This window comes from Macrotis lagotis, chromosome 4, assembly GCF_037893015.1.
Source record: "Macrotis lagotis isolate mMagLag1 chromosome 4, bilby.v1.9.chrom.fasta, whole genome shotgun sequence".
In the NCBI taxonomy this organism is placed as follows: Eukaryota; Metazoa; Chordata; class Mammalia; order Peramelemorphia; family Peramelidae; genus Macrotis; species Macrotis lagotis.
The window spans coordinates 192,089,365-192,161,453 of NC_133661.1; the positions used below are offsets into that span (position 1 = coordinate 192,089,365).

Below are 72,089 nucleotides of genomic sequence, written 5' to 3' on the forward strand. Positions count from 1 at the left end.
CTTTTATTAATTATTCACCAGAAATGATTAATAAAATGATTGTTCAGAAACTAGTTTTTTAATACATCTCAAGAAATTAAGAGGTAAGATCTAGAGGGAGCAATTTCTGACCTAAAGAAAGACCTAGCTTTAAAAACCAAGATCTTCCACTGCATTCAGGACCATCTTTAGTTCTCTCTCTCTCTCTCTCTCTCTCTCTCTCTCTCTCTCTCTCTGTCTGTCTCTCTCTCTCTTTCTCTCCCTCTCTCTCATATGCCCATATTTGGTCACTGGACCCTAATAAGGTTGGCGACTTTGCACAGCACCTCCTCACTTAAATCCAATTTTACCCACATGTCATGGCATCACCTCCCTGATGTCATAGTCTTCTTTGAGAACAAAGGAGGAACAACAAATAGAGGGAAGGAGATAGGAAGAAGAGAAGGTTAAAGAGTTAATGGATAAAAAAACCCCAAGGGGCAGCTAGGTGGCGCGTAGTGGATAAAGCACTGGCCCTAAGGTCAGGTACCTGGGTTCAAATCTGGTCTCAGACACTTAATAATTACCTAGCTGTGTGGCCTTGGGCAAGCCACTTAACCCCATTTGCCTTGAAAAAAAAAACCTAACAAAAAGGAGTTAAAGGATTAAGAATTTAAGGGTTTAAGAAATAAAGAACTATCTATATTAAAGAAAGATATTTTTAGGATATTGGAAAATTGAACATTTGGAGGAAATTGGTCTCAGATCTAGAAAGCCAGTGATATCCAGTTTTTAAGTCTCAAACTTAAAAAAAGAAAAAATAACATAAAATTAGGGCACAAAAAACAATGTTAAACTTGTATTTTTATTTAATAAATGCTTTTTTTGGTCTTTTTTTTTCCCCCTGTGTAACTATATTGGGAAAAATCTAAACTTTGTAATGTCACATTTGATATTAATCATGGTTAAGTCTCTCACATACTTTTATTTCTCAGCTGAGGAATAAAATCACACAGTGATAGTTTCTTACCTACTGAATTTGAGGGCAATTTTCAATTTGAACTAAGGTCAAAAGACACAACACACATACACACACACATAGGTATGTAACCTGCTACCCAGACCAGATTATCAAACTTCTAAGATCCTTTTGATGCAGGAGAAGATGAAGAGAATTTGAATGTAACAGAAAGAATTTGGGTAGAGATGTAAATCAACTCTTGAGATGTAAATTGACTTGAAGTAGAGAATTATGATAGTAACAGAAACAATTGTAATTTTAAAAGCTGCTTGGGGTGGAGACCCTCCCAATTCTTAAGGTACCCTTGATTAAATTTATATCCTGATCCCCTTAGGCTTTACTCTCTACCTAAGTCTAGGTCCAGTATTTGCCCTCTGGGTGACAGGCAAGACATAAAAACCTGGGCTGGGGGCTGGTTCAGGGCCTGAAGTCTTCAGCTGCTTGGCTGGGCTTCTCTCTCTCTCTCTCTCTCTCTCTCTCTCTCTCTCTCTCTCTCTCTCTCTCTAGCTAGTGACTAGCAATAGTTGTTTGCCTTAGTTTCCTCATCTGTAAAATAAATGAAAGAGGAAATGGCAAACCACTCCAAAATTGTTGCCAAAAAACTTCAGTCAGACATGACTGAACAAAAAACAACAGCATTATAGTGCAATTTACCAAAGGATTAATAATAAACAGTTTTAAAGTCAGATACAACTAAACCACAATTTAACAACAACAAAGTGCTCACATGCTAGATTTGGGGAAGAGGAAATGCAAAACTAGGCTAAATTGAAAAAAAAAACAGACCCTACCCTTACAATTAGGGATATTAAAATAAAAAGGCTTCTTGTAAAAGTTAACTGGTGAACTGAGTCTTGCTAATGATAGGGATTCTAAGAGAGATAAGAAAATAGTGTATTCCACAAAAACACACATGGAAAATCAAGCATATTATTCTTTCTTCATCATCACCATAACTATAATAAAGACAGTATCATTAACTTACTTTTTTTGTTTTTCTTGTAAGGCAATGGGGTTAAGAGTCTTGCCCAAGGTCACACAGCTAGGCCATTATTAAGTGTCTCAGGCCAAATTTGAACTCAGGTACCTCCTGATTCCAGCATGGGTGCTCTATCCACTGCACCACCTAGCCACCCTATTAACTTACTTTAAAAAAAAAAGAATTAGCTTTGATATTGCCAGTGCAAATGGGGTCCTAATTCAAATTTTTCTTACTTGGGATGATAGCTACTTATTCAGTATTTAGCAGTGACAAGCTTTTAATATTTATCTTTACCAACAGTGGAGGAAAAAATATGACTAACTCTCCCTTATTCAGTAAATGATTATGAATTATTCAGCATAATGGCTTCATTTTTCTGTTAATTAGCACCTCCATCAAAGACAGGAATAGGAAGGGTAAAGAACCAGAATTCAAATGAGTCAATTTGGATCCCAATTTGTGCCCTTCATTCTTGGTTTGATCTAGCTATGTGTCTGCTCCCTCTATGTTTCGGAGAACCGCAGATATTTCTACTTTGGTGACAGAGATACCCCTGGGAAAGTATTGAGGAGTAAAGAATTCCTTATAAGAAAGGTTGAATGGAAAAAATTTCAAATGAGAATGGAGATTCTGTACTGAACTATTTAGTAAAAAGAGGTAGTACAGCTGAAGACTTCAGGCCCTGAACCAGCATCCAGAGGTAATACTTTAGGACAAAAATCTTTTATACTTGGGTTACAAAACTTACTATTGTTGATACTTTCCAGAAAAGCTGCTCAAGCTGACAGGTTTTACCATGAGGCAAATACCTTAACTTTCTTGAGTCTCAGTTTCCTCATCTGTAAAATGGAGGAATTGGACTAGATGACTTCTGAGATTCTAACTCCTGATCTTTGACTCTATTTATGATCCTACTGTAATAATAGATATTTATTCAAACTTTAAGATTTACAAAATATTTCACATATATACTAATTCAAAACTTATAATGACCCTGCGTAGGAGGTGAATACAAAAAGTCTCATACCCATTTCATAAATGTTATGAGATTTTTGTGCAAATGATGACATGGTTTGAGAGGTCATGCTAGAACAGAGAAGAGAAGAGAAACTAGTCTGAAACAAATTCAGAGCAGTTGAAATTGGGATAAATAGGGGGAAACCCCCCACTTATTTTAGATGAGTGGTTTGGGAAACATAAGGGAAATGTTCTTGATGGCCTGAATGATTTTTATATCTGATTTTATTTTGTTCTGGACTGATTTTATTGGTATGAATAACTTTGAGCCAGGAAACTCAGTCTACCAGTGTTAAGTAATCAACTGTTTAGCAATTTACACTCAGATTGTTGGGTAGGGAAAGTGAAATGACTTTCCAACATCACACAGACAATCTGTCAGAGGTAGACCAGTTCTGACCTTCAGCACAGTCAGCTCTGCTGTCACCATCATTTAATTCTATTACCTAATCAAATAGTCAATATACATTATGTACCACCTGTATACCAGGAATTATTCAAAGTGCTAAGAATACAAAGGAAAATGCAAAAATTTATATTCTCAAGGAACTTACTTTCTATTAAGAGAAATTATATAAATACATAAAAATTTCAAGGTAAAATCTGAATCACTTTAGTTGTTACTAATATCTAGGGAATCAGAAAAGGTATCATGTGCCTATGGCATTTGAGCTGGGCTGTAAAAGAAGTTAGGAATTCCTAGAGACTGAGATGAAGATGATGGTACATGTCACACAGAGGAGAAAACCTGTACAAATTGTAGAATTTGTCTTGAAGGAATAGCATGTAAGACAATTTGTTGGGAACATGAAATGATGAAGGGAAATAACGTGTAATAATCTTGGGAAGATAGGTTGAAGTCAGGTTGTGAATGGTTTTAATGCCACACAGAGGCATTTATAAAATAAATTGTGTGTAATTATAAATTGTAGCTAAATGATCTGTTATAGTTTTTCATTTTTCATCCTATCATCATGGGATGATGATTTGTAAGTGAATACAATTTAATTCAGGCAGATTTGCAGAGTCTTCAAAACCCAGTTTCAAGACAAAATCAGGTACATTAAGTCAGGGGAGGCAGAAGAAGCACAGCGTCCCCTGACATCATGAAAAGTAAAAAAATAATGATAAAATAAAATATCAATACTTTCTAACTGATCTGTGTTATATATAGAATTTCTGCATGATTCCAGTCATTTTCCATAAATAAAAACAGCTGAATTTGCATATTTTAACCTCAAATATGAGGAAGGATGCATGGTAGGTAGCAGAAATTGCGCCTCACTTTGGATTGTGCAATTCCTCACAAACTGGATTGAATGTGCACACTGTGTGTACCCATTGGTATTTCTCTGTATATCACCATGATATCTGTAGGCCCTTTTATTATATAAGGTCATTTTTTCAGTCTAGATGATGCATTTCACATAGGTATATAAGAAATTTAGTATTGCTGATTTAGATTTTAAGCATCAAAAAAATAACACTGGGTGAGGCAGTCGGTCATCTGCCTCACTGAAATGGGGGTGCTATCTCTATTAAGTTCATATAATGCAAATCCTGATTCTGATACTGTTTTTGGACTACACCACATACCACTGGTTAATCAGGATGCCTGGTGATGCCTGGGAAGCAGGGGGTGACCTCGACATCTTCAATGTCTAACCAAATGACTTGTTTCAAGTGAATTTATGTCTATTGGAACAAATTGTTCTCATCTGCCTATTCTGCTGGGTGAAATCTTCACATGCTTGGGCTAGACATCCCCCTAACTCACTGACATGTTTGAAGTTTGTCAGTTGCCCAAAACCTAGTTTAGCCCATCTACCTGGACAGTTTTACTGAACTGTGATCACTGTGCTCCCTACAGCTTCTTGTGGGTGTCAGTGAACATCAAAAGTAGATGAGCAGTCCTGAAAAGAACTTGGTAATCCCTCATTCCAGAGGTGCTAGTCCTCCCCAAATACCCCATATATCCCAAAAGTTATCTATTATATAGCACTGCTAAAAGAGAAAGTGGTGTCCGTAGAAATAACAGTTCCTTGAGCAGAGTCCAGATTTGACCCAACATAGTTCATATTTTACTCTAAATTTTATGCCAGCATTCTTAACTTATTTGTATCCTGGACTCCTTTAATAGTCTAGTGAGACTAAAGGATCCCTTCTTAGAATAATGTTTTTAAATAATTGAAAAAAACTAAAACTAAATTTCAGTTAAAGATCAGTGAAAATGAGGACATAATTTTTCCTACTCAAGCTCAAAGACCCTTGGAAATCTATTCCCCAAGATCTGGGTAATCTATGGATCCCATATAAACCCTAGTTCTATGTAATTCTCTCATCACAGTACTTCAATTAGAATGTCTCAGACTTTTTATGAATATTAACTACCATTTAAAACTATCTGAATGTTCTTCACTAGATCTTTCTGTCTCTCTGTCTCTCTGTCTCTCTATTTGTCTGTCTCTCTCTCTCTCTCTCTCCCCACCCCTCCAGCTTGCCATCAAAAATTATCATGGGCTTGATCATCACATCACTACTTACTGATTGAATTGAGATAACAATGGCTTTGTACTCCTTACATATGTCTCACTTTGCAATATAATATTTCATCAATAAATGCCAATTTATAATATAAATGTATTTTAACTTTAGTCAAACTACCCTTAATTCTCTATTGATCAAGTTCTTTAATTTTTAAAGAGGCAGCATGGAGTAGGTGATACAGTGTAGGACTTCAAGTCAAGGTGAGTTGGGTTCAAATCTCCCTTCAAATATATACTAACTGGATGGCCCTCATCAGATGACTTAACCTCTTTCAATTTCAGTTGTCCATAAAATGTGGATGAAAATACTACCTAACTCATAGGATTATTGTGTGAATGGAATAAATTAACAAAGTACTTTTTAAATCTTAAAGCATTCAATAAATGTTAGTATATATCATCATCATCATCATAGGCCTGCAAACCTTTTAGGACAACATTCTGCAATTTAGTCATCCCTATTGAAGCTAGATTTGGAGAATTGACTCAGAGTTATGGAATGTATTTACTTCCACTGATAATACTCTTTGTGGAAATCTCATTTTCATTGCTGCTATACTAGCCTGTGCCAGAAGCTCTCTTCCTTTGAATCATAGATCAGCTTGGTCCCATCTGTAGGAATCACTATAGCTTCTGAGGCATGAGGATGGAACAAAACATCTGAGCTCACTCTCTTCCTAGCCTGGACTATCAACTGGCCTGAAAGCAAACAATTTGGCAGTCTAGAATATGTCAATAGATTATTTTCTGTCAACAGTTGGATCCATGCTTCATCTCAAAACTTTATAGTAGTAGCCCAGCTTATGACTCCAAATTTTAGCTTGAAAATATCCATCTGGCAAATGCAGCAGGAATTTCTTAGTCATCTGGTACAAAACAATATCTAACTAGACTGTCATTTGTATATAATATAAAGAACTTTACATTTACAGAAAACAACAATAGGGTTTGTATGTGCATGTGATAATTCATAGGACCATAAATCCAGGGTTGAAAGGTCTTCAAAGTTCCCTGATTGTATGAAAGAGGAAGCTGTGGTCTAGGTACGCGATTTGTTTAAGGTCATACTGAGAATGAAGATCAGAACTGGAATTTGAGTCTATTTTCTCTGACTTTAAAATAAGTGCTCTTGACATTGTATCATTCTGCTTCCATATCAAGGATCATTCTGGTCATTGAAGTATAGTCCTTGAATCTGGTCTCACTTCTTATTCAGGGATGGAAACCCAAAGCATACCAAAAGATGATATCGATATTGTTCCCTTTGGTGAGAACATAATTTCTAAGCTTCCCCTCATTGGCTTTTGATTCTGTCCAACAAACTATACTTGCTGAAGTCCTTAAGGGGCTCTGCAATGATGGCAGAGTTTTTCATAAATTTTGAATAATGACAATTGAACCCCAGAAGTATCTTCAGTATGTGACAATTCTTTGCATATGTCCAAGTAATAGGTACTACTTTTTTTATTTAGGATGAGTAATCTCTCCTTGTTAAGATATTATGGAGGCAGCTAGGTGGTGCAGTGGATAAAGCACCAGCCCTGGAGTAAGGAGTACCTGGGTTCAAATCTGGTCTCAGACACTTAATAATTACCTAGCTGTGTGGCCTTGGGCAAGCCACTTAACCCCATTTGCCTTGCAAAAAAACCTAAAAGAAATATGTAAGACTTACATATTTGATAGATGCTCTGTAAAATTCATGCCTGTAAACAGAAGACTAGAAGTCGAGTCATATAATACAATTTTTCTCTTTATCTTGAAGGACAGGATGGTTCAGTGGAAAGAATGCTAGATTCAGAATCAGAGAATCTGGGTTCAAATTCTATCTCTAACTCTTATTGCTTGCTTGATAAGCAAGTCATTTAACCTCTTGGGGACTCAGGTTCCCTATCTACAAAAGGAAGAGGAATGAATTAAATGATCCCCAAAGTCTCTTCCAATTCTACATTCATTATTCTCTAATTCTATGAATACACCAAGTAGTGAGTGGTAAGAACCTTTGTAGAATATGCTCAGATTGGAAAAATTCATTGTATAAATGAAAACTGTCTTTTCCTCATCTTCCATTGCCATGGAAGTTTCCAATCCAAGCCAATCCAATACTTCTTTTTTAATTCTTAATTATTCAAGGCATTAAAGAAATAAAGGAAAAAGGAAAATCTCTGCTCTCAAAGAGAATCTCTTTAATGATACAAATAAATAGGTGAAGGATGGTTTGAGGAAGAAGTCATTCACAACTAGGAGAACAAGGAAAGACTTTTCTTTAAAAGGTAACCACTTTACTGATGCTTGAAAAAACTCAGGAATTTTAAGATATAGAAGCAAGGAGGAAAAACATTTCAAGCATGGAGAAAAACCTTTGCAAAGTCATTTATTTGGAATATGAAATGCTTAATTCAGGGCATAGCAATCTGTCTAGAATATGTAACAGAGGTATATATTATGCAATAAGCCTGGAGAAGTAGCCTAGAGCCTACTGAGATGTTTTTATTTTATACTAGGAGAAATAGTGAGCCATTGAAATTGCCTGAATGGTAGATTCAAGGCCCATTTCAGGAGGCCCATGAACTTGAATGGGGAAAAATCACATCATTATTTTCAATAACCTCTAACTGACTTTTAGTGTTTCCTTCAGTTATTATAAACATTATTTAAGAAGGTGGCCAAAGGTTTCACCAGATACATGAAAGGGATTATGACATTCAAAAAAGTTATGAACTCTTTTTTTAGGAAGATTTTTTTTGTGGGGGTAATGCTTGACTTGGAACTTGGAGACCTGAGTTCCAAGCCTGTCTTGAATATCTATTAACTATTGAAACCCTGGGAAAGTCATATAACCTTAATTTCCTCATATGTAAATTCAGGATAATAATTGCATTTTTTGCACAGAGTTTTGTGAGTATTAAATGAGTTAATATATGCAAATCACTTTGAAGACCTTAGAGAGCTATGAAAATATTAGTGAGGATGATGATGGTCATGATAATGATGATGATATTGTGGACTCTGCAGGTAGGAAATAAGGTATATAGTTAGGATAGATATAAAGGTACTGAATACCAATTTTGTCTAGTTCACAATTTTGCCCAGGACAGCATTGACCCAAGGAAACAGATCATGTAAGTTGAAAAATAACATTAATAAATATTTTCATTTTCTCTGTGAAAGAGCTTTATACCCAAACTATTAATAAAACAATAAAACTTCAATAATTTAGGTTAAGGTTAATGTCTATTTGTATTAGCAACACATTATCAGATTAATTGAACTTTTTCCTAATAATAGCTTAATTTAGAATCTCTCCTTATGATACCTAATTTTTAACAGGACATTCCTGAAAAATATGAAGCTATGACTAAAAGAATGAGTGTAATTTTAAACATTGAAACAGGCTAAAATTTTGGAGGCAGAGAGGAACTTTTTACTAATTATTAAATGATTTCATGTTGACAACTACTCCAGGTTAAATTTTTACCTCACAAACATAATCAAAAAGCTATATCCCTTTATTATATACTATTATTTATTAAGTTTTTGATATTTTGTTATCTAGAATTACTGAAACCATATTTTCATCAAACTTTTATAATAGATCCTAAGAAAGAGTCTCACTTCTTTGAATGTTATCATATACTCTAAAGAGGAGTTTCTTTAACCATACAGTTTAAAAAAAAAACCTGATACTTTATCCAGCTTTTTTATCTCTATGAAAAGGAATTTATCGCTATTCTTCTGAGTTATTTTTGATCCAGAAAATGAAATTGTGGTAGAGATGCATTAATTAAATTCTCTAATAAGATTCTTTATCTATTAGCATAGAACTCTAGGGAAAACCTAAGTCCCCAATTACAGAGTATCAATTGCAATTAATTCTTTAAACTGTTCCCTAGTTACATCCAGGAAAAGGAGAAAGAGCTGCTAATAAACATTTTAAAAGATTGAAAAGTTTATTCAATGGCAGTCATGAGTCTTTAGAAGAAAGCCCTAAATGGTCATTTAGAAAGGAAGGATAATTTGCTAACATTTAATCTCCTGAGGCAGAGTCATGTTATGCTTTTTTTTAAATGCAAAATTATAATAAACATACTTCACTGTTTGCTGAATTACTTCTTTATGTTGTTTTAGGATTAGTCATTCAATATTAAAAATTTAAGATATTTCACCAGAGATTAAATGCCTAGGACAAGGCAAGACTATGGTTGTCATGAGTCCAGGGATAAGAGAATACTGGGCAGAATGGATAGTTTGAATATCCAAGGGAGTCCTTGGAAGACCTACAATAAGTCAGCATCAGTTTTCTTTGGAGCCCTCCTTTTGGAGCAACCAGGAAAGACCCCTCCCTGGAGGTTAATCTAATACCTGCCTATTCAACCAAACAAGTACTTTTCCACATGCCTAGCCTGTTTTTCCAGTACCTTTAGAATCCTGGACTGGAAATTGAAACCTGGGTCCTAATCTCAACTCCTCAATGAAGTGAACACTTTACTTTTGAGGCTACTATCCAAACAGCTTGAATATTAATTTGGCAATCATATGGAAATAGATAAGTTAGGAGATTATATTGCAATAATCTAGGTGAGAAGTAATGGGATCATGAACTAGGATGATAGTCATCTGATTAGGAAAAAAGAGAGTAAATAGGAGAAACTTTGTGCATGCATCTGACATACCTTTTTTTCTTACTATAAATAGCACTTGTAGCTCTAGTATCATCCATGCCCATCCATGCCCAAGCTATATAAAGAATGCCAAAAAAAGGTTTCCAGGACTAGAAGTCCAACCCGTTTATTTATGTCATTTTATTTTGATTATTTTATTTTTTAGAAATTAGCCTTGCTTGTTTACACAGACCTACTAACTGCCCAGTAATAATTGATGCAATTGACTTCCCTAGAATTGGCCCCTTAAAGTATGACTAGAACTGTGTTATTATTCAGATGCTTCCTGGAAAGTGTACAACAAAAAAAGGATAGGAAAGAAGTATCTTATAAAATTTTTTTCTACAAAAGTAATGGTGGAACTTCTACACTTGTATTCTAATATCAGAGTTCCAGATGTGCTCATGGAGAAGGCAGAAACAGTCCTAAGAGAACAGGAGATGGGAAAAGCATCTGCACTAGACTAAATGCACATAGAAGACATCTGTGCTGGGAATGGGATATCATAAGTGTGATGTTTTCAGAATAAATACAGAAGGTATGTGAATGAAAGGAAGATGCCAAAAAAGTAGAAAGAGTCTTGAACCTTATTTTAAAAAGGTGATGAACTGATAGAGCCAAGTGGTCAAGTAGCTGGAAGAGATATAATAAATTTCCTATTCCCTATTCCTAAACTCCTCCAAAGAAATCATGAAAATGCATCACACTGAATACTAATTGTGAAATCCAAAAAAAAAATCACAGTGAGATATTTTTTCAGATACATTAGTATAGTGCAGGAGTGGGGAAGTTTTTTTTTTCTGCCCACAGCCACTTGGATATATGCAGGCCATAGAAAATTATCAATTTAAAAATTAGCCTGCTATTTTTGATCAAACATTTAATTAATTCACCCCTTAAAAACTCCTAATTTTTTTTGAATTTTGAGGCTCACCTGCACTTACCATGACAGCACCACCAAATGATTTCATGGGCCTTATATGGTCCACACTGGATTTTCTCCATCCCTGACAGTGGGAGTCATAAAGAGAGGTCTGTGTGGGTATGGAGTCTGTTCAAGAGCATGTTGGCATATTCCAGGCCAGAGAAAGGCTATCCACCAGGACCAGGAGAAAAACCTAGGCATAGATTCTAGCCATTGTGTAGAATGTGAAAGGGGTGTCAGTGGGTAGCTCTGTCACTCATTCCCCAGTTCCAAGTCACAGAGTTATCTTGGAATGAGGGACATGTAGACATCTTTGTATGGCATTCCAGGTTAAGGAGAGTTATGGGTCCTAGGCTATACACTGAGGTAAAGGAAAGTACAGGAGCAAGGAATAGCTGTGTGACTCTGCCCCTGGGAGCAGAGAAGAGTCACAGTTCCAATTTCCAGCCCAGTCTGAAGCCAGAGGAAGAAGCAGGGTAAGAATCCCTGACAAAATGGAAGCCTGTACTATCACGCCGAACTTGCAGAGTTTTCCAACTGATTGATAGGGGCTTAGACTAGCAGCAGTCTATTGAAACTCGAAACCGGACAATTCAACAGACCTGTTATTGAGACACAAACCCAGTTCAGGAACTTGCAGAGCTCAGACCAGAGGGACAATAATCAGACCAGGCTCAGAGCATTTAGGAAAACATTGTAAGATTTCAGGTCTCTAGCCTGGGATATCCCTCTGGATATAACACAATATTAAACATCTCCAAAATAGTAGTAACAGTGCACAGGACCTGGACCTAACATAAAGTCTGAAGTTGGGAAGTAGGCTAGAAGTATGAGTAAGCAAACAAGCAAAACAAATACTGCCCCCCGCAAAAAAAGCCTAGTATCTTGACAGTGGTGTTCAAAACTCAAACAGAAGAAGAATATGACTGCAAATCGTCTATAAGCAGAGGCATAAAGAAATACATAGCTCAGGCAAAAATTCAATAGAATTCCCAGAAGAAGAGCTAAAAAATGTTTTTTAGCAATGAGGTGCTTAAGTAAAAAAATGGAAAAGAAATAAGATATATGGACAAAATAACTGGAAAGGGAATTAACAGCTTAGCAGGAGTAGAAATTTTACTTGAGAAACAAACTCTTGGAAACCAGAATGGATTAATAGAAACTAATTATTTCATGATACAGCAATAAATATTTTTGAAAAGTAAAAAGACAAAGAATAGAAGAAAATGGAAAATATCTCATAGTTAAAAATTGACATGGAAAAGAGGTTGAACAGGGAAAATTTAGAATCACTGGACTATTTGAAAGACATGATAAAACAAAAGAGCCTAGATGTCATATTCTAAGAAATTACAAAAGAAAATTGCCCAGATCTCTTAAACACAAAAGGTAAAGTAGAAAAAGAATTCATTGAATCCATGAAAACTCTCAGAAATATAGCTAAAATCTAGATCTTCTACTATGTGTGTAAATATATAGATATATGTACATATATATATATATATATATATCTGTACATATGTATATTTTTTCTTTCTGAATGCCTGAAACACACACACACACACACACACACACACACACACACACACACACACACACACATAAATGCTAAGAATCCACAATCAAGAGCAAACATGATTTATCAGTCACTGCTATAAAGGAGCAGATAGTTTATAATATAATGTCCAGAAAGCAAAAGAGACAATCTTACAACCAAGGATAACTTAACTAAGAAACATGAGCATACTCCTATGGGAATGAGAGGTGGGAAATCCTTTAATAAAAGAGAAAAATGGAAGCGTTCTTGATGAAAAAAAAATTCAGATTATGTAGAAATTTTAAAGTTCAAACACAGGAGTCAAGAGAAATATAGAAAGGTAAACATGAATTAATAATCATAAAGGATAAACAAGAATTAATTGCTTATATGAAGAAATAAAACATATGTCTCTTCTGAACCCTATTATCACCTGGCATCATAGAGGGGATCTAATTAGGCAGAAGGCCTGGAAGCAGTTCTATTATGATAATATCTGAAAAGAAGAATGGAAAGGAAAGGAAAGGGGAAGAGGAATACATTAAGGGATGTAAGGGAGAAGAATGAAATAGCTCACATATTAAAGGTATACAAGTAGAAATCTATACAAACAAGTAGAAAGGGGTGGGGGAGAACAGGCAATACTTGAACCTCAAGTCTGGATGATCTGGATGATGCAACAAAGAAAGATATTCTTGTACAAAGCTAGATACAGAAATATATTTCACTCAACAGAAAAATAGGAAGGAAAGGGAAGGAGGGAGAAAGGTGAATTAGAGGAAGAACAGGTTAAAAAAGAGAGCAGCACTACACAAAACAAATAATACCTACAGCACAAAAATATTTATAGACTTTTTTTTCAGTGACAAAAAAATGGAAAGTAAGGGGATATCCATAGATTAGGGAATGGTTAAATAACTTATTCTATATAAATGTGATAGGTTACTATTATGCTATAAAAAATTATTAAAGGCATGGTTTCAGAAAAAAATGGGAAGAATTATATGAAATGATAAAGAGTGAAATGAGCAAGACTAGGAAAAATGTATACAACAATATTGTAAAGTCAAACATCTTTGAAAAAGGAGTTCTGATTAGCATAATGACCAACCACTATTACCAATAGACTGATGATGTTGAAACATGTGACCCATTTTTTAATAAAAGGGTGAAAAATTGAGAATGTATAGACTTTTTTTAAAATGACTAATGTGAAAATTTGTTTTACTTGTAACAGAGGTTTTTTACTTGTAACATATTTGTAACAAAGGTTATTTTTCTTTATTTCTCAATTGGAGGAGGATGAGAGGAAGAAAAGGCAAATTTTTTCTTATTAAAACATAAAACTTAATGTGTTTTTTCCTTGAAATAATAAAGGTTCCATTTTCTTAACCCTGATATTCTACCAGTGTTTTTCTGTGACTGCAAGTCATGGAAGTCTACAGTTGCTGAAGACTTAAATCACTCAGAGGACAATGGAGAGCTACATGGTAGGTTTAAGAAAACTTCACTATGTCACATTTAAAATACTACAGAGGGTGGCTAGGTGGTGCAATGGATAAAGCACTGGCTCTGGAGTCAGGAGTACCTGAGTACAAATCAGGCCTCAGACACTTAATAATTACCTAGCTGTTTGGCCTTGGGCAAGCCACTTAATGCCATTGCCTTGTTAAAAAAAAAAAAGTACTACAGAGAGCAATTACTATAAAGGATGATGCTATCAGAGATGTATGATAGAAAATGAAGATGATATTCATAAGGTGAGAGTGAGGGATAATTGAGAGTCTATAAACAACATTATCAAAAGAAAGCAAAGCAGAACTTTGGTATATTGGGTGATCCCCTGTAGAGAACCTATGGGAAGCCATTGATAAGAGTAGCAAAGAGTGGGCAAGCATGAATGGATTGTTATCTGCATCATTGGAAGGAATATTGATACAAGATTCATCTGTACATTAGAACTTCCTTTTTAGTGGTACTTCTTGTTTTTGTTACTCTCATTATTCCTATCTATGTTACTTTGATCTACTTAATGAGAACATATTTATGAGTTAAATAGAAAATGAGTAATGATTTCACTGAGCCACTAAATGAGGTTAAATTGCTTTTTTAAATTCTCATTGCTTTTCAGCATTGGCAGTAGGACTGCAGTCCTAATCTCTTGGTTCTTCATACTGTAAATTCATTCTAATTATTAAAAATATATTGAAAAGAATAACTTTTCATGACAATGACTTAAAAGAGCTTTTTTTTACTCTCTAGGATAAAGCCTTTCATTATGTATATATGTCTCATTACAAATTATCCAATTCAATAAGTCCATTTTAACAAATTTCTTTTGACATTGTAAAATAAACTGAAGAAGGAAATGGCCAACCACTCTAGTATCTTTGACAAACCCCCCCACTCCCAAGGTGGAGGGAGGGGCGTGTAAAGAGTCAATCACAACTGAAATGACTGAATGGCAACCAAAAAGAGCAATAGTAAAGGTATGACACAACATATTACCAACAGTGATTTGTGAATGAGCAGCAGCATCAAAGGACATATGTGAGCAGTAAAGGACATGGTCCAAGAATGTAGCAAGAGAGAATGATAACAGATGCTAGGCCTTAGTGCAGCTCTTATATCTATACAATATTATAAGTACCAGAGAAATGCCTCTATCAAATGTACTTGGAAGAATGCAGCAGAAAATTTATGATAAGATATGGAGGAAAGTCATACCAAATGAATAGGGTAATATCAAGGTTTTGAACTGAACCAGTGGATTGTTGTTTAATCATTTTTAGCAGTGCCGAACTCTTCTTAACTCCATTTGAGGTTTTCTTGGTGAAGATACTGGAGTAATTTACCATTTCCTTCTCCAGCTCATTTTACAGATGAGGAAACTGAGGCAAATAGTGTTAAGTGAGTTGCCCAGGGTCATACTGCTAGTAAGTGATTGAGGCTGACTCAGGAAGGCAAGTACTCTTGATGCCAGGTCTGGCACTCTTTTCATTAAGTCACCCTGCTATCCACAGTGGAGGGATTATCTACAGTAAATGCATTGTAGATATATTGGAGCAATAAAATACAGTTTACAAAACATTTTCCTTACAAGATCCTTAAAAGTACAGGTATTATTATTCTCATTTTACAAATAAGAAAATTGAGGTTCAGAATGATTTGCCCATGAAAAAGGTAGAATTTGAACCCAGGACTTTCAACTGTATTCAAGATTCTATTCACCCCATTGCAATATCTCTTATAAATCTACTTTGGAAGACTTGGAAATTTACTATAATTTGGTATTGTCTAGGGTACACATTTGTTGTGTTGCTTAGGTTAGTCAAGTTGATATAAACTACATTTATTTAAGAAATCAGTAATTAAGGGGCAGATAGGTGGCACAGTGGAGAGAGCACCCACCCTGGAGTCAGGAGGATCTGAGTTCAAATTCAGCCTCAGTCACTTAATACTTACCTAGCTGTGTAACCTGGATCAAATCACTTAATCTCATTACTTTGCAAAAACAAATAAACAAACAAACAGACAAAAACAAATAGGCAATTAGAGACAAGAGGATGTAGTGAAAGATCTTCAGGAGTAAGAGGACAATGCTTCAAGTCAGGGTTCTCCTACTGGCTACCCATGTTACCAGGCACAAGACATAATTTCTCTCCATCTCAGTTCTTTATGCATAGAATAAGGGGTTTGAACTAGATGTACAGTAAGATCTCTCTCCCTTCCACACTAGGATGCAATAAACTGAAATAGATAATAAGACAAATTGTTAACATTTATGCAGTACTTTTAAGTTTTCAAAGCACTTTATACATTATCCCATTTGATCTTCACACAATCCTGAGAGACTTGACCATTATTCCCATTTTACAATTGAGGAAACTGAGACAAAGAGAATAAGAGACTTGGCTAGGTAAGTCTTTGAGGCAGGATTTGAACCCACATTTTACTGACTTCAGTTTTTAACTTCTAGACATAATTCCAGTCTAGCTTTCTATTATAGCTACTCTCTGAAGACTGGAGGTTAAGTAATGAATGTCTGTCCATTGTATAGAGTCTTTTCTTAAGCACTGTGGATAGACACTAAAAAATGGAAGACTTGGTATCTGTCCAGAAAATTTTACAGTTAATGGGGATACAATTAATGAAGATACATCAAAAATTTAAAGTACTATATTCATATCTAGGAATATGTTTGCCTACTGTGTACCACAGAGTGGAAAATAGTACCCCTGCCATACTCTAAACAGATGACTGATAATACACAAAAGAAGAAACAGGTACCAACTAAAAGCTGATTTGCATTAAGAATAGTAGAGAAGGCTTTAGAATACAAAAAGCACATTTGGACATAATTTTGAAGAGAATGGGACCTACGAAAGACCTGTTAGTAAGAAAAGAGGTGATCTGAGCAGAAGAAATAGCATCAGCATAGAGAAGAGTGACTTGAATTTGGGAGACTTTTTAAAATACATGCTTTTACCCAACTTTTTTTTCCCTCCCAATAGTTATTGTGTGACCTTCAGTCCGTCAGGTAAACACTACTATTTTCTTTAATATAGATATAGAATCCCTAGTTACCTACTTCAGGCTCAAATGTAGTCTTGTATTTTGCAATGAGGTCTTTGTGTTTTGCAATTCTTAAACTTTTTATATGCTATTACTATTAGCATATGCTATCTACTATTAATATCTAACTCCAGGTGCACATACTAATCTGTTCATTTGTAGATAGGAAGAAAGATTTATTCTAATTTAGGTGACTAGTGGCTAATATCATATCTTATAGATAATTACTTAATAAGAATGGAAAGAAGGAGAGAAAGAAAGAAAAAAGAAAGAGGAAGGGAGGAAGGAAGGAAGAAAGGGAGAGAGGGAGGGAAAGGCAGGAAGGAAGGAAAGGCAGGAAGGAGAGAAGAAAGTAAAAGGAGGGAGGGAGAGAAAGGGGAAGAAAAAAAGCTATACAGAGAGTAAGCCAAGGAAGAAGAAAGGAAGGAAGGAAGGAAGGAAGGAAGGAAGGAAGGAAGGAAGGAAGGAAGGAAGGAAGGAAGGAAGGAAGGAAGGAAGGAAGGGAAGGAGGAAAGGAAGGAAGGAAGTAGCCATGGAATGTATAAGTCTGGTCTACTATTCCATTGAAATGATTCAATGGCAAATCATATGACCAGTCTAGGGGGATGACCAATAAAGTTGAGTCTATATTTTACACTCTTCTCTTCCATTCCCTTTCCCTTTGTTCTATCTCGCAGTTATTTATTTTTCGTTTGTGTGTGTGTGTGTGTGTGTGTGTGTGTTGACATTATTCTACTGAGGCCTGACTCTGCTTACAAAATATGCTAATACAATCAGCATCTGTAGGAAGACAGCTCTAAAAAGAAACTACTGGTTTCATCAATTCTACAATCATTTACTGTTGCAGTCCACTCTGGGCAGCCGGGCATCAGCTTAATTTACACAGCTCTTCGGGGCACTGCCGGACATGACCCGCATGTTCAATAATGAAAGTCAGCCAGTGAGAAATAAGCAAGGAGTTTATTGCAGGTATATGCTACATCTCTGACTCACATAGTTGAAATAAGGGTATATATAAGCCTAGTCCCCTTGTATCAGCATTCCTCATCTTCAGGCACTGTGAAAGTGTAATGGGCATGCCACAAAAGGTCTGTATCCTGGAATATGTGGAATCTTCAACAAGATAAGGATGAAAGGCAGAGAGATAAGGACCAAAACTCCTTCCTGAGACACTTGAACAGGATGAGGATGAAAGGCAGAGGGATAAGGACAAGAGGTCCTTCCTGAGAATATTCAACAAGATAAGGATGAAAGGCAGGAGAACAAAGAGAGAGAAGGGCCAGAGCTCCTTCCTGAGTTCAGAGCACTCTGGTATGGACATTCCTGTTGTCCCAGGTCTCAATGACTCTCAGGATGAACTCCTCATGGCCAGGTACTCTGTCTATTCACCCCTTACAATTTACTAAACACCTATTATATGCCAGGAAAAACCATCCTGGGCTAGTTGTCTCAAGCATTTATACATTACCCCTCCCAGATCACATGAAATTTTGATTCATTAACTGACCACCAAACTTCATGGTTTGAACTTGGGTGTGGTATGGTAGTTTTTCACCTGAACTCAGAGCAACTAAGAAATCAGACCTATCTAATTGACCATTATTACAGGACAGACTCAGTATCTGTAACCCAGTGTACCTTTAACCTGAGGCTGTGGACTCCACTCCCTACTCTTCCTAAAATGATGAGCATGAGCTGTTGCCATTATGACATGTTGCCCCACCCTACCTTGGATGATTTCCTTCCTTTTCAGAAAACCTGTGACAGAAGAAATAAGTCAAGGCTCTCTGGATAGGTAAGTAATGAAAGCAATAAAGAGGGACCAGTAATAGAAACATTTAATAAGAGAATTTTGAAATTATTTTGAAGTTTCTCTGGGAAGCAACTTTAATCTTCTTAATAAGGAATGATTCCATATAAGGTTGGGCAAAGAGTTTTAAACTGGAAAAACCAGTATTTCAGTTCTCACCTCTTTATCAAATCAGTGGTAGAGGAACATCTATGTTGGTTCTTTCTATAGTACTCTATCAGTCTACACTGGAGAGAAGAATATCTTTTACTGTCTAGGTCAGAAGAAGTTAGAACAGTTTACAGGATGGGGTTCTGGAAATCTTCCTGCCCACCTTGACATACCATATAGTTGAGATCTGATTTTAAAAAATGGCCCCAAAATGTGAACTTATAAAGCAAAAGATTCATATCTCAAAGGGATTCTTCATAACTTCGTTTTATTTAGTTTTTAATTAATAAGAGAATTCTTTTAAATATCTATATTTCCTAGTACATTCAATTTGTGATTTCACATTTGTAATATTTTTGACTAATAAAAATTCAATTCATATATAACATTCTAGAACTTATTTATAACATAAATTGAGGTATAGACAAATTGGATAGTGAGGGATAACTTTGGTATATATGTAATACTGACAGAATCCTTTCTAGAACTTATTCTTCATATGGAACAGCAAAGTCTAATAAATTATTTTTCTTGCCTTTACTTTTTGTTTTTTTATTTATTTTTATTAAAGATATTGAGATTTACAATTTTCTCCCCAATCTTACTTCTCTCCCCCCACCCCCCAAGGGAAAGCAATCTGTCAGTCTTTACTTTGTTTCCATTTACTTTGTTTCCATCCAAATTGGGTGTGATGAGAGAGAAATCATATCCTTAAAGAAGAGACAAGAAGTCTAAGGGGTAATAAGATCAGACAATAAAATATCTGTTTTTTTTTTTTCTAAATTAAAGGGAATGGTCCTTGCACTTTGTTCAAACTCCACAGCTCCTTATCTGGATACAGATGGCACTCTCCTTTGCAGACAGTCCAAAATTGTTCCCAATTGTTGCACTGATGGAATGAGCGAGTCCTTCAAGGTTGATCATCACTCCCATGTTGCTAGTGTTTTTCTGGTTCTGCTCATCTCACTCAGCATCAGTTCATGCAAATCCCTCCAGGCTTCCCTGAAATCATATCCCTCCTGGTTTCTAATAGAACAATAGTGTTCCATGACATACATATACCACAGTTTGCTAAGCCATTCCCCAATTGAAGGACATTTACTTGATTTCCAATTCTTTGCCACCACAAACAGGGCTGCTATACATATTTTTGTACAAGTAATGTTTTTACCCTTTTTCATCATCTCTTCAGGATATAGACCCAGTAGTGGTATTGCTGGGTCAAAGGGTATGCACATTTTTGTTGCCCTTTGGGCATAATTCCAAATAGCTCTTCAGAAGGGTTGGATGAGTTCACAGCTCCACCAACAATGTAATAGTGTCCCAGATTTCCCACAGCCCTTCCAACAATGATCATTGTCCTTTCTGATCATATTGGCCAATCTGAGAGGAGTGAGGTGGTAACTCAGAGAAGCTTTAATTTGCATTTCTCTAATAATTAACGATTTAGAGCATTTTTTCATATGGCTATGGATTACTTTGATCTCCTCATCCGTAAATTGCCTTTGCGTATCCTTTGACGATTTGTCAATTGGGGAATGGCTTTTTGTTTTAAAAATGTGACTCAGTTCTCTATATATTTTAGATATGAGTCCCTTGTCAGAAGAATCATTAGTTGTAAAGATTGTTTCCCAATTTACTGCATTTCTTTTGATCTTGGTTACAGTGGCTTTATCTGTGCAAAAGCTTTTTAATTTAATGTAATCAAAATCATCTAATTGGTTTTTGGTGATGTTCCCTAACTCTTCCTTAGTCATAAACTACTCCCCTTTCCATAGATCTGACAGGTAAACTAGTCCTTGATCTTCTAATTTGCTTATAGTATTGTTTTTTATGTCTAAGTCCTGCAACCATTTGGATCTTATCTTGGTAAAGGGTGTTAGGTGTTGGTCTGATATTCTAAGTTTCTTCCATACTAACTTCCAATTATCCCCAGTTTTTATCAAAGAGGGAGTTTTTAATCCCAATGGCTGGACTCTTTGGGTTTATCAAACAGCAGATTACTATAATCATCTCCTGCTTTTACACCTAGTCTATTCCACTGGTCTGCCACTCTATTTCTTAGCCAATACCAAACAGTTTTGATGACTGATGCTTTATAATATAATTTTACATCAGGTAGGGCTAAGCTACCTTCTTTTGCACTTTTTTTTTCATTAAACTCCTGGAAATTATTGGCTTTTTTATTTCTCCATCTGAATTTACTTAGAATTTTTTCTAACTCATTAAAGTAATCTTTTGGAATTTTGATTGGTAGGCCACTAAACAGATGGTTTAGTTTTGGTAGAATTGTCATTTTTATTATATTAGCTCCACCTATCCATGAACAGTTGATATTCAGTTATTTAAATCCGATTTAAGTTGCATGAGAAGTCTTTTATAATTGTTTTCAAAAAGATTCTGAGTCTGTCTTGGCAAATAGACTCCCAAGTATTTTATATTGTCTAAGGTTACTTTGAATGGGATTTCTCTTTCTAGCTCTTCCTGCTGTATCTTGCTGGACATATATAGAAAAGTTGAGGATTTATCTGCAACTTTGCTAAAATTGCTAGTTGTTACCAGTAGGTTTTTTGCATGATTTCTTGGTATTCTCTAGGTAGACCATCATGTCATCTGCAAAGTGTGAGAGTTTTGTCTTTTCCTTCCCAATTCTAATTCCTTAATTTCTTTTTCTTCTCTAATTGCTGATGTTAACATTTCTAATACAATATTGAATAGTAATGGTGATGATGGGCATCCTTGTTTCACCCCTGATCTTATTGGGAATGTCTCTAGCCTCTCCCCATTGAATATACTGCTTGTTGATGGTTTCAGATAGATAGTGCTAATTATTTTAAGGAACAGTCCATTTATTCCTACACTCTCTAGTGTTTTTAATAGGAATGAATGCTGTATTTTTGTCAAAGGCTTTTTTCAGCATCTATTGATATGATCATATGATTTCTAATAGGCTTGTTGTTGATATAATGAGTATACTAACAGTTTTCCTAATATTGAACCAACTCTGCATTCCTGGAATAAATCCTACTTGATCATAATGTATTATCCTAGTGATAACTTGTTGTAATCATTTTGCTAAGATTTTATTTCAGATTTTTGCATTTATATTCATCAGGAAAATAGGTTTATAATTTTCTTTCTTTGTTTTAACTCTTCCTGGTTTAGGTAACAGCACCATATTGGTTTCATAGAAAGAGTTAGGCAGAGTTCCATCTTTTTCTATTTTTCCAAACAGTTTATATAGAATTGGAACCAATTGTTCCTTAAATGTTTGGTAGATGGGGGTAGCTAGGTGGCCTAGTGGATAAAGCACCTGCCCTGGAGTCAGGAGTAGCTGGGTTCTAATCAGGTCTCGACACTTAATAATTACCTATCTGTGTGGCCTTGGGCAAGCCACTTAACCCCATTTGCCTTGCAAAAAAAAAACCCTAAAAAAATTGTTTGGTGGAATTCACTTGTGAATCCATCAGGCCCTGGAGATTTTTTCTTAGGGAGTTCAATGATGGCTTGTTGAATTTCTTTTTCTGAGATAGGGTTGTTTAGGTATTTAATCTCTTCTTCATTTAACCTGGGCCATTTATATTTTTGTAAATATTCATCCATTTTACTTTGATTATCAGATTTATTGGCATACAGTTGGGCAAAATAATTTTGAATTATTACTTTTATTTCTTCCTCATTGGTGGTGAGTTCACCTTTTTTCATTTATGATACTAGCAATTTGGTTTTCTTCTTTCTTTTTTTTAATCAGATTGACCAGATGTTTATCAATTTTGTTGGTTTTTTCATAATACCAACTTTTGGTTTTATTTATTAATTCAATAGTTATTTTTGCTTTCAATTTATTAATTCCTCCTTTAATTTTTAGAATTTATAATTTGGTATTTAATTGGGGATTTTTGATTTGTTCTTTCTCTAATTTTTTTAGTTGCATGTTTAGTTCATTGATTTCCTCTTTCTCCAATTTATTCATGTAGGCATTTAGAACTGTAATATATCCCTGAGAGTCACTTTGAATGAATCCCATGGGTTTTGGTGTGTTGTTTCATTATTATCATTATCTAGGATAAAATGGTTAATTATTTCTACAATTTGTTTTTTGGTCCACTCATTTTTTAAGATGAGGTTATTCAGTTTCCAATTTGTTCTGGATCTAGATCTCCTTGGCCCAATATTGCATATGAATTTTATTGCATTGTGATCTGAGAAAGATGTATTCACTATTTCTGCCTTTATACAGTTGATCATTAGGTTTTTAATGTCCTAGTACATGGCCAATTTTTGTATAAGTTCCACGTACTACAGAGAAAAAGGTATATTCCTTTCTATCCCCATTCAGTTTCCTCTGTAAGTCTACCATATCTAATTTTTTCTACCAATCTATTTACCTCCTTAACTTCTTTCTTGTTTATTTTATGATTCGATTTATCTAGATCTGAGAGCAGGAGGATGAGGTCTCCCACTAGTAGATTTTTGCTGTCTATGTCTTCCTGTAGTTCTTTCAGTTTCTCCTCTAAGAATTTGGGTGCTGTCCCACTGGGTGCATATATTTTCAGTATTGAAATAACTTTATTGTTTATGGTACCTTTTAGGAGAATAAAGTTTCCTTCCTTATCTCTTTTAACACTATTTTTGCTGCTGCTTTGTCTGAGATAAGGATTGCTACCCCTGCTTTTTTTACTTCAGCTGAAGCAAAATATATTTTGCTCCAACCTTTTACTTTTACTCTATATGTATCTCTCTGCTTCAAATGAGTTTCTTCTAATCAGCATACTGTAGGATTCTGGTTTTTAATCAGCTCTGCTATTTGCTTATGTTTTAAGGGAGAGTTCATCCCATTCACATTCAAAGTTATGATTACTAACTCTTTATTGCCCTCTGTGCTATCTTCCCTCTGTTTCTATTTCCCCCTCCCCGCTTATCCATATTTCCCAGTATTTTATTTCTGAATATCACCCCTTCAGGGTGTTTGCCCTCCTATATCACACCCTCCTCTTTCTTTCCCCTTTTCCTTTTTCCCTTTTCCCTTCCCTTCCCTTCCTTTTGTTGTTTCCCTTCCCCCCCACTTCCCTTCCCTTTCTCCATCGCCCCTCCCCTTTTCCACTTTTAATACTTGAAAGGTTCGATGTTTTATAAGTTAACTTAGTATGTGTAGGTTGACTTTAAGCCAAGTATGATGAGAGGAAGATTCAGGTGTTGCTCATCTGCTCCTTTCTTCTCCTCTATTACCATAGGTTTTTTGTACTTCTTAGTGTAATGAGATTTACCCCATTCAAGCTCCTCCCTCCTCCTGTCTCTTTACTGTCCCCCTTTTTAAGGAGGTAGTGTTTTTTAGATCATTCTATCTAAGTCATAGAAAATTATGAGTGTCTGTCACTTCTAGCTCAGTATATTCTATTGGATGGAGTTAAAATTCTTGAGAGTTGGGGCGGCTAGTTGGCACAGTGGATAAAGCACCGGCCCTGGAGTCAGGAGTACCTGGGTTCAAATCTGGTCTCAGACATTTAATAATTACCTAGCTGTGTGGCCTTGGGCAAGCCACTTAACCCCATTGCCTTGCAAAAAAACTAAAAAAAAATTCTTGAGAGTTATTAGAGTCTTTCTCCCAAGTGGGGTTAAAGCCAGTTACATCACTTTAGATAGCAGTCTCATGTATAGATCATTAATGTCCATCATTTCTGGCTAGGTATAGTTACAATTCTCAAGATTTATGAGAATCTTTTTCCCCATGCTTGGATATAGCCAGTTTCAACTTACTAGATAGCAGTTTTTTTTTTCTTTTACCACCCCCCCCCCTTTTTAAACCCTTTTCATGTGTCTCTTGAACCTCCTGTTTGATGTCCAAATTTTCTATTTAGCTCTGGTCTTTTCATCAGGAACTTTTGGAATTCTTCCATTTTGTTAAATGTCCATCTTTTTTCCTGGAAGAGAAGGCTCAGCTTTGTAGGAAAGTAGATTCTTAGCTGCATTTCAAGCTCTCTTGCTCTTCGAATTATCTCATTCCAGGCCCTTCAATCCCTTAATGTTGATGCAGCCAGGTCCTTTGTGATCCTTACTGTGACTCCTTGATATTTAAATTGTTTCTTTCTGGCTGCTTACAGGATTTTCTCTTTTATCTGATAGTTCTGGAATTTGGCCACAACATTACTTGGTGTTTTAATTTTAGGATCTTTTTCTGGATGGGATCGATGTATTCTTTCAGTAACTACTTTGCCCTCTGATTGCATGATATCAGGGCAGTTTTCCATCACTAGATCCTGTAATATTAAGTCCAGGCTTTTTTTTTTCTCTTCAATGTTTTCATGAAGTCCTATAATTTTCAGGTTGCCCCTCCTCCATCTATTCTCAAGGTCAGTGGTTTTGTTGATGAGGTATTTTACATTTTCTTCTATTTTTTCTATTTTTTGATTTTGTTTAATTGACTCTTGCTGTCTCATGGAGTCCTTAGTTCTGTAGACTCCATTCTTTTTTTGGGGGAGGAGTTCTCTTCATTAACCTTTTGCAACTCCTTTTCCAGTTGGTCAGTTCTACTTTTGAAAGAGCTTTCCTTTTGACCAATTGAGGTTTTGAGAGAATTATTTTCTTTTTGCATTTGCCCAATTGAGGATCTGAGAGAATTATTCTCATTTTGTATTTGTCCAATTCATGACGTGAGAGATTTATTCTCATTTTGTATTTGTCCAATTGATGATGTGAGAGATTTATTCTCATTTTGTAATTGTTCAATTGATGATATGAGAGATTTATTCTCATTTTGCATTTGTCCAATTGAGCATCTGAGAGATTTAGTCTCCTTTTGTATTTGTCCAATTGTACTTTCTAAGGATTTGTTTTCTTGTTGTCTCTCCCAAATTTTTAAGCTCCTTCCTTATTTCTTCAAGGAAGTCTTTCTGTGCTGAAGACCAGATCATATTCTCCTCAGAGGTTCTAGGTCTTTCTGAGTTAGGGTCTTTCCCTTCCAAGAATTGTTTATGGATCTACCTTTCCGCTGGCCCTTCTTCATTTTGGTAAGACCTTGAGTTGGGGTGGGGCTGGTTCACAGGGGCTTGGGATCACTAAAGGCTTTACTCACTGAGTGCAATTTCTCTGGCTGGCCAGTAGGAGGTGTTGGTTGCTTTCTCTGGTATGTCTGTGACCTTGATTGAGGCCTTCTCCCTTTGCTTGAAGGGAGGAGTTGGAGCTATTGAATTCTTTTGCCTTCAATCAGTGGTGCTCTTTACCCTGGCCTGAGGTCATTTGTCAGCTGGGCTGGTTCTTCTGATCACACACCTGGGCCTGAGGCAGAAGTAGTCTGCATTTGTTTGGGGAAGAGGTCTGAGCTGTAATGGAGGTGTGGACTCTGAGTTCCTGGAATGAGAGGATCCCAGGGATGGTGTCTGCAGCTCTCCTGCACCAGAACTCTTCCCCCCAGCCATGTCCACAAGCTCCTGGGGACAGTGCCAACACCAGTGCCTCTACTCCCTACGTGACTCAAGCCCCTGCCACCTAGCTGGCTGGTCCGGCTCTCAGGCCCTCAGACTCCCGGTTCCAATTTAGCTGTTAATCAAGTTGATCCGGGGCTGATCCTCCCTCTGAGCCCAGACTCACTCGCCCGAATTTGGCCAAAGCTGCTGCAGAAGATAAATCCTGAGGTAGATGTTCTTTCTCCTGGCTTTTCTTTCTGGGTTTTGTGGGTCGGATTTCTTTTAAGAGGTTTGTTTCATGTGATAGATGGGGAAGAGATCAGGAGACTTTAGAACTGTGCCTGTCTTCTCTTTGTCATATTGGCTGGAAGTCTTTTTCTTGCCTTTAAAACATAATTTACACATAATACATGCTTTAAAAATTATTATTTTTTCCTTTTAACTGAATTAACGGTTTGAAATAATAATATATCCTGGTAGTTCTCAAGAGAAGGAAATTCTGAGATTGGTGAAGGCAAAAAAGAATCTTGGCCACCTGATTTTGGATTTTGAAAAGGATATGCTGCAACTAGATGAGGAAAACCAGGACCTTCTTAAGGAAATCAAAGAAAAAGAACTACAGATTCAAAGGTCAGAGTTTGGTTTGGACAGGGGAAGTTGTTCTTAGCATCTAGGGATGGGGAGGAATGGATAGAAGGAAGAGAAAGGACAGTCATCTTTATCAGTGGTCATTTTTTCAAATTAATTCTTTCAATGACTCAACCCTAATTTAATTCTCTGAATAACTGAAACCTCAGAATTCAGAGAACTCTGAGAGAATCTAAGATTTTAAAATAGCCCTCCATTCCCCCCCACACAGATAATTTTTTGACATAAGTAGCCTTTCTGTTTTCATATATATATATATATATATATATATATATATGTATACATATATATATACATACATACATACATACATACATACACACATAGACATTTAAAGAATAAATTATTGTCATATTTGAGGAACTGGCTAGGTTCTCATTGTTCTTACCCCTCATAAATGCCGATTTCACTGGTCTTCATTCAATTTGAGGTTCATATTTTGTCATTATCAAAGCTTCTTTAGGTCTGAGCCATACTTTCCCCAGGATGAAACCCTGTAGCTTAATCTTGAAGATTAGTACTTACCTATGTGATATTTTGTTATCCAGTCTAGGAAAAAAGATCACCAACTCAATAGGTCTAGCCAGGGAAAGAGATGAATTTAACTACACAGCATATGAGAGGGAGGAAGTACTGAAAAACCTGAAATTGGAGACCACAAAATTGGTAAGGATGGAACAGGAGAAAGATGAGTCTAATGGATTTAGTTTGTAACTATGCTGTTTTTTCCCCTCTCCTTGGGATATTCCCCTGATTTCACAGGTACTAGAGCAAGTTAACATAATTGAAATCACAGTTGTTTTCAGGCATGGAGGGAGCAGGGAGGGGGAGTTCTGGAAATGTAGTGCTTGGCATCAATGAGATAATATATATACAAGCACTTGGGGTCATATGAGATTAAAGTACTATAAAATTAGTTATTATTGTTATTGTTAGTATTGGAATTAGAAACTCTAATGTTTGGACTCTGTTCTACTCTCATTATGTGAGGTCAGAGCACAGTTTTGTCATTTGATGAAAAAATTGGCAGAAAAGAGGACCAAGAACAGATGGAAAGATATGAACTGCTATGATTTTTGTTTATTTCTGTAGAAAAAGAAAAATGTGATACTGGCTAAGAATGTGAATGAGCTACAGATGAAGGTAAGATCCCCAAGTTCTCTTATGTTTCCCAAAGTCCCCCATGTAGATATCCTTATCCAGACAGAGATGAGTAGTGGGTAGTGGGAAGGCTTATCCCATTTAAAAATGGAACCACATTCTGATAACATATCTGTTTCCCATACCATAGTACTCACTCTGCCTATCAGTTATTTAGATTATGTAATCGACAGTTTTGGGGATCTTTACCCAACCTAAGATTTATTATCAACGAATATAAAATAAACACAGTATTTTCCTATGATTATATTAGGAAAGGTGAAAAAAAAAGAGGAAAACCCTAAAGAATTTTTCTAATTGGGCAAGATGTGTTTTTCCTGATATATTTCAGAAATGAAGTTGAGGACTCAGCATTCTTCTATGTCGGACATAACAGTTCATGGGAGTTTTGTGGCAGAAGGCAACTGGACAACTAGCTTTGTTTGATTTCCTCAGTAATGATTTATTTATGCCCTTTTACTCACCCAGATAATTTCTCCCTTTGATAAATACCTAAAGCTGAATTTTGCCTGTGACCCATGACCCAATCTTTTTAAAAGAGAGGATGTCATATGTAGAGCACTTTGGGCCAAATGGTATATTATTTGTTAAATACTTTGTAAATCTTAAAGGCTTATGTATATATTAACTGTTTAAATGGGAGATAAGAGTTTATGGAAATCTTTCTGGCTTTCTGGTCCAGGTTTGTGGTCCCTAGTCAGAGTTGTGTGCTGCATAGCACAGTTAATATATTGATTAGCCCAAACTAAGTCTTTGGATAACGTTTTAGCAAGAACAAGAGTAGATAAATAGATTGCTTCAAATGGTTGCAGGGAATCAGATATTTTCATTAGGAAGGAATTGTCTTCTATTGTTACTCCTGTTGGGGATTTGAAGATGCTAATCATTATCAACTGGGAACCCATTGCCTCTGACTTCAAATTCAACAAATTATTTTTCAGTTTTTAGAATTTTATGCTTGCATAAATGTAGCTCATATCTTACTGTATTTCTGGATTGGAATTTTAGCTTTCCAATAAGCCACCAGAGAATTTGAAAGAAGTTGAAAATGAAAATCTACAACAGTTGTTGGAAGAATCAAAGGTACAAATCAAAGGATTCTCTAATCAATGTTTTGACATCTTTAAGTTCCAAAGAAGTGACAACTTTTTAAAAATCAAGTTATTTTCAGTGTTCTTACAGCTGAACTATTAGATTAATTCCTATCCTCATTTAGAGACATTTTCACCTGAAACCAATAAGCATTCTCTTACATCTTCATGGACTTTAGAAGTGCATACTCAAGGGGTGGCTAGGTGGCGAAGTGGATAAAGCACCAGCCTTGGAGTCAGGAGTACCTGGGTTCAAATTCTGTCTCAGACACTTAATAATTACCTAGCTGTGTGGCCTTGGGCAAGCCACTTAACCCCATTTGCCTTGCAAAAACCTAAAAAAAAGTACATACTCAATACTTCACTGGTCAGTCTTTCTGCAATGATAGCCAAAAGAATGGACATAAATCTTAAAGTCTTCACAATTGCTTAATCATTCAATAACATGATGTCTGTTGTGAGAAAAAAGTACTTTAGATAATGCTGTGGTAAGTTAGCAAGGTAGAATTCAGATGATGCGGTCCCTGCCCATAAGAAGGTTCTCAACTAATGGAAAAGATAAATTAATTATAGTTATGATCTATTTTTGTCATTGAGCAATTCACTCTGAGTCTTATTTTCCTATCCATATTTTGAGAAGGTTAAAAATATTACTGTTACTCTATTCGGTGTTCTCTTGGTTCTGCTTCATTATTTTGTGCAAGTCTTTCCATGTTTTTCTAAGATTGTTGAACTCATCATTTCTTAAAGCACAGTAAAGTTACTTAACAATCATATACCACAACTTGTTTAGCCACTTCCCAATCAATTGGCATCTATGCAGTTTCTATTCTTTGCCATCAGAGAAAGAGTTGCTGAAACATTTTAGAAATATAGGTTCTTTTCCTAATCATCTTTGTAAATAGATCTAGTTGTGGTATTGCTGGGTCAAAGAATATAGACATTTTGTTGATCACATTGGGCATAATTCCAGATTACTCTCCAAAATTATTGGATCCATTCACTATTCAACCAACAATGAATTAGCATCCCAATTTTTCCATATCCCCTCCAACATTTGTTGCTTTTTTCCTTCAATAATTTTAGCCAATCTGGTAGGTATAAAATTATATTACAAGATTGATTTAATTTGCATTTTTCTAATCAATAAGTATTTAGATCATTTTTTCACATGACCATAAATTGTAATAACTAAATGACTTCTAGGGTCCTTTCCAGTTCTACACTTGTGACCTTATGGCATATAAAAGGAAATATAATCGACTTAAGCCATGAAGAGCTAATTCTAGAATAACTCACAGCTCATTAACCCATACCAAGGAGTCTTCTTTGGGTTTACAGGAAATAGGACAATTTTGTTTTTTTACCTTTATTAGAAGAGCAGTGTGGTGCGAAAAAGTAACTCATCTATTTCATGTAAAGAGAGGCAAGAAAAAGCTTTTGCAATGGAATGGAAGGGGGAGGGGTGGGGGGCACTGAGTGAGCCTTCAATCTCATTAGAAGTGACTCAGAGAGGAAATAATATACACACTCAATAGATTACAGAACTCTATTTAACCCAGAGGGCAAAAGGAGAGGAAAGGGATGGGAAAAAGAAGACTTCGGGTGGGGGGGAGTGTAAGTGATGGAAGAGAGGGAAGATCATGGGAAAGAACAGTCAAATACAACACACTTTTGAGGAGAGACAGAGCAAAAAGAGAGAGAATAAATGGGGCTGAGGAGAAAAAGGATGGAGGGTAATATAGCTAGCAATAGCAACTGTGGGAAAAAATTATGGAGACAACTTCTCTGATGGACTTAGAATAAAGAATGTGATCCATCTCAAAGACAGAACTGATAGTATCTGAATACAGACTGAAGAACATTTTTTTTGTTCTCGCTTTATTTTTCTTAAGATTTCTCTATCTTTGAGGAGGGGAGGGGATATTGTTAAACTAAATAAAACTATACAAGAGACTATTGTTGTAATGTGAAAAAAAGAAATTGTAACTCATCAGGTATAGCTGTTCTGATTTTCTTTTATTTCTTCCATCAAAAGAAGAGGAATAATATTCTCTTTTCTCATTTCTGGGATCTTAGAGATCATGTCATGGTATAATGGTAAAATAATTTTTGGGGTGTTAAATGTCTTAGTTTCTCTGAGGTGAAAGCATGAGATTTTTACAACTGTCCATTTTTCCTCTTGGGTTATCACCAATCTGTTATTTCTTTTTTCTTTCTTCTTCCATAGGTGAAATTACAAAAGACCATAGTCTTCTGTGCAGAACAGGAAAAAGAATTGGCAAAGGTAGTGGTAATGAACTTAACCTTTCAAATCATTCCCTTCTCATGACTTTCTGGCTTGGGGTACAAATTTAGATGGGATACTAAAGGTGCTCAGAACTAAGACCACAAGAAAGACCTAGACTTGAGGAAGGAGGAACTCTGAACAATGTGTACACATAATTGAAAACACCTAAAGGACAGGGACTATGACTTCTTTATCTCTTTAAATCTCTAGCAGCAGTTGGAACTGCTGCTAATAGAAATTCCCACCTCTAGGTGGAAAGAGGAATGGAATTGCAATCAGAATTGAGTTAAGGATTCTGGCTCCTACATTACTAGCTGTGCATGAACATGAGCAAATTATTTAACCAATCTGAGATTCAGTTTCCTTGGCTATCAAATGAGAAAATAATTCCAATCTCACTGACTGTAAATCTTAAAGTACTATATAAATGTAAGCAATTAATTATTGACTACTAAATAAATGGAAAATTAAAAATTAAAAGCAGCATATCTTGGACCAGACAGGAAGAAATAGGTTCAATTCCTACTTCTGACAAATACTAGAGCACCTCTCTGTGCCCTCATGTCACTTTCTAGTAGACTACAAGTTACAAAGAATTAGGAAAAGGAGTTTTCATACAGGGAGTTTCCCCACTGTAATGAAATAACAGGCTTGAAGGAAAACAAATATTTAATAGGTACTTTTTGAATTTCCTGAATTAAATGCTTATGATGAAGAAAGAAGGATGCTGGATCAAAAGCTCTGGCTTCATCTCTTTAAAACCTGGGGCTGAATGGAATGGAAAGTATTCTGTTGCAATATACTATTGCAGTATTCATAGGCCAATTGGCCAGACACAGTTCGTAAGGTATTCACTTAATTTTTTTATGAATGTATAACTCCTTTTTATTACTGCTTAGTTTGCTCAGAATCAATCATGAAAGTGAATGTAATACTCTCAATTGGGATGCAATTGATTTTTTAAAACTGTTATTAATGGTATCATGAAATACACTGTGACAATCATAATGGTAATTATGGTTAATATTTGCATATTTTTCTTGTTTCTGAATTAACTCAGAGAGCTTAGTTTAGTTTTTTAAAAAAATTCTGATTTTTCTAGGTAACATCTGAGTGCCGATCTTTGGACAAACACTGCAAAGATACGGTTAATTTCATAAAGGTATTAAATCTGGGGATATTAATGAATTTTGGATACTCATTATGAGACAATACTAAGACATGGCAACCAAAAAAATCATGGCAGGGAAGAACTAGAGAAATAATAGAGCCTGTGGACCTGGTCAGGCTGGATTCAGACCAGAATTTGTTCTTTTTTTGGTACCATATGGGAGTATGTCTACAGAAAGTTGACCAGTATAGTAGAAACCAGAGACCTTTTAAAAGAAAAGTCAGTTGAAGATAATAATAAGGAATATTTATCTTGGAAAAGAGAAAACTTATAGGTGAGATATGATAATTGTAGGAAAAATGGGTAGAAGCTATTAAGAAACAAATTTACCCTTTAGAAAAACTGTTTAACAATTGGAACTATCTAATACAGGCTGCTTTGGGAAATAGAGTTCCATTTTATTGAGTGAGGGTTTTCAAGTGGAGGCACCTTATTAGAAATATTTGTTGCTATTCATGAAATATTGGATTGGATGACCCCTGAGTTCCTTTCTATCTCTCATATTCAGCAATGATAATGAAATTCCCCAACAGAGAGTCAAGAAATTTCATATAATGTAATGTTAAATAAAGACCCATTTCTCTTATCAGTTCTTGGTTGAACAATGGAATTTTTGGTCTCTCATTAGGCCACTATTTTAAAAATCTTTTAAAAGACACGTCTTCTTGCTCAACTTTCTCACCAATGGCCTCCTTTATTCTATTGCCTAAACTGTATTTAAGAAGTAAATATCAGGGGTGGTTAGGTGGCACAGTGGACAGAGCACAGGCCTTGGAGTCAGGAGTACCTGAGTTCAAATCCAGCCTCAGACACTTAATAATTACCTAGTTGTGTGGCCTTGGGCAAGCCACTTAACCCCATTGCCTTGCAAAAAAAAAAAAAAACCTAAAAAAAAAAAAAGGAAATACCCACTGCAGCCTTCTGCAAAGTAAACCTTTTAGGAGAGGGTGTCAAGGATTTTTGGATTATTATAAATTTGCTAATCTACATTGCAATTGAATAATCATGAAATTTTCCTTTTGTTCCTGTGTGTGTGTATGTCTATGTCTATGTGTATGTCTAAGTCTATAGAATAGATATAGATATAGATATAGATATAGATATAGATATAGATATAGATATAGATATAGATATAGATATAGATGTAGATATAGATGTAGATATAGATATTTAATTTCCATGAGCAGAAACACCAGGAAGTCCTGAGGTTGATGGAGAAGAATAGGGAGATACAGCTCCTTGATAAAGAAGTGTGAGTTTTTTTTAATAGTAATGTTTTGCCCTCAATTACATAGACAATTTTAGCATTCCTATTTACAAGATTTTGAGATCCAAATTTTTCTCTCTCATTCACTCTCCTACATTATTCTGAAAATGGTAGACAGTTTGATATAATTTATATATATGTACTATCATGAAAAACTTTTCCATATTAACCTCAGTTATGGAAGAAGAAATAGATCAAACAAAAGAATAATTATTAGAAAGAATAAAATAATTGAAAAATATACTTTCTGCATTCAGAGTCTATTCTTTGTCTGTATATGAATAGTATTTCCCTTCATGAGTCCTTTGTATTTGTTTTAGATCATTTATTGCTGAACAAGTTGGATCATTTATATTGATCATCACATAATGTTGCTGATAATGTGTAAAACACTTTCCTGATTCTGTTCATTTCATTTTGCATCAGTTCATACACATCTTTTCAGGTTTTTCTGAAATCTACCCATTCATCATTTCTTATTGCATAATAATATTCCATTACATTCATATACTACAGTTTGTTCAGTCATGTCTCAACTGATGGGCATTCTCTCAATTTCCAATATTTTGTGACCATGAAAAGGGCTGCTTTAAATATTTTTACACATATATATTCGTTCCTTTTTATGATCTTTTTGTGATACAGACCTAATAGTGGTACTGTTGGATCAAATGGTATGCCTGGTTTTATTGTCCTTTGGACAATAATTCCAAAGTGCTCTCCAGATTGGCTGGATCAGTTCATAACTCAAAATAACTGCATTAGTGTCCAATTTTTCCCACATCCTCTCCAACAGTTATAATTTTCCTTTTTTGTCATAATAACCAATCTGCTAGGTATGAGGTGATATCTCAGAGTTATTTTAATTTGCATTTTTCTAATCAAAAGTGACTTGTAGTACTTCTTCATATACTTGTAAGTAGCTTTGATTTCTTCATCAATATCCTCCCTGTTCAATATCCTTTGACCATTTATCAATTGAGGAATGACTTGTATTCTTATAAATTTGATTCAGTTCACTATATATTTGAGAAATGAGGCCTTTATCAAAGGTATTTATTAAAAAGATTGCTGACCAGATTTCTGCTTTCCTTTTATTCTTGGCTACATTGGTTTTGTTTGTACAAAAACTTCTAAATTTAATATAATCAAAATAATGTGTTCCACATTTTGTAATGCACTCTATCTCCTGTTTAATGATGAATTCTCCCCTGCCTCATAGATCTGACAGGTAAACTTTACCTTGATCTTCTAATTTGTATAGTGTTAATTTATGTCTAAATTATGCACCCATTTTGATCTTATTTTGGTACACCTTGTGAAATGTTAGTCTATACCTAGTTTGTGTTCTATTGTTTTCCTGTTTTCCCAGAAGTTTTTTTAAATAGTGAGTTATTGACCCCAAAACAGGGATATTTGGGTTTATAAAACACTAGATTACTATGGTCTTTGACTACTATGTCTTGTGTACCTATCCCACTGATCCACCCTTCTATTTTTTTAACTAATACCAGATAGTTTTAGTGATTATTATATTATATGTGGTTTTGAAATTTGATATTGCTAAACTACCTTTCTTTGCATTTTTATTAATTTTCTTGATATTCTGGACTTTTTTTCTCTTCCAGGTGTAATTTGTTATTTTTTTTGTAGCTCTCTCAAATAATATTTGTTAGTTTAATTGATATGGCATTGAGTAAGTAAATTAACTTAGGTTCAGCATTCCCATGAGCAAATAGTATTTTTCCAACATTTTAAGCTCTGACTTTGTATGAAAAGTTCTTTGTAATTGTATTCATATAGTTCTTGTGTTTGACTTAGCAGATAGATTCTCAAGTATTTTATATTGCTTATAGTTGTTTTAAATGTAATTTTGGTTTTTTTTTAATCTCTTGCTACTGGGCTTTATTGATCACATAGAGAAATGCTGATGCTTTATGTAGATTTATCTTATATCCTGCAACTTTTCTAAAGTTAATTATTTCAAGTAATTTTTTAGTTGATTCTCTAGGGTTCTCTGAGTATACTATCTTATCACCTGCAAAGAGTGATAGTTATGTTTCCTCATTGGTTATTTTAATTTCTTTTTCTTATTGCTATAGTTATCATTTTAGTACTATATAAAATAATAGGGGCATCCTTGCTTCACCCCAGATTTTATTGGGAAGGTATCTAACTTCATTATATCATTATAGGTGATGCTTTTTAGATAGATATATCATTTTAAGGAATGCTCTCTTTATTCTTATGCCCTCTAATCTAAGATAAGATAAGGATTACCATTTTGAGGGCTAACTCTATATTTATGCATATAAATGGATGAAATTAAATGAAATAGTATATATAAAGTGTTTTATAAAACATAAAGTGTTATATACATGTTGACATGCCCAGTGTCATGAAAATTGTATGAGCTATTTCGTATAGGCCTTTTTCTATTTAAAAATTTTTTTATTACAATTAAACATCAATAAACACAAATATTACAATAATCAAAGAACAAAAAACATCATACTTGAAACTTAAATTAAATTTCTATAATAAAATTTCTATATTAAATTTAAGATTGTAACAAAACTGTTTTGTTCATCTGTTTTCCCTTTGAACTTTCATCTTCTCTCCTCTATGTAATTTCTAACATTTCTTTGACATTCTTTTCATCTTTTTTGTATCACTACTATCATAACCCATTAACCTCCTCCCACATAGAAATGTTGCCTTATAAATAAAAAAGTATTATATATGTAAAGCACTTTGTAAACTTGAAAGCATTTACAAATGTTTGCTGTTTTCTTGTAGATGATATATAGAATGACTTAGTGGATAGAGCTGGCCTCAAAGCCAGGAAGACCTCTGTTCAAACCTTGTCTTTTAACTGGCTATAGGACTCCCGACAAGTTGATTAACTTCTCAGTGGTTCTAAGGAGCCCTCACTATAAGGTGTGCTAACCTACATTCTAAAGGGAATTTCCCCATCTGGGATTTCCCTATGTCAATGAAATTTCAAGTTATTCTATTTATATTTCTTTGAATTACTACTTGAATCAAGCTTTGGCATAGCTATTAATAATCTGAAAGGAAAACAGATAATTGATTAGACTAGAAACCATTTTTATAGAAGTGACTTGCATTTGAAAGTCCTTTAGATATCTATTTTTATTTATTATTCTAGAATAAAAGCTCAGAAGATACATGGTCAATCTGATTTGACTCTGGTAAGTTTTCCTATGCTAATTTTACACTCTTGACTCCATCCCTTCCTTTCATCTATATTCTGTTAGTGAATAAAAGGAAAGCAATAGATCATAGAGATTGTTTGAATCTAATTATCAGCAAATATTACTAAATTCAACAAATTCAACAAATATTTATTAAGCACCCAAGACAAAAAAAAAATAAGCAAACAAACAAGTCACTCCCCTCAGGGAACTTAAATTCTACTTGGAAAAATGTGAGACCCCCATGTACAGAGAAGTAAATGCAAAATAACTTGAGGGAAAAAAAAAGAACATTAACAAAACCTTAAAGGAACTTAAGCTGAAAGGTTGGGGCAGCCTGGTGGCACAATACTATCCCTGGAGTCAGTAGGATCTGAGTTCAGATTTGACCTCAGACACTTAATAGTTACCTAGCTGTGTGACCTTAGCCAAGCCACTTAACCCCATTCTTTTGTAAAAACAAACAAACAAAAAATATGCTGAAAAGTTGAAATGAGGAGGGAATGAATTCCAGGAATGGGAACTCAAAGTTCCCAATATATTTTCTAGAATGTAAATAGTACCTCCTTTTATCATTCCTTTAATCCTGGATGACTGTCAATCCTTACCTCTGAGACAACAAAGACATTTGTAACACAACAATCCCATTCCACCCACCCGTGCCATCTTCCCCAGCCAAAATTATAAAAAGGAGACTCAGGTCCTACAACAGTTGGTGGTACTAGCTTCAACCAGACTCTCCTCCTATGGCTCATGGATCTGTTGCACTTCATACTCTGCTTGCTCTGACCTGAAGCCTACCAGTAGTAGTCCCAACCTTAGCAGGAGTACTGGAGCTGACTACTTCTATTCATTTTAAGCTGTTCCCTGAAGGGATTAGACACTTGCAGAATTCCCTGAAGGGATTAGACACTTGCAGAATCTGGGTGACCCTAAATTCTCTCTTCTTCCACCTGTGCTGACAATATCTTCTCTAGCAACTAATCCAGGGCCTTGAATATAGTTATCAATCAATAAGCATTAAGTGCTATTGTATATTGGTCCTTATTCTAGGCACTAGGAAACAAAACAAAGGAGAGGGAGAAAAAGAAAGCATGAAGGAAAGAAAGGAAGGAAGGAAGAAGGGAAAGGAAAGAAATAAAAGGAGGGAGAGAGGGAGGAATTAGTCTTAAAATCATCTCATTTGTTGTATTTATTGCTTTCATAGGAGGAGAACTTTTTTAGAAAATGGCAAAAACTTTTTTGGTTCAGGTAACCAGAAAGGGCTTGATTTAACTAGCCCAGAATACATTCACACTGAGTTGCCAGGAAGGCAGGGACTCAGTATAGGATGTTTTTATTCTTCAGAAGAGGAATACTTGGCATAGACATAGTAATCTATTAATCACATAGAATTAATCTACTCCACAGAATTCTTCTTGCTCCTTCATACCCAGAGTTAATGCCAGAATAAAGATATATCTCATTGCTAGAAGATGCAAAAGTATTAAGATATACAGGATGAGATTATGGTTCTAGTTTTATTTTACTTGCCCCAAATCAGTAGAGTTACATAGAAATGAAGCCACTAAACCATACATAAACATTCCTTAGGGCTGCATAATGACTTAGAAAACCATATATTAACATTATGTTCTATTGTATACTTATTTTATCAAATATTATCTGATTCCATTTTAATAGGGTTCCAAGAGTAATCGGAAGTATTGCAAGACACAGTTGTGTTTCACACTTCTGCCCTAAGTCTTATTTCATTTAAGATGCATTGTGTTGGTTCAGACCCTGAGTCTTATGTAGCTGTGCTAATTTATATCACTGGGAAAGGAAGCCAGATTCTACTTTGGACATCATTGTCCTACACCAGTGAAAATCAGCACCTTATTAATAACTTAAAGTCTCAAAGAATAAACTGGGCCATTGAGAGGTTAAATGAATTATTCAAGGTCACACAATTTGTATCAGAGACAGGGCTTTATTGCCCTGACTGGCTTTTGATTATCCACTATGATAAATCTCTGCAACCTTGGTCAGTAATAACTTGTCTCACTCTTTTTTGCAGGATTGCCCAGTTTGTCTTCTTGATGGTCCTGTTTCTCACCAAGATGCTGGGCTTTGGGTTTTTGCATTTTCATTTTTATAAGTCTAGATTTTGTACTGGATAATCTGCCCAAGAGTATGCACAGAAATGGCATGTGGAAACTGAGGGACCTTCTACTTTCATTTCTCAATCTCCATGCAGAAGACTTTTTGCCACACTAGTCCAAGAAGGTCTAAATCTCTCCCAGTCACCCAGACTTTGGATGAGAATGGAAAAGTCACAAGGGATAGCAAGAGTTCTTGGGTCAGTTGTTCACAGTTCATCATTGTCTCTTGATTCCCTTTATGATTTCTCTCTTCTAATAAAGAACACCACCATTTAGAAACCCTTTGATCAAGTATTTGCTTTATCATTTGGTATTGCCCAAGGTCACATATGTCTGGGGCAGGAATGAGATAAGGGAGTTTGGTTTCCTTTGGTATAAAGTTTGAATGTTGTAACAGATGTTATCTTGTGTAAAAATGCAGGGGCTTTGTAATTTCTCCCTTGATTGATTGGATCTGACTCCCCAGATATATACTTTTATTTCATCTCAGTGCTTCCAATTCAATTCAATTCAACAGAGTATAGGCCCAGTTTACAATCCTACTTCAATAGATTGCTTGCTTTCCTCCCTCTCCATCCCCCTTTTCTCCTTCCACATCAGTTAGGAAGAAAGTAAATAGCCAATGTTCTGCTAATAGTTTTTTGAAAGGTTGCCAGCTAAATTAATTTGCAATAAAGTGTGAATAGCTGTCACAATGTACTGTCTGTCACAAGTCATTTCAATGAAATTGGAATCTAGCAGACTTTTGAATCAGACTGACTCTGGATGCTAAAAGTAACAAGTCTTTATGATAGGTTCACTTTGATTCACAAATGGGAAGGCAGATAGTCTGACAGAAGATAATGAAAAGAGAAAGGGATACAGCTAGGGAGATCATAGGGATTTTCAATGTAAAGATTGTCAGAGTATAATAAGAGAAAGAAAAGGGGGATGGCCCTGTGAGGGATTAAACTTAATATCTCTAAGCTCTTGTCAATTCTCTAGTTATAGATGGAGATTCCTGAGTTCAAGGAGCTTGAGACTACAAGTTAAAGGTCCTTGGGTTTATTATAGGAGAGAAAAGGGTTTTTTGCTCAGATATGCTGGATGACTTTTCTTCTCTGATGTGTCCAAGGAAGAGGGTCCTAAAAATTGGGTCAGTGAGGCATCTTGCCCAAAAACATGGGATAAAGAAGTTTCTAGCATGGAGAATTGCAATAACTGAAGACTTCAGAAAAAGGCAGGTTATGGATGCTAGATATTGCGGGAAGGAGCTAAAGTAGATGTAATCTACCCAAGAAAGAGTAGTTCTAAAATAAGAGCATTTTAAGGGACTATGATAGTATTCCAGGAGTTTTTTGACTTACAAAGGGAAGAATCTGTTAAAGTCCCTATTGGGAGGATTTCAGTGGAGATATGTTTAGGTAAAGAATTCCTCCTGATATCCTTCAAATTGTAGCAAGGCTTTCAGCTTTGGAAAAAACCATAAGATTGAGTCTCATAGTAGAAAGAAAAAGAGACAGGTTTTATAGTTGAGGAAATGGGGCCACAGAATTTAAGTAACTTGCCCAATGTGTCTTACAGTAAGTAATGTGGTAGAGCTGGTCTTCTGACTCCACAAACTGGCATATTTTCACTGGACCAAAATCTAGGTTATGAACACTGGCATATCCAGATTAGTCCAAATCTTGCTCCAAAGAAAACAATAGGGAAATTTTTCAGCCTGAGGTTCATGAGAGTGAACCTTGATCACTAGAAGGTCCATAAGATTGAAGGGCAGATAAAAGGAGAAATCAAACTAAGAAAGTATTTTAAAAATATGAGAATGTTAAGGGAACTTGTTTATTGATAGCAGCTTCAGATTCCTAGGCTACATATTTTGGCTTACAAAGTTTTTTTAGACCTGATTATAGTACACATCCAGTCAGCAGGGCATTCCATGTCATTTGAATGAGTCAATGGGATATAGCCTGTCTCTATAAATAAGTTAGTCTGAAAGGTCCCTCATGGTGGGGCTGCAGTAGGGCTTTGTACATTCAGCCTAAGCAGGATAGAGGGAGTTGAGTTTTGTGTCATCAGTCTTTAACAGAATGAGGTTGAGGGTGGGGAACAGGAGGGTAGGGGTGGTAATAATTAAGTTCAAATGTCACATTCCAATAATAAGGTTTTTCTTTCATATAAAGGAATAATCATTGTGCTATCCACCTTCCTAACTATAGTTCTTTGGTAGTCACAGAGTATAGAACAAAGATGAAAAGCATTATATTATTAACATTTATATAGTTTTTTAAAAGTGTGGTGTGTAGGGCGTCTATATGTGGATGTGTGTGGTATGAGCATATTATGTGGTATGTGTGTAGGCTTGAGAGCAATTTGGGGAATCTGAGTGAGTTTGAGTGAGTGATGTGACATTTTCATGCTGATGCTAAAGGCGGAGGTAGGTCAGAAGAGTGAGAACTTACATATGTCCTGTTGTGCTAATTGATAAGAAAAGTCATACTTCAGAGTCTTACAGAGGTGAATTACAGGGTGTCTCAAAAGTCTTTAAACTGTCAAGATTTAAAACTGCTCTAAGACTTTTGGAACACCTTAAAAATGGCCAACTCACTAACATCAGTAACCATTACTATCTCTTCCCTGAACACAGAATCCTCATTAGAGATTCTGTAAGGTTATGCCAATTGGATTTTTTTGTATTAATAAATCTATTGGGTTATTTTTATAGACAAGTTAGGAAAGTTATTTTTGTGAACCAATACAATATCCATAAAATTAATAACCCTGAATATTTTATCAAAAATGAATATGTGCTTCTTGGTTGTTTTTCTAAAAGTAATGAGTACGTGCATTTATAAAAATGTATTTTAAAATGTTTGGAAAAATCAAAAGGGGTCCCTTAATCATCACCTCCCTATATTTGGAGTTGTAGCTAGCTATCTCTCTTGTTTATGCCTAGTCCAGGCTGAGTGGGATCATAAAAATCAATTCTGACCCATGTGTCCAGTGTGTCTTCCTTCCCAATCTTCAAAGTGGGTTGCAGATTAAATGAAAGCAATATAAGTAGAAGCATTAATGAAATTCAAATTTCAAAGAAATTAATTATACTCCTTTGTAAAACTGATATTAATGGTGAGAGAGAACACTAAGGGAGGTGTGCAAAGTATTTGTTCCAATTCTTTAAATCTAAAGTAAGGAGGAGGGGGAAAAACACAATGTTGGGAAAAATACATATTATTCTGGTTGAACAAAAATTTTCTGAGTATATAGAAAATTAGCAACAGAAGCAAGATGAATTCTCCCAATATTAGCCTTCAAAAAATTTGGAATATTGTCTCAAAAAGAATTTTTAGAGTGACAAAGTCAGAAGAGATCAGGGTGACATTTTGCCAGCCCAAGACAACATAGGCATGAGAAGTCTGTGACATCCCAGAGTATTGTGCAGAAACACCAGCAGCAAGTCTTAAAGGCAGCAGCTTCAAAAGTTCAATGCCCAGAGATGGAAAGGGGGTCAGACAACTGGTCAGAAATATATTACAGGGGAACCTTTGCTCGTTCTGGGTGCAGGCATTGTTGCATTGACTATATGGAGTTTTTGTCACAGTTCCAAGGAGAGGAAGGCAAGAGTCCTAGTCTTAGTTTGCATCAAAATAAAGGATTGCATTTGCAAATAAAGGGGAGCCAAGGTGTCTTCCTGGGTTAAAACAAGAGTATGGGTCTGGACAGCAGGGACCAAACATTCCCTTGCCTCATAGAATATTGGAAACACTGAAAACTAATAGACCCCCAGAATTCATTATGAAAACAGTTTCCCCTCTACCCTGGGATCAAAGCATCACTTTAACAAAAAAGTTAAAATTTAAGAAATATACTGAGGAAAATAAGCATACAACAACAACAAAAAGATTGTATAGTGACAAAGGTAAGGCAAAAACTATATCAAAACAGCTACAAGCAAAGATTCAAAAGTTTAAAAAAAGTGAATTGGGACAAGAATTCCTAGAAGAGCTCGAAAAGTATTTTAAAACTCAAATAAGAGAGGTAGAAGAATAATTGGGAAAAGAAACGAGAGTGATGCAAGAAAATTGTGAAAAAAGTCAACAACTCGATAAAAGAGGCACACAAAAACTAAAGAAAATAACACAAACACAATTGACTAGAGATTTTTTAAGTTCAAAAGTTCACAATGATAGCAGCAAAGGGGTCCACTTTAATCTTTTTTTTCTGACCAGTTGGCTGATCCCCTTACCATCAAAGATTCTAGAGCCCACAAAGTTTCTGCTGCTGCTGTTGCTATCACTGCTTCCTTCAAGGTTCATAGATGCTCATCCCCCTCTTAAGTATCACAGACCTTTCCTTCTTAGCTTTCCTTCCCAGCTTCTCAATTATCTTATGCTGGAAAAATGTCTTTTGTTAATTCTATTGCTTCAGAATTCAATTTGAGGCATTATTTTAAAATTTTTGGAGGAGAATGTTGGGAGAGTTCATTTTTAATACTTCTACTTTACCATTTTTTTCTGTGGTTCCTTTTTATGTGAAATGGAGGGAACGGATTGCCTGAATGCATCATCTGCTAACCCCAGAAGCTGGAGAAGTGAATAGTATTATGTAAAAGGCAATGTGAGAACATACTGTTCTCCAAATAATGCCTCAACTCAGGTGCTACAGTGTCTGGAATTTTACCATTAGAGATAGATCCTTTAAGATTACTTTATTGCTAATTTTGTCTTAAAATGCAATGAACTACTACTCTAGGGGGGAGTTAATATATTAAGCTAGCCAATGACTTATCAAATCAAGTTGTTCTCCACTAGAACATCTTTAGCTATCAGTTCCAGTGTGATTGTAGGATGGAATCTATGACTGGGGAGGCACAAATAGTATCAGAGTTAGTATTTGCACTGTATGAGCTTCATAGAGGTGGCAAACACACACACACACACACACACACACCTTTATCAATTACATTATCAATTAGGAGTTATCCCATTATCCTAATCCTTCCACCACATAGGTCCTACAATTTGGGAGACATCTTCTTTGAAAAAGTTCTACACCCTGTAATCTCAATTTGACTCCTCCGTTAGATTGATAGATTCTCCTGATCACCCTAGCATCACTACGAATAATTTCCCACATTATACAGAAATAATCTTACCTTTTGACTTAAAGGCTGAAGTTAAAGACCGAATTAGCTGTATCTTACCACTAGGGGACGCTGCATTTCATTGAGTATACACTATTGACATTAACAGATCTCAGTTGTTTTAGGTAGATCAAGACAAATCTTTTACATTACCTTGTACCTTACTATATCAAAGATTTTTCAGGCATCTATAGGGAGAACCCCAGTTGTTTTCTTAGAAGAAGGGGGTAAAACTACGAGGGCAAAAGAATTAAAGACCAGGGTTTGAGTCAATCAGTTTAGTCATCTTCTAATAGGCATAGATATGCTACAGGGATGAGATCTAGGATTTCTTTGGGTGTAGGGAATTTATGGTGAAGAATGCCCCTTATCAATACAGACTAACACCTTCCTCAAGGATTGCTTCAAGCAGTAAAGTGACTTACCTAGAGTTATATAGACTCTGGTGTATTGAACTTGGGTTTTCCTGGTTTCTAGTCAAGCTCTCTATTCACTACCCCAAGTTGAGATACTAGAATTAAAAAAGACCCTCCCCCTCAAAAATTAAATAGTCTGATCTCAAGAGGTTTGAATTTTACTCAATGAATATAACATGTTTATGGTAAGTGAAAAGTAATTAATTTCACAAGAAAATGCCTTAAATAGGAAAGGATGGTATGATTGACAGGGAATCAAAAAGGGCTTCAAGTAGTAGGTGGCACCTGAGCTGTCCTTTGAAGGAAATTAAGGATCCTAGGAGACAGAGAAAAGGAGGGAGTACATTTGAGGCAAGAGTACAGATGATCCCTAAAGTCCTTTTCTAACAGGTCCATTGCATCTTATTCACTAAGCTGACACCCTAGGGACTGGAATAAAAACTAATTTGTGGTGTTATTTGCTTAGTCATCTAAAGTAGATAAGTATTCTGGCTGCTGGATAACATGGTGTGAAGAAAGATCAAGCCCAGTGAGGATATGCTTGGGAAGGGGTGGGGGGAGGTGGAGAGAGAGAGAGAGAGGGAATAATTTGTTAATTGTAAATAAACTACTCTAAAATTAAAGGTCTTTTCCACCCCTTAGCTAAAATACTCACTGTGCCTTCTTTCTCTACCCAATACCAGTTACAAATGAAATCAACTCTTCTAAAATTCCTTCCTATACAATAATAGCAATCTCCATTGATAAGTATGGGTACCATTTTGGGAATACAGCATCTAGTTGCTTTCCACTTGAGATAGGAGTAAATTCAGAAATGCAAGGGGTTTTAGCTCAGCAGTTTCTAGTTTGATTTCTTCTGGGCTAGCAAATGTAGGAATCTTGATAAGTAAGTGAAAATGAATAGAATGTCATTCATCTTGTTATTTTACTTTGAACAAACACAGCTTTCCCAACCAGGTTGGACATTCCCATTCACCTACTGAATTTATCCCAGGACATGCTCTAGTGAGTGTGTGTATGGGGTGGGGGGGGCTAGTGTTTGTCCTTTTTTAGATGAATAAGTTCCAGATTTAATCAAAGGGGAAATTCCCTGAAGTGAGATGTTTAGTATAAAAAGCTGAGAATTGGTAAATTTCCCCAGATCTCTAGTCTAATAAGTTTGCATAAGGACATGATCAGAATGCCAGTTTCTCTACATTGGCAGCTTCTTCCCAGAATCTTTCTCTCCCTTAAAGGACCTAAAGAGAGTCTAGAACTGTATTCTTTCTTGAAGCCAGAAACCAAAGACAAGATCTTTCTTTTCCCACATTCTCAACAACTCCACCCCTCAGTCAAGTATGAAGCATTGATTAATCAATCTCTATCAATGAAGAAAATTACATTTAATTGAACTTTGAGTCTCAGATTACTTCAGTAATTTAAAATACTGAGGTGACATTAAAGTAATCAGCAGGAATAGAAGAGGAAAGGGAGATGGGATTCTGACCCAAGGTAAATATTTCCTGGGTACTGATTATTCCTTTTGTTGCAATTTCTCCTTTATACATTTGCACAGCAGGGAGACTACAAATTTTCTTGGACTCATAGTTACTGGTCTTGAACCACATTAACAATTATCAATAGCAAAAGCTTATGCCTCTTAGGTATCCAGTAGAGACTTAGGGTAAATTCAAAGAATTGGAACAGATCTTATATAACATTAGGCAAAACTTACTAATAATTTGTACCCTCTCAAGGAGGAATAGAATGTCTTGAAAGGGTACTTGAGGTTCTCAAGGTTAAAGTAGTTGACCATTTCTTCAGCATGTCATACAAGTCATCTTTGGTGCAGAACTACATGACTTCTGAGGCCCCTTCTGTCAAGTCCTATGATTCTATAATCTAACCCAGTATTCTCATTGCACAAATGAGAAAACTTAACATTCACAAAAAAAGAACTTTCTCAAGGAAATATAGTTAGAAAGAAGAAATACCTTCAAACCCATGTCCTCCAATTAAAAAAATATCCAATATAATTTTCACTCTACTCCTGGCAGCATAACATAATATTCTAACACCAAAACTAGACATCTTTTAAATTTAAGAAAATTATCTAGAATAATCATTAAAAAATTTCTAAATGCTTCTTTTGTTGTCAGTCACTATCACTCTACTGAACTCTAACTCTCACCTGTGACTCCAAGAAGCTGTAGCATGTACAGCAGCACACACCCTGGTAAATCATTTCCACAGGAAGATTAAACCAGGTTGAAGGTAACTGAGGTAGTCTCAAATTCATTGGAGAGTAGTGGGGGGGGGGGGTGTCTACCCCAAACATGTGAAGTTTCCCACTGGTGGAATGGGTAGAAGAGAACAATTCCTTCCAACACCTCTGAAGTCAGCTGAAGCAGGTGCTATAGAGTGCTTAGAGCTTGGTTACACATAAAATATGCCAAGGTCATCCACTGTATATAGAGCCATCACCAGCTGTCTTGACTCTGTCTTGCTGTGCTGCGTCATGATGACTCTGGAAGAGAGAATGGGGTGGATGACATTATGCAGCTCTACCTAACTTAAATCCAATTTTCCTATGCAACAATAGTAATCACTCATATCCATTCCTCAATGTGGCAACAGGCAAGTGACAAAGCAGCAGATGCAGATACACTAGAAGCTGTAGTCACAACCCTACACAGAGATAACCATAGAATGGTTTCCCCAGTGAAAGCAATAGTGAGATTTGGCAGCCCCTGGGTGACTGAGCAGCCCTTTTAAGGATTGCACTATTCACCTTCTGATGTGAAGAAGGGGCTAGAAAAGGTGTTTGCTTACCCAATCCTGACCTGATTACCTTGGCAGGTGGGGATCCCACAGTGCAGTCAAGACACACGAAAAAAAAATCTACAGAAACTTCTTCAAGGAAGATTCCACTTGAAGTGCATGGAATGTATACATACTCATAGACAATATAAAATCCAATAGACTTGAAAGATGAGCAGCTATTGTTGCAGAACTCAGCAGGAATCATATCGAAATAACAGCTCTGAATGAAACAAGCCTGGCAAATGAAGGCCAGCTGACTGAAGTTGGAGCTGCATACACATTTTCCTGGCATGACCACAGTGAAGGGGAACACTGTGAAGCAATCAAAACTAATCTAGTCAACATTCTTGAATGCCTATCAAAAGGAGGAAATGACCATCTCATGACAATGAGATTGCCAGTTCCGGGAAAATGCCATGCCACGCTCCCACCAAAAGGAATTTATGAGAATTTGGAGACTTTTCATCAGTGTATCAAAAGAGGACAAGATTATAATCCTGGGAGACTTTAATGCTAGAGTAGGCTCAGATTACCAGACATGGCAGGGAATCCTTGATAGGAATGGAGTCGGAAACAGCAATAGCAATGATCACCTAACCCTGAAGACTTGCATATCTCATAACCTCCTCATCAGAAACAGTCTTCCATTTTCCTAAATGCTATAGAACTTCCTGGATGCACCCATGTTGTAAACATTGGCACCTATTACACTATGTGATCATAAGGAGAAGAGACAGACAGGATGTGAGAGTGACAAAGGCAATGTGTGGTTCAGAGTGCTGGACTGATCACAGACTCATCTTAAATAAGTTAAATATTCACTTTTAGGCAAAGCAGCAGCCCCAAGGCAAAATAAATACTAGTAGAATTAATATCAAGAGATTAGAGTGTCTCTAAGCAGGAACAGTTTGTTGCTAACTTGGAAGCAAAACTAAGCCAACACACAGTTGGCAATAATGGAGCTGAAAAGGAGTGGACAACTTTCAGAGATCTGGTATACAGCACTGCATTTGCTCATTTGGGCCAGGACACTGACAAACATCAAAACTGGTTTGATGAAAATGATGGGGAAAACACATAAGTTGCTAAATGAAAAACAAGAACTCCACAGGATTTATTAGCAGGCTAGTTCATTTCTTTCTTTCTTTCTTTCTTTCTTTCTTTCTTTCTTTCTTCTTGTTGTTAGGTTTTTGCAAGGCAAATGGGGTTAAATGGCTTGCCCAAGGCCACACAGCTAGGTAATTATTAAGTGTCTGAGATCAGATTTGAACTCAGGTACTTCTGATTCCAGGGCTGGTGCTCTATCTACCTAGCCGCCCAGTTCATTCATTTCTAAGAAGGCAGCATTTAATTCCATTAAAAGTAAAATATAAGTGAAGCTTAGAGAGATGCAGGACTCTTGACTTAGTAAGAAGGTAGATGAAATTCAATTTTATGTAGACAGTAACAAACTAAAATGCTTTTATGATGACCTGAAGGCTATTTATGGGCCAAAGATATATAGTGCATCTCAACATCTCATTGCTGATGGATCCATATTGATTAACGATAGGAACATGTTCCTAGAGAGATGGACTGAATACTTCCATAGTATTCTTAATAGACCATCATCAATCAATGCAGAAGTCATTAATTGTTTACCTCAAGTTGAAATAAATTAGTTCCTAGCTGAAGTTACAACTGAAGAAGAAGCTTGAATGCCATAAGGGTCCTTTCAAGTGGCAAAGCACCTGGTGCTGATTCTATTCCAGCTGAAATCATAAGGTGAGGAGGATATTTAAGCACTTGTATTCTGGTAAATAAATGGAGCTCTTGGAGCACTTGGAGATCTAGGAGATCTTGGAGAACTTGGAGAACTTTTTATCCTTGTCTCTTGCCCCCTTCAACATTTGCCTGGGTAAGGATAAGCTAGTCACAGGAACCTAACACATCCTGAGCAGCTAGCTAACTGGAACTTAACAAATGGGGCCCAAACAGGGACACAAAGGCAGAGCTATCTGAGTGGAGTCCCAGATAAGGACCTGCAGATACAAGTAAGAGAAATTCCAGGCGGCATCTTGGAGCAAAGGACTTTGGAGAAGTAACAGGTTGATTGTTACTAGGGGACTGATTTTAAGGAAGTTGGAACAAGTTGTTGTAAAACAAAAGTGGGAAGAAACAGATAAATATTCAGCATTGAGGAGCCAGCAGGAAATGGAGTCTCCTAGGCAGTGCTGCAGGGGCCAGAGCTTCTTCCTCAGCAGCAGTCCACCTCCAGAGCTCCAGGGCCATGAACTGGAAGCAGAGCACTTGCTGGCTGTTCCTTTTGGCCACCAATGCCTGCCTGACTGTATTACGCCTGCTAAGCATGATTCAACCCCCTAAACTATGACCAACTTGCAGAGACTTCTCCTTGGTGTCACAGACCCTGACACCAACCCTGACACCTACAATGAATTCCACTCCTGAAGCCACAACGAATTTCACTCTACAGACTACAATCAAGCACACCAGGACTCTTGCTCCAGCACCAGAATTACACACTGTAATTTGACTCAAACATAGTGGTGTCATTTTGATCTTCTTTGATAATGAAGGACAAGAACCGATTGAACTCTACTAGCAAGGTTGTTTATAAGATTTCTTAGGGATATAACAGATCCTACCTTTTTGTTATTCAGTCATTTTAGTCATGTCCTAACACATTTGGGATTTTCTTAGCAAAGATACTTGGAGCAGTTTGACATTTCCTTCTCCAGCTCATTTTACAGATGAGAAAACTGAGATAAACAGGGTTAGGTGACCTGGCAAAAGGCACACGACTAGTAAGTGTTTGAAGTCAGATTTTAAATCAGGAAGATGAATCTTCATGATTCTAGGTGCAGCACTTTATCCATTGCTCCCCCTCCCTTCGGTCCCTCGGACCCGTTGAAAAGGCAAGCAATATTATGCTAATTATACATGCCAAATCAGGCAAAACATAAAGAGGTCTTCTTGAAGAATTGTGGAAAGGGCCACTTATGAATACATTCAGTTCATGGGGAAATTCTCAGTTAATTTCCTATAATGAGTAGCAAGAAACCAGCAAGCCACATAAAGTGAAAAGTCAAATTAAAAGAAAAAGAAATTCATTAGGGTGCCAAGAAAGCTTGTTTGCTGGAAGCTGCTATAACTTCCTAGTGTACAAACTGTGACTTTTATAGCTTGTTCAGGGTCTCTCAGATTACAACCAATTATCAACATTCTTGAACCAATGAACAGCAAACTCAGGAAAGTTGGTCTGGAAAATAATTTTGTTTTTGTGTTGCATTTGTAAGATCATATGCTACTATTGTGCAGCAGGATTTTGCATATTCAGTCTAAATAGTTTATGTTTTATATAATGTCTTCAATAGAATGCGGGTATTGTTGTTCATTTGGTTCAGTTGTGTCTGACTCATTGTAATCCCAATTTAGAGTTTTCTTGGCAAAGATACTGGAGTATTTTGCCATTTCTTGCTCTAGCTCATTTTGCAGATGGGGAAACTGAGGCAAATGGGGTCAAGTGCTTTGCCAGGGTCACACAGCTACTAAGTGTCTGAGATTGGATTTGAATTCAGGTCTTCCTGGCTCAAAGCCCATAATTTTCTTCACTGTACAACCTAGTAGCCCCCAAGAATGAGTGTAATTCAATTACAGTCTCATAACAAGATTACTTTTCTTCCACATTGTACACAACAGAAATTCATATATAATTCTCTTTTTATGAATATTGAAATGTTTTTGTTGATAAGTTTAAAATAATTTTTTAAAACCAAATATTAGAAAAGAGTGGGTGAAGTATAGGAGATTCACTGTCTGATGGAGTCTTGATAGTGAGTCATTCAATGACTCTCTGGGATTCTCAGAATTTTCCTTCCTACTAGTCTGTATTCTTATAACTAACCACCCTGACCTAGAAAAAGAAAGGGTAACAGGAGCCCAAATGGTCCAGATTTTTAAACAGATCAACCTAAATTGCACAAGGTAATTCCACAACCAGATTCTGATCCTTTGACCCAAAACACTGAAAGAAAAATCTCACAGCACAGAAAATTTGGAACAAAGGAAATCATATCTGAGGGACAATTTATTTGATTAGTTATTGTTCTATAGGTTTTCAATGTTGTTTCTAGACAGTTGGTACTGTGGTGAATATTTAAAATAGGGTTACCAACCACCTCAGCAACAACAACAGCATAATGAAAGAGTGCAGGAGAAATCCTACTCATCCCAGAAGCCTCAGCTCAAATACCATCTTCTCACTTTAGCCTTCTCAGAGTAATATTCCCCCAGTTTCCTCAACTGAGACTGTAACCTGTGTTTTTCACAAAGACTGGGGCATTTTGTATGTGTCTCTCCTAACTGATTAGAAAGAATGCTGATGTAATGCAGCATGAATGCATAAGAATAGCCCTGGCACCAAGATTATGGAGAAGAGGCATTTTTCTTTAAAAAAAGGACATAGGTAGTTCTACAGGCTCTCTAGGATCAATTTCAGACAACTGGGAACAAAGAAAAGGCCTTTGAGAGCTGAAACTGGCTCCTCGACAAATCCTTGATTCCTAGTTTATCTCCCTAGTGACTGAAGAATTTCTTTTGAGTCATATTGGGGCTTTTCATATGGTTTGAGCTGAGATATGTGACTCCCAGTAAGACAGCTCAATCACTTGGTATATTTTTCTGGTCTATCTTAATCTGTACAATTTCCCCAAATTCTATTTTGTTACTTTCTTCCATAATGGGTATTTGTGATTTTTTTTTGTATAACTAGCATTTGGTGGGAAGGACTCAAACAGGCAAATGTAAACTGAGGCCTGTAAAAAAAGAGCAGCCACTAGGAAGCTAGGGTAGTTTTAATTCCGAACCTTTTGTATTATCAGACACCAGAATTTAGAGAAAGATTGATAGATTTCTAGGCCAGTATCACCTTTCTCAATAGAGCAAAGAGGACAGTCTTATGACCTTTAATTCTATTCCTCACATAGGAGGAATCCTAGTCTCTTTTGTGAAGAGGTGGGCAAAATTCCTGAAGTAATTATCATTGCTTCCTTTTATATTTCTGTCTGTACATTTAAACATCACAATTTCATTGTGAGCATCCTTTACATAAATATGTACTTCCTTGCATATCACATAATTTCTTTTACCTCTCTTCCATGCTAACTAGAAAGTTATCTGGTTCCTGCCCTTTCCTAAGGCGACTAACCCTTTTAAGGCAAATCTTATAGATCTTACACTAGAGCTAGAAAAGACCTTGTAAGGAAAACTGAGGAAAAGAGAGTTTAAGTGAGAGGAAAAGAGAGTTTAAAGAGAGAAGAATCACAAAGGTTACACTCAGCCCTGCATAAAACAGCCATTCACTTTAGACTTAAGAAAAATCCTTCAGTCTTACGTACCATGGTTTGAAACAACCAATAAAGTTTAAATTCAGTTTTTATTTGTGTTAATAAAAAAGATAAAACATTTATTCTTCTGTTCTACTGGATACCACCTGCTTTCTGCCATATGTTGTACCTATATCTTGCTTCCATCAGAAAAGTAAGAAGTGCTTAATAAGTGATCCTGAGGGATGACACCTCACATAGAAGTTCCCAAAGCCAAAAGATGACATTAATATATTGTTTATACCAGTAGGCATAGCTGGATTCCCATAAGAAAGGCAAGCTAAAGACTATCTTAGTAACATCCTTTTACATTACACAATGAAAATGAAAATACAAAAGATATAGAATTTGATATTGGCTTTAAATTTTATAGGCATTAAATTTCATGTAATGAAAAGAAAAATGCTAACCATGTTTTCTGGTAAAGCAATATTGTGACTCCATTGAATAGACCATGGCTGAAAACTTTATTTGTCTGGGACACTAATAGTTGCGAACTGGAGTTGTGAACTGATCCAACCATTCTGAAGAGCAATTTGGAACTATGCCCAAAGCACAATAAAACTGCATTTCCTTTGAACCAACAATACTACTACTACTACTACTACTACTACTACTACTACTACTACTACTACTACTACTACATCTATATCCCAAAAAGTCTTAAAAAGGGGGGAAAGACCCACATGTACAAAATTATTAATAACAACTCTTTTTATAGTGGCAAAGAATTAGAAATTGAGGGGATTACCATCAGTTGGAGAATGTCTGAGGATATTATGGAATATTATTGTTTTGTAACAAATCATGAGTAGATGGACTTAAAAAAAAAACCTGAAAAGATTTGCACAAACTATTGCTGAGTGAAGTGAGTAGAACCAGAACAGCATACATACACATTAACACCAATTTTGTAAGATGATCAACTATAATGGTTCCTTTCAGCAGTTCACTGATCAAGGACAATCCTGAGAGACCTGTTATGAAAAATGCCATCCATATCGAGAGAAAAACTATGGAGTCTGAATGCAGAGCAAAGTATACTATGTTCACTTTTTAAAATTTCTTTTATATGTTTTTCTTTCTCATGTTTTTCCCCATAGTTATAATTTCTCATTCACAACATGACTAATATGGAAATATGTTTCAATACAATTGTACATGTACAACCTATATCAGATGATTACTCATTGCCATAGGGAGGGAAAGGAAAAGAGGGACTCAAACGCTTGCAAAAGATGAATGTTGAAAACTATCTTTGCATGCAACTGGAAAAAAATAAAATTAATTATTTAATAAAAAACTAACTTTGTGAGACAAAAAAAATGGAATTACTGGGTGTATCTGTCAAAGCTAGTTCTTTGCCAAAGCCACTTCTTCTGTGAAATATGTTAGGACCACTTTTGCTATAATAATATTTCCATTCCAAACCTTTCATATTATTACTTTGAACTTTTTATATAGATATCATAGAGAATATAGTAGGTAAATTGACTTGTATAGGTATGGGCATATGATACAAAATGACTCAGTTACATTCAGATAACTCACAATAAGTCCTACCCCATTCAGTATTATCAACTTATCATCTTATTATTTCTCTAGTTTCAAAGCCAGGTTAGCAAGTATATTCTGGATTATTATCATAAATTAATAAAATTATAAAATTCTCTCTTGAATCACTTAGCCTAAGCCTCTAGATATTTTTAAAACCAGAGAAATCTCTTTTTCTGTTACTCTTTCTCTCTCAGCCTCAAACTTTGAAGTAAGACACATAAACAAAGAACATATTACTTGCACATGTTTTATTAACTGTCAAATATAGAAACATAGATGAATATTTAATCACTATACATACTATGATGCAGCTTGTAATCAAACTCACCTCAGTGAAAAGAGAAAGAAAGTGTGATAAGAGTTGTTTTCCCTAATTTTCACTATCATTAGTCCATGGGGCAGTTAGGTGATACAGTAAATAGCATGTCAAGCCTGGAGTGACCCTGAGCAAGTCACTTAACCCTGTTTGCCTCATCTATAAAATGGAGAAGGAAATGAAAAATGACTCTAGTGTTCTAGTCAAGAAAACCCCAAAGGGGGTCATGAAGAATGGGACATGATTGAACATTTACCACCATGGTCACTAATAGTCTAGTTCTACTAAAAATAACAATAGACAGTTTTAGTTTCTTCAGAATTTTAGTTAACAGAGTTTTGCGCAGAAATGTCAGTTAACCATATTTCTCTCCTCAAAAGGCAAGTTAATAATTTTTCTTCTCAGAATTATAGTTAAACCTTATTTTTTTTTCTCCTAAGAATGGACTGACATGTCAAAGATTTTCCCTCTTTTCCAGGAAAGTTCTAGAGCTCATTTCCCAAAAATGATTTTCCTAAAGCATATAGATCTTACCACTCACACTACTCTCCTGCTCAGTAAGCTCTTATGGCTCCCTAATGATTCTATAATCAAATATAAATTCCTGTTTGACATTTAAAGCTTTTTCATAACTTGCCCCCTCTATCTTTTGAGTTTCTTATATTTTATTCCCCTCTATACATTGGATTACATAGCAACAATTCCTATAGTACCTTCTTTCTCTTTTCACTGAGGTGAGTTCTATTACAAGCCCTGCCATAGTACATATAGTGATTAAATGCTCATCTATGTTTCTATATTATTTGACAGTTAATAGAACACGTGCAAGTATGCACATGTCACTCCTCACAAAGAATATCTCTTATCTCATCTTCAAGCTTTTGCATTCGCTATCTCCAGTGTCCAGAATGCTTTCCTTCCTCAGCCACATCTCTTATTCAAGGCTTGGCTCCTACCTCACAATCTGCAGTAAGCTTTCCTTGATGTCCCACTGCTAGTGCCTTCTCCTATGATATTGCTTTCCAGCTATTTCTCTCACTTTTCTTCTTCTGTCAGTTCTGCTGACATAAGCTTTTCTAAAAATCTCCATACCATGCAAAATTCTGCAATAAACATCACAGGGCTTATGGGAAAGCAAGGTTAGTGCCTCAACACTCAAAAAACTTTGTCAGTGACTCATTAAAGAGAAAAGATAGGAATCTAATTTAAATGGTATCACAGGTTAAGAGATATATCAGTACTACTGTAAACACTGCCTGTGTCCCTGGCCTTGAGCAGCAGCTGTTGAGTCTGTTCCTGAATCCCACAATGTAGGGTTGGTCAAGTCTCTGACTACTGACTTGAGGGCAGCCTCTGATCATATAGTCTGGGTCCTAATGAAGGTGGGGGTGGGGATTGAGGTTGGAGCTCCTACCATACCACAGTATATGCAATAAATGTCATTTCACCTTGAAAATGTGCTAAAATTTGCTTGTAGATGTCAGTGAAGAAAAGGTTGCAGCTTGTGAGTTATTGTGAAACAGGATAGTTTTCTGCATACTAATATTTTTTTGCAAAAGAAATCTTGGGTAAGCAAACTGGCAATTTGAATTATGTTCAAACTGTTATCTAACATATTAATTGCATTGGAAAAATACACATTTTTAAAATAAGTATTATAGCAGAACTGTGTACATATCTCTATATTAAAATATAAACAAATCTATCTATTTATAATAAGAATGACCATTAAATTAATGTACATGAGTATAGTACATATTTTAAAACAATAAAAATAAAGAATCTGAGTACTATATAACTATGATTTACAATTTTGGCTTTAAGAAGAAATGTATGTCATCCTTACCTTCTAGAGGCAGAATATGCTGCTTGCAAATTGTTGTATATGCATATGTCAGTAGTGATCTCTACATGTCAGTTTTGGTAACTATTTTTCTTTGTCATGAAGATAACTCATTGAGTGAATAAGTAGGGAACATCTTAAGAAAAAACCATTATGTGTATGATATAGGGGATAGAGTGCTAGGCTTGGAATCAGGAAGGCTCATTTTCTTTAGTACAAACACTATGTGACCCTGGACAAGTTGCTTAACTCTATCTCAGTTTCCTCATCTGTAAAATGAGTTAGAGAAGGAAATAGCAAACAACTTCCAGATCTTTGCCAAGACAGTCCCAAATGGGGTCATGAATACTTGAGCATAATAATAAAACTTAGTTTTTTACCTCCATAATTTCTGCATTGTGGTAAATATATATTTGGAAGCAGTTACCCACCACATGAACTCAGGAGAAATTTCTCCCACAACACCCCTCATTTCCTGAATTGTTACTTGTTGTGTCCCCTATCATAACGGGTATATTTTGTGCAGAGTTTATATTTACTTATTTGTGATGTGTATCTACCTGGTGGAGTGAAAGCTCCTTGAGCATAGAAGCTATCTCATTTTTCTATATTTGTATCTTTGACCTAAAACAGTGTAAGACACATGATAAATCCTTGTGGCTTGATTGGTAGTTAACTTCTCTTGGCCTCTGTTTCCTCATCTGTAAAGTGAAGGGGTTAGAATCAATACTTCAAAGATCTTTTCTGACTTTAAATCTATGATCATTCCATGCTCTATATGGCCCTAGAGGGAAGGTTTAAGAGCAATAATTGAACATTGCAGAGAAGTAAGCTTTGGTTTGATATGAGGACCAACTCTGTAAGGCTTAAATATATCTCAAAGTGAAGGAGGATGCATTGGAGACATTGCTACCTGTTGCTTGTCCTCCATTTTTCAGAGGACCAGTGAAATCACAGGATGATGCCTCCTTGACTCGTGAGTGAATTGGATTCAAATGAGGCAGAGTTGCACAAAGTGATCAGCCTCCCTCTCTCTCTTCCAGAGTCATCCATCTATTCTGCCAGAGAGAAGTCTTAACATGCTTGGGCTATACTGAGTAACTGGATGCTCCTCTATCTATTTCCCAGTAATGAACTCAAATGTAATTAATTTTCTCTAAATTCAAAAGCTTAGAAAAGCGACAGTTGATTCTTTGAATGCTATTAATACCTGTGAAGAGTGAGTGGGTGAGGAGACTGTTGAACTGAAATGAGAAATAGATATATAAGGCACCAGAGAAAACTTAGCAATTTTGCCAAAATTGGTCCTTTCCAGAGCCAAGGATACAAGAGATAAAGAAATATGGAAACCAAGATAAAAAAAAGAAAAGAAAAAATTAGAGAGTTGGGAAGCCATGGGGGAAGAAAAAGTTCTATTCTCTAAGATAGAAATGAGTCTTGATGGGGAGAGTCTTAAGGAAGATAGAGTACATGAAAATGGGATCCCATAAGGTATGTGTTTGTCAAGGGACCTTATCACTTAGCAGGGCTCATAGCATCACTGATAGCTTTGGCATTAAGGAGCCCTCAGGAAAATGATACTAACTTTCACATCTCTTGAATGTGGGACTATTTCCTTATCAGTCTTATTCTCTGAATTTAGAAGGAAAAAATACAGAGGTATGCTCTGAACACATGTATACATTCTGGAAAAATGAATAACAAAGGTTCATTTTTTTGGCTGTATTCATAACCAGTCTGCACAGGGGAAAAAAAGTTAATCAAAATCTTTCCTCATTTAGGTTCTGTCTTTTCCTTTCTCAATACATTTCTATGTATTCATAGTCAGACAAATGTTAAATGTCACCTAATCTTTCTCAGCTTTTGTTAACTCATCCATAAAATGAGATTATTATGAACAATTACTTTAAAGGACTGTTTTGAGGATAAAATGAGAGTTGAAAATATATATATATATATATAGTATATATGTATCATTTATTATAAATATTTATATATTCCTATGCAAGTAGTGTTTTACAAAACCTTAATGAACTCTGTTATTATTTAATCATTCTGTTGTGCTCTATTCGTTATGACCGCTTTTGAGGTTTTTCTTGGCAAAGTTACTAAAATGATTGTCATTTCCTTCTTGAACTCATTTTACAAATGAAGAAACTGAGGTAAACAGAGTTGTGACTTGCCTAGGATCACAATAAGTGTCTTGAGACCAGATATGAACTCAGTTCTTCTTAACACCAGGCCACTCACTCTAGCCACTGCACTGTCTAGCTGCCCCAAAGGACTATATAAATTTTAACTATTGTTATCTAACAAAAATAGTTTAAATAGCAGAAGAATGAGAATAAACATTGAAAAAATAAAGCTTTTGAATGCCAATTGCTTTCGTGATATAGAAAGAGGACACCAAAAACTTTCTCCACTTCAAACTCTTCTTTCTCCCTAAAAACTTAGAAGTAAAAGGTTGAGAAGATAAATAAAGATTGGATTCTCTGCTCTAGGGAGAGGGAGGGAGGGAGAGAGAGAGAGAGAGAGAGAGAGAGAGAGAGAGAGAGAGAGAGAGAGAGAGAGAGAGAGAGAGAGAGAGAGAGAGAGAAGGAAGATGCTGTAAGGCAATTTTGTTAGTCTCACTAGACTTCATGGTTTGGAGTTTCCATCTGCTCTTGATTACTTCCTTTTCTGGTTACTCTGTAAAGGAGGTCTGGCACAGGCAGAGATCCTATCACTTTACTTGTTTGAAGCAACCTATCCAAGTGGAGGATCCTTGGGGCTTTGCTTCCATTAACAAAGTGATGACTTGCAAGGGAATCATCTTAAATTCACTGAAGAAAATGCATAGTCAAACATTGTACCACTAATTCTGGTTGGCTAACCACATGGTGAAAGGAACACTCACTTTGGAAACATTCAAGGTGATTGTCAGCATCCACCATCACTTTTTTTTTGCTTCAGTTTTGCCTCAGGTGCTGGTGTCCTTTTTTTCATGGTATCCAAACTATATGGTAAGGAGAAAGGTCTAAGGGTCTTCTCCTCTCTGAGGTCATGGGTCTCAGTCCTCAGTCTTTTCATTTATTCTTTTTTGTATGTTAAGGGAGTGGAGTCTCTGATCTTGGGAGTTTCAAAAGCCTGAAATAGTGAATTACAGGAATCAGAGAATTAGAGGCCAGGTCAGAATTGGCAGCCAGAATAAAGAAACAAGGAGGAACTTACTGAAGGATGCTCTAGATCCAAGGCAGCAGAAGCTGAGAGAACTAATGTGGTAATGAATACAATGGGACCTTGCTATGTGGGAACTGAGTTAAATTTTGAGCCCATTCCCCCAGAAACTAAGTTGATATAGGAGAGATTAAGCTCTATAAGGTAAATATTTGGGTAAATGTTTAGACATTTGTTCTTGCTCTTGCTTTGAAGTAAATATCCCTTGGTAAAAGCAGTTACACAATGTAAAGTGATTAAATGTAGCTGTGATACTTGTCACAATCCATCTAACAATAGAGGGAGCACAGATGGTAAGGGCTCAATCTGATCACAACCTTTCAGGGTTACCTGTTAGAACCCTAAGAGGGAAATTTAGCAAACTGGCTCTGGGATAAAGGCCTTGTGTAAAATACTTACAATGGCCTTGACTGGTAGTAATCATCCTGAGATGCAGTCCAATTTCCTCCATTCTATCATAGCAATTGGGGAAGCTAGTACATCAACACGGATGCTGAGCAGCATTTCTTCTCCTTTCTTTGTGTAGCCACTGGTTGTTTTTTTGCAGAAGTATGATCAAGGTCAAAAGCTATGAGAACTGAGAACTCTGAATATTGCCTCCCAAAACTTAGGCACACATTTCCAGCTCGTCAAATAACCATGATGATGATTCTATTAAAGGGACAATTTGCACTAAGATGAGGATTGTATTTGACAATTATATATAGTAATTTAATTTGTTGTCTCAGTGCTTGGGTTGAGCAACAGTAGTATAAGTGAATTTCCTGGGTAGCAGATTCTTTCAAAGTCATTAGTTTTGAGGTTTCCCCATTATGTCCCAGTCTATAGGAGATATAGGATTATAGATGCCACTTAGTCTTAACCCTTCTCTTTAAATTTGAGAAAACTGAGGAACTAGGAGATGGGAATGAACAAAAACTTGATAAATACTGTGGAGGACAAAAGGAGAAGGAATGTTCACCAGTAAGAAAACAAATTCATGCTAGATTAAATTCTAGATTCCTTGATGCTTTGAGTAGAAAGGATAAAGAATGTCCTTCTGGGGGGTTATAAACTAAGCAGATCCAAGCCATCCAGGAAAGGGCTTTTTGATTAACATTTAACTGAAGTATCATTTGTAAACAATGCTTTTGAAGCTCAGATAACTCTTGTTAACTTTAAATAAAGTTATTGTGGCAGTACCTAATTTTAGGTAACATTTCTAAGACCATTAAAAAAAAAAACCAAGATCTCTTCATTATCTCTTTCTTTTTAAAAAATTATTTTAACTTTTGCTATTGTGTCATTTGCATTTCTTGAAATATCCTTCCCTACCCAAAAGCTATTCTTTATAACAAAAAAGAAAAACAAAAGGAATTTTAAAAATTCTGTAAAACTAACCAACACAAGTAAATCCAATATTAAATGTAATGTTTACATTTTTGCAAGGAAAGGAAGGAGGTGTTTTATTGGAGTCAAAATTATTTATATCCTCTTTTGAAACAGTTTATAAATTCTAATTTAATAAAGGACAATTATTAGTTTGCTAAGGGTCCAATAGAACAAGTACTAAAGAACACTTTTCTTCTTTCTCATGCAACACCTTCCCCCCAATCAGGTACAAATACTTGCCAAATAATTCTTAAATGTATTACCTTAAATCATTCTAATTCATTACGACACTAAAGCATCATACAGGATTGAAACTTTTAAAAATATAATAATGTAAAATGTAAAGTAAAAACACCTTTTATTCTAAATATCACTTTCTTCATCTTTCAATTTTAAACCTCTTGATCATCTGGGATGCTTTTTTTGTGCTGGTTGAGTTGCTTCTGGCTAGAGCCATAGCATCTGATTCATGATGGAATCCAGATGGCCAGACAGGGGAAATAAGGTGAACTTCAGTAATTTTTAGGACATCTGTTCATCTTAGATTTAACTCCACACCAGGTGTAGACCTACTCTCATCATCCCCACCTATCCTGACCACACTCTTGGGAAGGATGCTGTCACATATTCAATGCATTTTTGTTAATGATCATACTTAGCAAAACAGCTGGCTTTTCAATATTCCACAAACAAAACACTTTTCTCCTTCTTTAGCAGGTGGATTTTGTGTGTGTGTGACGGGAACCAAGACATTTGCAGCAAATATGAAAAGGGAAAGACAATGAGCCATAACCACATATTCCATGTCTTTCCTCTTTTTTCTATTGTCTACAGTCAATTAGGGAAAATTGGTATAGTAGAAGCTGGAGAATAAATGATGAAGTCTGAGATCTGGATTCAAGTCTCTCTTTTGACACACACTGGCTGTTTTACCCTGCACAAGTCCTTTAACCTTTCATTGCCCTATACAGCACTGTTGTACATACATGTGTCTGTGTGCATGTGTATTATGAAAAAGGTACCAACTCACTTTGAAAAAAGGAGTTTCCTTGCCAGGAGTTCCTTACCCTACAAAATAACAAATCCAGTCCCAGTCCTCTTGTTAACTAGGAATGCTCACATCTAATCTCCTACCTTTTGAATGCTCTATATCTCAGCTTCTATCATAACGTTTATTAACCAGAATTACATGAGATCGTGAGAACTTTTTGGTGAATCAAGAAAACTCAAGTTAAAGTTACACTATGTTCTGCTTTAGCTAAACCACATCTCAACTATCTGTTTCAGTTCTGGACTTCTCATATTAGGAAATATATTGAATAGCTAGGGAGTATTTAAAGCTAGTTCAATTCCCTGAAAGAGCAAGGGTGTTCATCCTTTTACCTCTTCTGGGCTGCATCACCCAACAAAAACTTATCAAGGAATATGTGGTCCTTGGAAAGTTTTTGTTGGGGCCCAGAAAAGCTAAAAGGATGGACAGCTATGAGCTAGAGAATTTTCATAGTTTGTTGAGTTTATGCTTTACAAAAAAGTTGTGAAGAAACTAGCTATGTTTATTCTAGAGAACTGACTTGAAGGAAGAAAGGGTGTAAGTATAATAACTTTACTACAGTACTTCAGGAGTTGTTATACTTGGCCCCAGAAGGCAGTACCAGAAGGATATGATGGGTAGAAGTTGCCTCTGGGTTTGATAGTAATTTAAACAAAAAAAAAACTAAAAAACCTTCCTCACAATTTGAGCTATGGAAAAATGAAATGAGCTGTCTAAGCAGTCAATGGATTCCCATCCCCCTCCCAATATTGAAGAAAAAACTGGGAAATTTCATATTAGGTATGTTATAGAGGGAATTGTTTTCCTTGTATGGATTTGACTAGATAACCACTTGAGGTTCCTTCCAAACTTGAATTCAATGATTCCACAAAAAAAAAATTGGAAGTGAATAGTTTGTCATTTAATGAGCCTCTTGGCAATGGTACTTTATAGGAGAGTCATCTTCTGAGGAGAAATATCATTAAGGGAATTGCATGAGGCACTGGAACACAAAAATAAAAGTGAAACAGTTTCTGTCTTCAAAGAACTTTATAGGGTAATGGGGTAGGACTAAGATAACACATATTTTGTCTTATGGTAAGCTTAGTCATCAAAGCAAACATTTCAATTTATAAAAAACAAGAAAGAGGTTTTGACATGAAACTATGACCCTCCATTCCATATATAGATAGATAGATAGACAGATAGTTTTAAAAGAAGCATAGTATTAAATTAAGAAAGGCAATAATGTTTACTGCTAAACATAGACATACCTTTTTTATTGCACTTAGTCTTGTTTATTTGTGCTTGTTTATTGTAAGCTGCAGTTTGGGGTTTTTTTTAATGAGTTGAATTTTGTGGTAACCTTGCATTCAGCAAGCCTATCAGCATCATTTTTCCATTAGCATGTGGTGACATGGTTTTTCTGTGTCACATTTTCATTATTCTTACACTATTTCAAACTATTTCATTATTCCTATATTTGTTATGGTTTTCTGTGATCAATGATCCTTTATTTTATTGTTGTAATTAATTTGGGGCACCACAAAACATTCTCATATAAGAAAACAAACAATAAATGATGTGTGTGTGTGTGTGTGTGTGTGTGTGTTCTGATTGCTCCACAACATTCTGCCTCTCTATTCTCCAAGACAAAACAATGTTGAAATGAGACCCATTATTAATACTACAATAACCTTAAAGTGTTCAAGTAAAAAGAAGACTTCAATTGATGCAGCAAACTTCATTGTTATCTTATTTTTTTAAAAAATTGCCACAGCCACCCCATCCTTCAGTAACCACCACCCCAACAATCAGCAGCCATCCACATCTAGGCAAGACTCTCCACCTGCAAAAAGATTGTGACTTGGGGGCAACTAAGTAGTACAGCAGATAGAGTACCAGCCCTAGAGTCAGGAGAACCTGAGTTTAAATCCACCCTCTGACACTTGATACTTCCTATCTGTGGGACCTTAGGCAAGTCACTTAACCCCATTGCCCCCACACAAATGAATAAATAAATAAATAAATGGATGAATAAATAAATAAATAAACATTATGATTTACTTAAGGTTCAGATGGTGGTTAGCATTTTTTTTTATTTTTTAGAAAGATTTTATTTATTTATTTTGAATTTTACATTTTCCCCCTAATCTTGCTCCCCCCACCATGTACCTAGCATTTTTAAAGCAATAAAGTATTTTTCAAAGGTATGTACATTTTTTTAGACATAATACTATTGAAAATTTAATAGACTACAGTATAGTGAAAAAAATAACTTTTATATGGACTGGGAAACAAAAAAATTGTGTCATTCACTTTATTGTGATATTTGTTTTTTGTGATGTTCTAGAAATTAATCTGTTATACTTCTGAGGAATGGCTATAAGTACAAGTGATAAGCAAAATAAATGGGGGGAACTGGCTAGTGAAGATCTGACTCTTAGAGCATTCTGGATATTCTCTGAATGCTGGCGATCTATATAGAGTTTTGGTGAACCTGCTTTCAGAAATGTGTAGCAAAAGGGCTATTCCCTCTGGATTCAGAACATTGCTAGTATCCTCTCCCAGTTATTCCTGTCAATGTACTATGAGGTGATTAAAAACTTTCTAACTAGCTCTTGACTCAGAACTGTATGTTCATTCAAAAAGTTTCAAAGACTATATCCCTATTGGGAGACTCATAATATTTACCTCTCACCATAAAGTACATGAAAAAAAAGAATTCTTTCTTTCCTATGTCACTCATCAGCCAGTGAAAAGGCAAAATGTTCATCATTCCACAGTAAGTTGGCAAGACCTCTTTCTAGTTCTTGGTCATCACTCAGAGTATTTCATGTATACTATGAAGACTGAGCCCTTTTTTTGGCTAGTCCCCCCATTAAATAAATACACAATGATATTGGGGAAACTGGATGTAGGGAAAACTTAGGAAAGCCTTTAAAGAAGGAGGAAATTGAACTAATCTTGAAGGATGCTCAAGTTTTGCAATTCAGAGGTAAAGAAGATGCTAATTGCAGATATGTGAAGTATTCTATACGAAGGCATGGTAGCAAAAGATGGATTTTCTTGTTCTGCGAACAGAAAGTATAGCAGTTCTAATGAGGCCTAAAGAGCATGAGAGAGAAAAATGTTAGTATTGGGAGCATAACTATAAAGCACTGACAAGAATTTCCATAAGCTACACTTGAACATGACCATTATCACTTATAATCCAGTTGCCAATCTCTTTTCCTTGAAGGACTATGTATGATTTTATTGTAATGTAAAAAGATGAGAAGATTATGCAGAAAGAGACCTTAAAAGGTTATATCATTCATGCCTCAGAAAGTCTGAGTTTTCTAGAATGACCCTGGGAAAGTCATTTAACATGCGTAAAGTGAGGAGAGTCATGTTTTTCTACTATCTGACTCTACAAGAATATATAATAGTGGGTTTCTCCACAAATGAAACCCACTATTATATATTCTTTCTCGCTATTGGTCCCTTCACAGCAGTAGGTTAAATGGTTAATAGAAAAAACTAAGGAATATTGTCATATTGTTCATATTGATCTAGACTCTCAGGGGAAACAGCAATAAAATTTTTCTCTTCTTACTTGCTTATTCTTTGGTGATTTGCTCTTTCTCATTCTTCTCATGCTGGGTATCTAAAAAAATCTAGCCCCCTTCAGATTGTTTAGCTTTGGTAAGAAATCCAAGCAGAACTGCTGGCCAAGATGGCGGAGAGAAGACAGGCACAGTTCTAAAATCTCCTTATCTCTTCCCCATCTATCACATGAAACAAACCTCTTAAAAGAAATCTGAACCAGGAAACCCAGGAAAGAAAAGCCAGGAGAGGAAAAATATAGCTCAGGATTTGTCTCCCACAGCAGCCTTGGCTGAGTACCAGCAGGTGAGTCTGAGCTCCCAGGGAAGATCAGCCTGGGATCAGCCAGATCAACAGCTGAATTGGAACCGGGAGTCCAAAGGCCTGAGAGCCAGGACCTGCTGGATCAGCAGTGGGGCTGGGACGAAGGGGGCTTGGGTCCCACAGGGAAGCAGAGGTGCTGGTGTTGGTGCTGTCCCCCTGGAGCTTGGAAAGGGGGCTGCGGGGGAGAGGTCTGGTGCAGGAGAGCTGAGGACACCATCCCTGGGCTCCTCAGGTCTGAGAAACTCTGAGCCCATGACTCCATTGCACTGAGGCCTCCTCCCAAACAAATGCAAATTACTTCTGCCTCAGGCCCAGGTGTGTGAGCAGAAGAACCAGCCCAGCTGAGGAATGACCTCAGGCCAGGGTAAAGCCCTCCAGTGGATTGAAGGCAAAAAAAATTCAATAGCTCCAATTCCCTCCCTCAAGCAAAGGGAGAAGGCCCTCACAACCAAGGTCACAGACACTCCAGAGAAAGCAACCAGCACCTCTTACTGGCCAGCCAGAGAAACTGCACTCAATAAAGCCTTTTAGAGATCCCAAGCCCAGGTGAACCAGCCCCACCCAACTCAAGGTCTTAGCATAATGAAGAAGGGTCAGCAGAAAGGTGGATCCATAGAAAAATTCCTGGAAGGGAAAGAACCCAACCCAGAGAGACCTGGAACATTTGAGGAGAATACAATCTGGTTTCCAGCATAGAAAGACTTCCTTGAAGAAATAAGGAAGGAGTTTACAAATCAACTGGAAAATTTGGGGGGAGACAATTAATACCTTGCAACAAGAAAACAAAACCTTAGAAAGTAGAATTGGACAAACACAAAAGGAGAATAAATCTCTCAGATCATCAATTGGACAATTACAAAATGAGAATAATTCTCTCAGATCCTCAAATGAGCAAATGCAAAAAGAAATTAATTCTCTCAAAACCTCAATTGGTCAAATGGAAAGCTCTTTCAAAAGTATAATTGACCAATTGGAAAAGGTTTAATGAAGAAAAACTCCTCCCCCCCAAAAATAATGGAGTCTACCGAAACTAATGACTCCATGTGACAGCAAGAGTCAGTTAAACAAAATCAAAAATTAGAAAAAAATAGAAGCAAATGTGAAATACCTCATCAACAAAACCACTGACCTCGAGAATAGATTGAGGAGGGGCACCCTGAAAATTATAGGACTTCCTGAAAACATTGAAGAGAAAAAAAGCCTGGACTTAATATTACAGGATCTAGTGATGGAAAACTGCCCCGACGACATGGAATCGGAGGGCAAAGTAGTTATTGAAAGAGTACATCAATCCTCACCAGAAAAAGATCCTAAAATGAAAACACCAAGGAATGTTGTGGCCAAACTGCAGAACTATCAGATAAAAGAGAAAATCCTGCAAGCAGCCAGAAAGAAACAATTTAAATATCAAGGAGCCACAGTAAGGATCACGCAGGACCTGGCTGCATCAACTTTAAGGGATCAAAGGACCTGGAACAAGATATTTCGAAGAGCACAGGAGCTTGGAATGCAGCCAAGAATCTACTTTCCTGCAAAGCTGAGCCTTCTCTTCCAGGGAAAAAGATGGGCATTTAACAAAATGGAAGAATTCCAAAAATTTCTGATGAAAAGACCAGAGCTAAACAGAAAATTGGGACATCAAATAGGAGTTTCAAGAGACACATGAAAAGGTAAAAAAAGGGGGGGGGGCGGTAAAAGGAAAAAAATGCAATCCAGTAAGTTGAAACTGGCTATATCCCAGCATGGGGGAGGTGGGGGGGAAGAGACTCTCATAAATCCTGAGAAATGTAACTCTAACAGAGAGAATATACCCAGCCAGAAATGATGGACATCCATGACCTATCCATGAGACTGATATCTAATGGGATGTAACTGGCTTTAACTCCACTGGGGAGAAAGACTCTAATAACTCTCAGGAATTTTGACTCTATTCAACAGAATATACTGAACTAGAAGGGACAGACACTAAGAATTTTCTATGACTTAGACAGAATGATCTAAAAAAAAATACTACCTCCCTAAAAAGGGGGACAGGAAAGAGACGGGAGGAGGAAGGGGATTGAATGAGACAATCATTACACTAAGAGGTACAGAAAACCTATGGTAATAGAGGGGAAGAAGGGAGCAGAGGAGAAACACCTGAATCTTCTCATATCAGACTTGGCTTAAAGTCAACCTACACATACTCAGCTAACTTATAAAATATCTAACCTTTCAAGTATTAAAGGGGGAAAAGGGGAGGGGGGAATGGACAAAGGGAAGGGGAGTGGGGGAAATAAGGGGAAATAACAAAAGGAAGGGAAGGGAAAAGGGAAAGGGGAAAGAAAGGGGAGGGTGTGATATAGGAGGGCAAACACACTGAAGGAGGTGGTATTAAAAACAAAATACTGGGGAATATGGATAAAGGGGGGGGAAGAGGGAAAAATACAAACAGAGGGAAGATAGCACAGAGGGCAATAAAGAATTAGTAATCATAACCTTGAATGTGAATGGGATGAACTCTCCCTTAAAATGTAAGCAAATAGCAGAGTGGATTAAAAACCAGAATCCTACAATATGCTGCTTACAAGAAACTCATCTGAAGCAGAGAGATACATATAGAGTAAAGGTAAAAGGTTGGAGAAAAATATATTCTGCTTCAGCTGAAGTAAAAAAAGCAGGGGTAGCAATCCTTATCTCAGACAAAACAGCAGCAAAAATAGATAGCATTAAAAGAGATAAGGAAGGAAACTTTACCCTCCTAAAAGGTACCATAAACAATAAAGTCATTTCTATATTGAATATATATGCACCCAGTGGGACAGCACCCAAATTTTTAGAGGAAAAGCTGAAAGAATTACAGGAAGACATAGACAGCAAAACTCTACTAGTAGGAGACCTCAACCTCCCGCTATCAGATCTAGATAAATCGAATCATAAAACAAACAAGAAAGAAATTAGGGAGGTAAATAGATTGTTAGAAAAATTAGATATGGTAGACTTATGGAGGAAACTGAGTGGGGATAGAAAGGAATATACCTTTTTCTCTGCAGTACGTGGAACTTATACAAAAATTGACCATGTACTAGGACATAAAAACCTAATGATCAACTGCAGAAAGGCAGAAATTGTGAATACATCTTTCTCAGATCACAATGCAATAAAAGTCATATGCAATACTGGGCCAAGGAGATATAGACCCAGAGCAAATTGGAAACTGAATAACCTCATCTTAAAAAATGAGTGGACCAAAAAACAAATTATAGAAAGAATTAACCATTTTATCCTAGATAATGATAATAATGAAACAACATACCAAAACCTATGGGATTCATTCAAAGCAACTCTCAGGGGATATATTATAGCTCTAAATGCTTATATGAATAAATTGGAGAAAGAGGAAATCAATGAACTAAACATGCAACTAAAAAAATTAGAGAAAGAACAAATCAAAAATCCCCAATCAAATACCAAATTAGAAATTTTAAAAATTAAAGGAGAAATTAATAAAATTGAAAGCAAAAAAACTACTGAATTAATAAATAAAACCAAAAGTTGGTATTATGAAAAAACCAATAAAATTCATAAACCTCTCATCAATTTGATTAAAAAAAAGGAAGAAGAAAACCAAATTGCTAGTATTATAAATGAAAAAGGTGAACTCAACACCATTGAGGAGCAAATTAAAGTAATAATTCGAAATTATTTTGCCCAACTTTATGCCAATAAATTTGATAATCTAAGTGAAATGGAAGAATATTTACAAAAATATAAGTTGCCCTGGTTAAATGAAGAAGAGATTAAATACCTGAACAACCCTATCTCAGAAAAAGAAATTCAACAAGCCATTATTGAACTCCCTAAATAAAAATCTCCAGGGCCTGATGGATTCACAAGTGAATTCTACCAAACATTTAAGGAACAATTGGTTCCAATCCTATATAAACTCTTTGGAAAAATAGGGAAAGATGGAACTCTGCCTAACTCTTTCTATGAAACCAATATGGTACTGTTACCTAAACCAGGAAGAGTTAAAACAGAGAAAGAAAATTATAGACCTCTTTCCCTGATGAATATAGATGCAAAAATCCTAAATAAAATCTTAGCAAAACGACTACAAGTCATCACTAGGATAATACATTATGATCAAGTAGGATTTATTCCAGGAATGCAGGGTTGGTTCAATATTAGGAAAACTGTTAGTATACTCAATTATATCAATAACAAACCTATCAGAAACCATATGATCATATCAATAGATGCTGAAAAAGCTTTTGACAAAATACAGCATCCATTCCTATTAAAAACACTAGAGAGTGTAGGAATAAATGGACTGTTCCTTAAAATAATTAGCAGTATCTATCTGAAACCATCAACAAGCATTATACTCAATGGGGAGAGGCTAGAGGCATTCCCAATAAGATCAGGGGTGAAACAAGGGTGCCCATTATCACCACTACTATTCAATATTGTATTAGAAATGTTAGCATCAGCAATTAGAGAGGAAAAAGAAATTAAAGGAATTAGAATTGGGAAGGAAGAGACAAAACTCTCACTATTCGCAGATGACATGATGGTCTACCTAGAGAATCCCTAGAAATCATCTAAAAAACTACTGGAAACAATTAGCAATTTTAGCAAAGTTGCAGGTTATAAAATAAACCCCCATAAATCCTCAACTTTCCTATATATGTCTAGCAAGAAACAGCAGGAAGAGCTAGAAAGAGAAATCCCATTCAAAGTAACCTCAGACAGTGTAAAATACTTGGGAGTCTATTTGCCAATATAGACTCAGAATCTTTTTGAAAACAATTATAAAACACTTCCTCACACAAATTAAATCAGATTTAAATAACTGGCCAAATATCAACAGCTCATGGATAGGGAGAGCTAATATAATAAAAAAATGACAATTCTACCAAAACTAAACTATCTGTTTGGTGCCCTACCAATCAAAATTCCAAAAAATTACTTTAATGAGTTAGAAAAAATTGTAAGTAAATTCATATGGAGAAATAAAAAGTCAAGAATTGCCAGGAGCTTAATGAAAAAAATGCAAACGAAGGTGGCTTAGCACTACCCAATCTAAAATTGTATTATAAAGCATCGGTCATCAAGGCTGTTTGGTATTGGCTAAGAAATAGAGTGGTGGACCAGTGGAATAGACTAGGTGTAAAAGCAGGAGAGGATTATAGTAATCTGCTGTTTGATAAACCCAAAGAGTCAGGCCACTGGGATAAAAGCTCCCTCTTTGATAAAAACTGCTGGGATAATTGGAAGTTAGTATGGAAGAAACTTAGATTAGACCAACACCTCACACCCTTTACCAAGATAAGATCCAAATGGTTACAGGACATAGACATAAAAAAACAATACTATAAGCAAATTAGAAGATCAAGGACTAGTCTACCTGTCAGATCTATGGAAAGGGCAACAGTTTATGACTAAGGAAGAGTTGGAGAACATCACTAAAAACCAATTAGATGATTTCGATTACATTAAATTAAAAAGCTTTTGCACAGATAAAACCAATGTAATCAAGATCAAAAGAAAAGTAGTAAATTGGGAA

General features: G+C 36.0%; 1 protein-coding gene across 1 annotated transcript; it reads left to right on the top strand.

Moving 5' to 3' along the window:
* The first annotated feature begins 17,706 nt into the window (after positions 1 to 17,706).
* On the top strand, positions 17,707 to 40,320 carry LOC141521987 (transmembrane and coiled-coil domain-containing protein 5B-like). Its single transcript, XM_074235034.1, is given in 12 exon segments — positions 17,707 to 19,014; positions 27,063 to 27,212; positions 27,779 to 27,896; positions 28,323 to 28,373; positions 29,400 to 29,474; positions 31,713 to 31,769; positions 32,875 to 32,934; positions 34,131 to 34,195; positions 37,383 to 37,425; positions 38,636 to 38,679; positions 39,488 to 39,560; positions 39,562 to 40,320. Coding segments are annotated over 12 exon segments (951 nt in total). The 5' UTR covers positions 17,707 to 18,925; the 3' UTR covers positions 39,688 to 40,320.
* The last annotated feature ends 31,769 nt before the right edge of the window (positions 40,321 to 72,089 follow it).